Source organism: Lycium barbarum, chromosome 7, assembly GCF_019175385.1.
Source record: "Lycium barbarum isolate Lr01 chromosome 7, ASM1917538v2, whole genome shotgun sequence".
Taxonomy (NCBI): Eukaryota; Viridiplantae; Streptophyta; class Magnoliopsida; order Solanales; family Solanaceae; genus Lycium; species Lycium barbarum.
This window is the reverse complement of record NC_083343.1, coordinates 70178432-70250520: the sequence shown is the minus strand read 5'-3', so window position 1 is coordinate 70250520 and position 72089 is coordinate 70178432.

The following is a 72089-nucleotide window of genomic DNA, read 5'->3' as shown; positions in this document are numbered from 1 at the left end:
TCCAATATCTGCACCTGCGGGCATGAAACGCAGCCCCCGAAGAAAGGGGGTCAGTACGAAATATGTACTGAGTATGCAAAGCACGGAGTACAGAAATATGGGCCAAAACCGAAAGCAAAATGGAGTACAAATCAGTATGTCAAAAACCGTATCAAAATCATATACGTATACATAATGCAAACGAAATCATGCAAACGCTTAAGAACGTGGTCGCCACTCCAACGCTGGCGCCACACACAGCATAACACCAGAAAGTTTCAAATCTCCGTACATCCCCGAACACAAACACAAACATAGGTGAGCGTATCGCATCACGAGCCATATCACAGCATAACTCCAAACGGAACCCGGCCCTATGGCGAAGCCTCGGGAACCGTAACACAGCATACGGCCGAATTATTGTAAGGCGCACGAATCATAACCGGCCCGGGAACCGGTGAACGAAGTCATAATAAGGCACGAGCGGAGTCGTGAGCAAACAAATGCACTTCATATTTCAAAATAGCCTTTTCAAAACTTAGTAGTCTCATAAGTCATTTCATAGTACAAAATAATCGAATACTTAGTCGATACAAAGTTTCATTTCACAAAATGGTTCCAAAATAGTACGTATGGCTCAAAACGTAACTTAGCATATCATAATATTCAAAACATATCTCGTAGGAGGAAGTTTCAAAACCGAAAGTATCATATCAAACTTTATTCAAAAGGACAGCCCAATAAGACAAATAGGGCGTCTCGGGGTTAACGGGTCCACCTCGAGTCAAATTGAGGTGGCGAACATAATTTACGAACATTTAGGGGCCAAAAGTTCATACATAATCATTTCCAAGTTACCCGACCACATTTCGATAGGTTTCGGACGATTGGTGGCATTCTAGCCAAAATAGAGCCCTTAGGCTTCAATTGAATTGAATGAATAGTAACTTTTCTGTGGATCGGGTTTCGAGGAGCAGAAATGCTCCGGAAGTTCCAATATTCGCCTATCACACTAAGACATGCCAAACGAAGAAGTGGGAAGCTTTACATACCTTATAGACGTCTTACGCTCTCCCAAAAGTCAAGTCCCGTCTCGTCTGAAATCTGCAAATGGTCAAAGTTACCAATTGAGATTCTTAGGCTTAAAAATGCCTTTAACTTCATTTTTGCCTACCGAAATTTCGGCAGCATTTCCCCTATAAATCTAACATCCCCGAGACTTAGCTCGGCTCAAAATACATCAACCACAACAGCCCACACATCAACAACAACACAAATCATAATCAAACCACTCTAGCTTCAAAGTTCCACCTTATTACCTAAGTTGGCAACTTTTCATTTAAACTTCCAAAACTTCAAATCTATATCCACATCATTATATTCATTTACTCATTCAAGATCATTCAATCACATCCCAAATATATTCCAAACCATATACGAAAGTTCCCGAAATTCATTATTTTCTATATTTCATTCAAAACATCAAAAGTCACGACGAACATTCTAACTTGCGTCGTTTCATTCCGAATTCATTAACATCAACTACATGTCACATTTAAAGTCTTTAGCATCAACGATATACAATGATATACACAAATATACCAAAGGTATATACTTTCCGATAACGTTCCGAAATCATTTTCCAACGCCAATCCAATTCATCAATCAATCATTTATGACATAAAGGTCACAACGACACATTATACAAACTAAACAAGATCAAATTCAAACTCCTTCTCCTTCCTAAGGCTCACGGCCACAATGCAAAATATACACACACCCATGGCTTCATTCACACATCAAAGTTACGGGATTCTCGTCTATTCTCAATCCTTAGCACATTCATCTCAATTCTATAACATTAGAGGGGCAAAATTCTTACCTTTTCTTGAATTTCCGACTTGTCGCAAACGAGGCTCTTGTGCCAAACTAATTATACCCCGTTGAAGAGGGTCTTGAGCACTTCACAACTATGTAGAAACTAATATTTTTGGATCAACAACAAAGCTTGGAAATTTTTCTTTCTCTTTTCCTTTAGCTTCGGCCGAACCCCCTTTTGTGGTGTTCTTGAATTTTTGCTTTGTTTCTTGATAATTACTAAGTGTAGATGATATATATCCATTTAAGAGTCATGTGCATAGCACATGACATTAAAAGGATGGGCTTGGGCCATGGCTAAGGCCGGCCACCCTCACAAATTTTGGGCCTCAATTGTTGTATTTTTTCTTGGCCCAATTCATGAAAAGTCCCGTTTTGTAATTCCCGAAACTAATTTCCGAAATTCCAAATTTACCCTTAGCCTTCCCCGATGTCTTAATCATTAACGATTTCATAACCAACATAGTCATATTTACTAAAATCAAAATATTTCCTTATAACACACAAGTCTTGATTATTTCTCGATTTCCAATTATACGAAAACACGGGACATAACACTATACCCACGACTCTGTCTGCAAAGTCTCTAACATCAAACAAACATCATAGCTAAGATACTCTGACTCGGCAGCACTCCAGAACAAGTGGAGACTGCCAACTCCGCTGGAACACCTTCTATGATAGCTGTGGCTCATCTGGTGTACCTGCGCGGCATGAACGCATCCCCCGAAAAATAGGGGTCAGTACGAGTAATGTACTGAGTATGTAAGGCATGAATAGTGACATAATAAAGGAATATACAGTATGATTAATAACGGAATAGACATATGGAGATTATCTTGGACAGAAGTAACCTGTACATATGAATGCCTTTCAGGCAGATGCCATGCATGCTTAGTCCCTTTTTCAGAAAAACAGTACTTCTTATTTACATGTACATAAAACAGAACATTTCAGAAAACGGTATCCTTTATTCACATTTACAAACGCCGAGTACATCGGCTCTCCCACCCCCCTCCCCAACAGTGTCCCAACATATTATATATATATATATATATATATATATATATATATATATATATATATATATATATATATATATATATATATATATATATCACTTATACATACGCCGTATCCGGCTCTCCCATATCCCGCGTCCGGGACGAAATCCAGCTGAATCAGGTGGTGATATAACAGTGGCCCTTCCCCTTTTTCCCCATATGCATATACATATACATATTCACATTCATATACATATGTCATACCATTGGCATGCATGAGAGCTCAAAGAAAGTCATGTGTCCATCGGAGTGACGGAAGGTCGGTAGCCTCCGATTACATTATGGAACAACCATAGTCGCTTTGTCTCATCTTGAAGGAACGAGTATTATGAGGCGATACTACCAATGAAAAGTGTCATTATGAGGAAAACATCAAATAGGGTCATAGGGTACAGTTTCATATACCTAGGACCTTTAGAGTAGTCATTACCTGTAATAGAGTTGAGATATCAAGAATTAGTTTAACGTTTCCATATTTTCCTTTTCATAGCAGAACATTTTGCCAACACCTCTACCGTAGGCATTTTCTTATCTTGGACTACATCGTTATCATTATAAGATCATATTTATCATCTTAGTCATGGAATCATCTTTGTCATACTTATCATAGGCATATTCCCTTTCTTAACATCATCATTATCATTGTCATCATAGAAGTATCCTCGTTAGCATAGTTACAGTACTTGTCACTCGGTGAACGGGATAAGGATCAAAAGTTTTCTTTGGATTCTGCTTCAAAATAGATCAAACGGAACAATAAGGAAAATCCGGGGACCATGGGCCCATCTCGGGTCAATGAGGCGGCGTACCAAATTTACATATGTTACATGTCATGGCGTTACTTGTGAGGGTTTTAGGGTGGTCAGGCCCTATTTATGCGAGTTCTAGAGGTTTAGGAAATTCTTCCAACATTTTGCACACTTTTTAGTTCAATTCTACTGATTGAAAAAGAGAAAACTTTAGGCGCGGATTCCGGAGGGTAGAGTTGTTCTCGAGGCTCATATCCAACATATTTCGTCTAAGACATGCCATAGAAAGAAGGGTGAAGCCTTACATACCTTTTCTGCTTCTTATGCGACTCCAAATTCACGTTCCAAATCCGCCAAAATCTACAAATTGGTCACGTTTACCAAAACTTGATTAGAGCCTTTAGAAGTTGATTCTTTAAAGTAACACTTTGTCTGTCGAAATTTCGGCAGCATTTCCCCTGTAAATATGCCACCCCCGAGAATATGGCTCGGCCCAATTCAACAGCAACCCAACCAACAACCAAGCTATAACGACAATAATCAATTCAAGAATACATTCTAACGTTAAGCGCTCTTCCTACATAGTCCGACAACATTCACAATATTCACAATGATTTAATGCTACCCGAAAACTTCAACAAAAGTGTAACCACACATTTTTATTCTAGATTGATAACCCACATTAAAACCATGCATTGCTAACATCATATTCATACAAACATAAAGAAGCATACTAATATTACATTAACTTCTCCACCAATCTACAACCAATTTCCATTTCGTTCCAACCCTTTAAACCTTCATATAATATCATAGAATCCGCAACGACATCGACTAGAATATTACATGAAATCAATTCATCATAGCTTACCACACAATAACATTCTCGGCTACAACAACTACACCCCTATTTTCATGAATTTCCATCCTTTTCCATACATTGCAACAACAACTAACATACTACATAGAATTAATCCATCCTCTTCCAAATCACACTATGACCACACGGCCACAACTACATATACACGGACAACTATTCAACATCCATATTTTCATAATCTTCGTGAGTTCCATTCACTCTCACACACCACAACATACACAACCATACATAAAATATAAAAGAAGATTAAGTTCTTACCCTTTTTCTTCAATTTCCCACTTGGCTAGAATGTTGATCTTGCAACAATAAATGTTCTATTTGTTCCAATGACCTCTTCTCCTTGCTAGGGACCTTCCAATTAGTAGAGAGTAATTTTTGAGAAATATTTCCAAGGTTCTTGTTTCCTCCAAGCTTGGCCGAAATTGGCCCTTTGTTTTTCTTCCAAAGTGTCTTCTTTTTTTCTTTGTTTCTTCAACTCTCCAAATTGATGAATTAGTCCTCTCCCTTTTATATATATATATATAGTCTCCTCCAATATTATGTGGCCACCTATCCATCTCTAGATTCTTCTTAATTTGGTGGCAAAGATGACTTATTTGTCATCTTTTTTTTTTTCTTCTAGAGTTTTCTTGAAATTTTAACAAAGAAGACTAATGTCTTCTTTGGCAAGCTTTGCCCCTTATGTTGTTATAATTTACCATTAGCCCTTATTAATTAATAAAAATGTGGACATATAGGGGCATGCCACACGGCCAAGGGCCCTTCAAGAACATTCTTGATATTTTTTGTGAAATTCCCATTTTGCCCTTAGTCCTTCGCAATATTTTCCATGAACCCTTTTCGCGAATTTTCTTTTTTACCCTTAGTCTTCCTCACTATTTCCATACTACCAATGTTCGTAAATAATATTCACAACAACTTATACATTATAATAAATTTTTGAAAATGGTCATTCCCTTTACTTCGTCACGACTACTTTGGGATATAACATCCTCCCCCCCCCCCCCCCTTTAGAACATTCGTCCTCGAATGTTCAACTGGTCTTATGGAGTGTCATAATATTTCGGGAGGGTCCCTTTGTAGTCGTCCTTTCCTTCATGCTCACTCCTTATCCTTTACCGCATTCCTTTTATAATCGAACTTCTCGGTTTTTACATGAATCTTCTTCCCGTGTCGTGGATTTTCTACTTTGTTAGGCCAACGTATTATCCTTGTCTTTCTCAAATCATCTCTTTTCTGTTACTATTTCGTGACCATATCTTAACAAAAGCCACACCTTTTGATTCTTACTACAACTCTTCTTTAGTCTCTTTTTGTATCTCTTGACACATGTATACTTGTCCTTGGCTTCATGTGCTGGTGCTCATTTTGTTCATCGTTATTCCTCGTAAGCCTAATATGGCCTCCCCCCCTTTAAGGGGTTCCTTATATGCCAATAGTCCTTTATGAAGTCTGCATTTATACCTTTATCCCTTATTCGTCCTTTCACTTACTTAGCTCACTTGCCCGTAATTCTTTCTTAACTACATGTTCGTATTGTAGCTGTGTGCCCATATTTCTTAAACGTTCCGTTACTCTCTTAAACCTCTAAGCATAGTACTATGGCTACATACTTATCCTTTTACAGATCTTTTACCTTAACACCATCACCATCCTGAGCATTCCTTCTCTTACTTCACTTTCCTCTACCCTGGTCACCATTCTCTTAGACCTACTTGTTGAAATCAACTCTCAACCTCTCCACATTTCTCCTTGTTTCCTTTTACCTCACTCTACCTTGTCTCACATGCCTTCTTGAATCTTCATCCTAGTGGTCTCGTACTTTTACCATTAATTTCTCGCGGGGGTTTCACTTACTAAGGTTTTCTTAACTTTCCCCTTTTCCGATATTTAAGCTTCCTATCTTCCATTTACTCACACTCTCTTTCTTTTCCATAGTATCGTTATACTGGAATTTCCGACCTCAACCTATAGTAAAATAATAACAGTTCACTCGCCGCACTTGGACCATTTATTCTTGTTGTCACTCGTACTTCGGCACCTTTGCGTGATCAATACCTTTCCTCACGTAGTCTCGGTTGTTGGGGCTCGCACGCCACCGATACAGTCATATGCGGGATATCTTATACATTCATATATACATACATATTCACTATCAACTAGTTCACCAAATACTTCCAAGCGTGGTTCAAGCCTATCCTAATCCCGGGACTGTGGTGCACTTTCTGTCCTCCATGCCCTGGGCGTATGCCTGCACCCGGGCAACATGCATCCCTGGCTGAGAAGCCGTCGCCAAGCAACCATCGATCAAATAAGGGTCTAGCCCCATCACATACCGGTGAACCCTATCGGCCATCTCGGCTACTATAGCGGGTGCATACCTAGCCAACGAGTCGAACTCTAGGCTATACTCTCGAACACTTCTACCGTTCTGTTTCAGATGCAAGAATCGATCAACCCTGGCTCTCCGTAGCTCTGGAGGTAGAAAATGATCAAGAAAGGCCTTAGTAAACTCGGCCCATACTGCCGGGGCAGCATCGTCACCCCTGGATAGCTGCCAGGACTCATACCAGTTCGCCGCTACCTCATATAACCGATACGAGGCCAATTCAACGGACTCAGTCGGCGACGCCTTAATCAACCGTATCGTGCTCTCCATCTTTCTAATAAACTCCTGGGGGTCCTCTTCGGGTTTTGTCCCGGAGAATTCTGGAGGATTACATGTCAAGAACTCACGAGCCCTGGAGCTTTCATACCTGTCCGAACTACCACCCCCAAATCCATGCCTACGAACCTGCTCCATCATCAGTGTGGTCAATAACTGAACCGCATCTCGCATAGCCCTGTCCTCCGCCCCTGGCTGTGGAGCTGGAGGCTCGGGCACTGGAACCCTGGGAGCTCGCGGTGGAGCCTCCCTCTGATCAGCAACTGCTGCTGCTCCAATCTCCTCTGATAAGGGCGGTGTAACAGAGCCGGCTGACAGGGGCTCATCCTCACGCGCTAACCGCGCACTAGCCCTGGTAACTCTCTGGGCCCGGCTGGTTTCTCCTACCTCCACCCCCGCTTTGCCCTTCTGGGCAGTTGTTGCCTTCTTCGGAGGCATCGCTGAAAACATAACAAATCGTCAGGAGGGGATCATCCTACTAATACAGTTCTATCGCACGATCTAAGATTCAAAGAGGGGTAACATCCTAGATGCCCTGTAGCCTCCTGTTTATAGATGTGGTGCACAACACACCGATAAACAAGACTCTACTAGACACGGCCTGTAGACATACCGAGGACTAACCGCTCTGATACCACTTCTGTCACGACCCAACCCCGTAGGCCGTGACTAGTACCCGATCTGGGCACCCAAACACATCTATCCAATGCTATTTCAAATGTTGTTAAACGCATTCAAGTATAAAGCAGAAGCCATCAAGGCTGTATTTCAAATTTAGATAATTTCCAGAAAAATTTTGGCAGAGTTTCCTTTGTTTTACAGACTATCCAAAATAACCCTGCGCACAGAAAATACCAACAAAGGCCACACCGGCCAACAAAGCAATATATAAACATATGCGGACCGGCCGTCGCGGCGAATGGGATCGCCCCAAACACAACATATACACATATCCGTACAGAAAGACCCTAACCCACAAACATGTCCACAGGCCTCTAACAGACATACAGAATCATATGACGGGACAGGGCCCCGCCGTACCTAGAATTACCATACGTACAGAATGTACAGGTGTCAGAAGATATATACCAAAAGTACACACTCCGGATCAAAGGAGCTCTCCAAAATAGCAGAATTTGTGCCCTAGACTGGCGGCGTGTCTCCGGGTACGTCCGTACGTACGGGCATGTAACGCAGCCCCTGAAGAACCGGGGGTCAGTACGAGGAATGTACCGAGTATGTAAAGCGGAAATATAACAAACATAACCATAGTCTGAATCAGAAGCACAGAAGTATAGCAAACGGAATCGTAATCCAACGAACAGACAGAGATATACCGGACAGAGTCGTAGTTCAGACAGACAGACTGAAGGATACCGGACAGAATCATAGTCCAGACGGACGGATAGAATCATAATCCATACGGACAGACCGAATCAGAATCCATACGGACAGGCAGAATCAGAATCCAATCAGACAGACAGAATCATAATAAGGCACAAGAACGTGGTCGCCACTCCTGCCTTTGGCGCCACAACATATCATATTTCAGAAGATTTCATATCTTCGAACATCTCCGTCATATAACACATCATATCATAACCACGGTAACCCCGGGGACAGATCACACGCCGGGAAACCGGACACAGCATACTTCGTAACATATACACGGTAACCGGGAACGACATATACCACAGTACCCCGGAACCGGACACATCATACTTCGGAATTCATACATGGGACCCGGCCCCCGACCAGGGACTCGGCGGCCCATCCGCACGATATAAACCGGCCCGGGATCCGGTGAAAGGAAGCATTGAGACATTCACGAACAGATTAATGAGAAATCACATACATACAGATCGTTATACCGACTCAATCAAACTGAAGTAGGCCAAATGGTGAGTCAAATCAGAGTATTCGGATAGCATTCATAATATTCGCCTATATCCTGCTTGGGAAGGCACGACAGATTTTTACAAGAATCGGATTTCCAGATATCAAAGCCATTTTGTAAGATTTATATAAAAATTAGTCATATCGTGATCAGAATGATAGTCCAGATGTTACTTGTGAAAATCGGACAGAAATGAGACAATTTAGATCATACAATAGGTATCGGGGCTCCGTGGGCCCACCTCGGACCAACTCGAGGCGACATACGTAAATTACTGATAATGGACCTTATGAGGTCATCCATAATCATATGGAAGTATTCCGACTCCGCTTAGGAAAGTTTTATACCAAAAGTTCACTTTAGGGACAAGTTATAAGAAAAATGATTCAATCTTACTGAAGGAATCGGAGCGGATTTCCATCTCGAATTCCGAGGAACGGAGTCATACTTAAGGCTCGCGGCCGAGCCTATTTCGTTCAGAACATGCCTAAGAATGAAGGGGTAGGATTTACATACCTCGATTGCGCTTTACGCTCGCTTGGCTTCGATTCCAATCTCGTCCAGAATCTACAAATGGTCATGTTTACCAATTGTCAAATTCAAGACTTAAGACTCCAAATTCATTACGTATTTGCCAACCGAAATTTCGGCAGCATTTCCTTTATACATATAACATCCCCAAAAGTTAAACACAGCCAAACAATCAATGCAACCCAACAACAATATCCATAATGACAACAAGTATTTCAAAACACATAATATGGCACAATTTGCCATCTTTCTGTCATAACGTAACATCTTTCATTCCGACCTTACACTTCCAAACCAAACTTATTATTTTCATATTCATCACTCATCAAGATCACTACAACATGATTCAAAGGCATATCCTATCGTTTTCACCAAATATACATAAAGTATGCACAATATACAAGTTTCCTACCAAAAGCATAATTCACCCACAACTTCCAATCTTTTAGCAAACGTGTTCATGATATATTTCTATCTTTCAACTTCATCAATGACAACCATAATTTGCCTCGTAATACTTTCATTTCCATTTTTACATAAGTGACAATAAATTTGCATAATTTCCTACAACAACTTAACAACCATTCTTCCATGATAACAAAAACCATTATTCTTTCATTCACTTCACAATAACACACTTAACATACTAACAAGATTTAATTCACCTTCCATCATCCACATCACACCACACGGCCACATGCTATATTTTCCAACTTCCCCTAATTCATTCAACTTTCACTTCCAATATAAATTCCATCATAATCACAACTAGGATACAATACAAAATTCAACACATCTCAACCACACAATTATGCACACACACGGCCATACATATGCATACATACCAATACCATACAAACTTTCATATTTCCATAGTTTCTACCCATTTCTACATTCCACAACATAAACAAAGCTTCATAACATGAAAAGAACATAAGATTCTTACCTTTTTACCAACAAATTCTCCTTGCTACCAAAGATAGTTTCTTGCCAAAATAATTGTACCAAGTTGTAGAGAATCTTGCACTTAGTAATAATCCCACAAGAAATGGATTTTTGAACCAAGGATTTAACTCCAAGATTTTTTTTTTCTTTTCTTTTCTCTTTCTCTTCTTGGCCGTAGGCCTTCTTTCTTTTTTTCTCTCAATTTTATGTTCTTGAAACTTCTTGAAAAGGAAAGAATTATGGATCATCTTCTTATTAATACATGAGTTAAATTTATTGTGGGCTTGGGCCATTTTAATTACCATGGCCGGCCACCCTTTGCATATTTGGGCCTTCTCTTTTTTTTTTTTTTTTGATTCCCCAAGCCCAATTACTTATGGCTAATTTAAAATTCCCGAGGCTAATTTCCGAAATTCCAATTTTTGCCCTTGGCCTTCCTCCGTATTTCACACCACTAATTTCATAGCCAACACATTCATACCAAGTAAGGTCAAATTATGGCCTCATTCATTACAAGCCAAGTTATCTCCAATTTTTCGAATATGCAAAAATACCGGATGTAACAAATCATGGGGGAATTGAAGTGAAATTGTGAAATGTGGATAATGTAGATAAATAATGATTGTTATTTATGATATTATGAATGATGTTACGGATGTTTGGGAGTTGATATAGAATATGGTAAAAGTTGTATAAAGAACGGAAATGCTGCCCAAATTTACCTAGAAATAGTAAGCACGTTTAAGTAATCGATTGGCTAACGTTCATGCGACTTCTCTTGAAGGTAGAAACCTGGACATCAAAGGAGAACAAGCAAGTGATATATTAGTTAAACGAAAAAGGTATGTGAGGCTAGTCCTTTCTTTCTATGGCATGAATCCTATGGTATGATTTTCCTTCTTCTCTATGAATTCTCTATATCCCAGAAAGCCAAGAGTCTATGATCATAAATAGCCAAATGAGATAAGAGATGCGTTATGAGTTCGATAATGATGATGATGATGATGCGTTAAGTATAAAGATTCTAGAGTTCATGATATGATATTCCTATAACGCTAATGATGTCGTACGTTGTATACACTCACCTCATACATTATTTCCTTCAAGGTGAGTGTCACGACCCAGCCCCGTGGACCGCGACTGGTGCCTTACTTGGACACCCAAACAGACATACATACCAAATCGTCATATTATAGCTTAACTCAGATTTCGTATTCATCATTTTAAACCGAACTGAAAGTAAATATTATCATAAGCGGTCGCGTGTACAAAAATATCATATCAAAGCCAAAAGGGGCGGCGGGATACACATCGCCGCACATATACACAAATACAAATATACAGGCCATTTGGCCGTATTCAAATCTGATAGGTTGGCGAAATATACGTCGCCAGATACATACACGTATACAAACAAATGGGCCGTTTGGGCCATAATAGTAAACGGGACCGCATTAAGACGCAGATCATAAACAAATGAACACACACGTGACCCATGACCCACATATATGACTACAGGCCTCTACAAATCATAACAGAATCATATGACGGGACAGGGCCCCGCCGTACCCCAAATAGTCAAATGTACAGAAACATATGCATCATAAAAGATATGTACCAACATATGAGCTCCGGATCAACAGGAGCACACTGTAATAGCAGAATATGTGGCCTACACTGGCAGATCGTGAACCTCTGTACCTGCAGGCATGAAACGCAGCTCCCGAAGAAAGGAGGTCAGTACGAAAGATGTACTGAGTATGTAAAGCATAGAGTACAGAAATCCCAACTGCAACTGAAGTGAAAGGTACAAAGAGAAAATACCGGATCAATATATCAAAACCTGTACTGAAGACATATGTACATAATGCAAACAGAAATCATGCATAAGGCTCAGGAACGTGGTCACCACTCCAACGCTGGTGCCACAACACAACATACTCCAGAAGGTTTCAAATCTCCGTACAACCCCGAACATAACGCATCACATCATCAAATCGTATCATAAGCCATATCACAGCATAACTCCATAAACGGTACCCGGCCCTATGGCGAGGTCTCGGGAACCGTAACACATCATACTGCCGAATTTGTCATAGTGCGCACGATCACCAAACCGGCCCGGGAACCGGCGAACGATATTATAGTAGTAGGCACGAGCAGAGTAGTGCGGAAATCATATGCATATACATAATTAAATTCCAAAACTCGACAAATAGATACATATACATATATTTTGATATCAAAAAGCCCAAAGTAAGTATCGAGTCTGTCGGAATTAGTATTCAAAAGATATGAGCCTTTAATTTTATAACACTTTCGAAAAATGCCTCATAAACCATTTTCTGAAAGTTTAGTATCATTCACACTAGGGAGCTTTCAAACAACTTACGGAACAAATCAAACGAAGCCTTAGATTCGTAGGCGAAAGTCCCCCTTAATCTTGTACAAAAATAGATTAAGTAAGACATACGAAGGAGATCTCGGGACTAGTGGGCCCACCTCGGGTCAAGTCGAGGTGACGTACGAAATTTACAAACACTAGACCTTATGGAGTCATCCATGAAATCTTAGGGGTGATTCGGTCATATTTATGAAGATCACGAATGTTTGAACATTATTTCCAACAAAATATCAAAGTTCTAATTCAATTATGCTGAATGGAATAGTGCAAAAAGTAAACTCGGATTTCTATGAGCAGAATATTTCCCAAGGTTCAAATCCAAACCTAGTATATCTAGGACATGCCAAAAGAAGGAAAGGGATAGCTTTACATACCTTTTCCGCTTCCTACCCGTCTCCAAAATCACGTCTCAAGTTCGCCAAAATCTACGATTTGGTCACGATTACCAAATGTTAATTGTAAGGCTTCGAGATTTCGATCTCAACCAATACTTGTCTACAAAATTTTGGGCAGCATCTCCCCTATACATATAACATCCCCGAGATTAAGCTCGGCCAAAATATCAACAACAACAACCCAACAATACCAACAACATCAACAATCATCACAAAATACATTATAACATAAATAGTCTTCTTTTCTACCTAGTTCAACAACTTCTGTTCCAACTTCACACTATCAAACTAATATCAACATTCTCCATATCCATTTACTAATTCAAGATTATTCAAACATGTTTCAATAGCATTCCAAACAATATTCATGGATCCAAGTATTCCCGTCAATTCCATATTCCATCCGAAACTTCAACAAATGCGACAAAACTACTAATCGCATTGTCTTCTTCCAAATTCAATAACAATAAAAATGATTCACATTCTAGAATTCTACTTTCATAATTATATAAAAACTATATAAAAATCATATAATTTCCCATAACAACCCACAACCATTTTTAATACCAACTCGAATCGTTAAACCTTTATTTACGTCATAAACGCCTCAACGACACAACTAACAAGCTAAACAAAATATAATTCACCATCCCCATACCATTATGGCTCACGGCCATACATACTTCACACACACACACACACGCCATGCACACACACACCACAATTCCATAATTTTCATCCAATTCCCATCATCATAACATATATACTTATTCCATAACACAAAAGAATAAATTCTTACCTTTTTCTTCAATTTTTCCACTTGCCACAAACGTCGTCCTCTCGCTTAACTAATTATACCACGTTGTAGAGCATCTTGAACTTGTTAAGAATTCAAGAAGAACAAGATTTTTGGATCAAAGTTTAAGAACTTGGAATTTTTTTTTTGTTCTTCACTAGCTTCGGCCGAGGGGCCTCTTTGGAGGTGCTCTCAATTTTTTTTTCTTCTTGAAACTTCTTAGATAAGAATGAAGACTAAGTCCCTTTTAAGTATATTTATCACATGGTTATAATAACATGAGCTTGGGCCTATTCTACCCTTCCATGGCCGGCCATCCCATAAATTGGGCCTCAATTTTTCTTATTTTTTTTAGCCCAATAATTCATGGACCTTATTTTGTAATTCCCGAAACTAATTTCTGAAATTCCAATTTTCCCTTGGCCTTCCTCCATGTTTCCGCATCAATATTTTTCATGAATAACACACACATAAGAAATAAAATCAAATATAGCCCTCATTTCCTACAAAGCAAGATTGTTCCAAATTTTCCCAAATGCGCGAAAACGCGGGATATAACAGTGAGGCAGAGTACCATAAGGCTAATGATTTCATTCATTGTATCCACTCACCTTATATGTTATTTCCTTCAAGGTGAGGCAGAATACCATTAAGTTAATGATGTCATTCATTGTATCCACTCACCTTATATATTAATTCCTCCAAGGTGAGGCAGAGTACCATACAGTTAATGATGCCAATTATTGTATACACTCACCTCATATACTATTTCCTTCAAGGTGAGGCAGGATACTTATAAATGCTCCATAATAGAATCAGGGGTTCACGGCCTCATGTCATCCCGACATTGCCATAGTTGCTTTCGAGTTCTAATGTATGTTTCAATGATAAATGTATAATGATGCTGATCATGATAGGTGTTACACCTCGGAAATTTCTCCGTACTTGTATGATGAGTGGAATGATGAAAAGTCGAGTGAATGATGTTTTATTAAGTCGGGAATGACTAATTAAGAATTGTTGGAAAATAAGAAAGTCGCGAAAAATTTTCTGTCCAGTGGTCGTATATGGCACTATACGGCCCGTAAAGTGATTTACGGACCGTATAGTGCGATCGTCCTTCAGCTGGCCAAAAATCTCAAGTTCTGCCCAGTGATGATATGGTTAAATACGACCTAGTTTACGGCTCGTAAACTGGTTTACGGTCCGTAAACCAGGTCGTAAACTACCATGTCCATCAGCCAAAACTTTCTGTCTTTGAAATGGTTAAATACGACCACAGTGGACGGACCGTAAATCAAAATACGGTCCGTATATGGTGGTTTACGACCACTGTTCATCCCGACAAATTTTCATGAAAGACCAGATTTTGAATTATTAAAAGGGAACTTAAGCCCATTTCACGTCATTTTTCATCCAACACTTCAAGAAAACTCTAGAGTGTTCTTCAACACTTCAACTCTAAGGATAGCATGAAAATCCAAGGAAACCTAAGATTATCAACACCAAATTCATGAAAATAAGTGTAAGAACACGTCAAAGGATCATCTAAGTCATGAAATTCCCAAGAAGGTGAAACTAGGGTTTTGGCTAATTGAAGTATTCCCACTTAAGGATTGTTCAACCATCCCCCAATGTAAGTTTCATGATTATTCCATGTTGTTTGAAGTATTGGAAAGCTTAGACACTTGAAATGTAGAAGAACATAGAAATGGGTCATTATTGAGTAAATAGTGACATAAATGAATGATAGTGGAATTGAACTATGAATGTTGAAGTGTTGTGAGTACAAATACGTTATAAATGATGTTTATATCATGAAACAAGCATTAAATGCATGAAAACGCAAGGATGAGCTAGAAGTAGAAATAAGGGAAAATTGGAGGAAAATGGTGGATTTTGCCAAACACACGTAAATGACGATTGTCGATTATGATTGTCACGACCCAACCCCGTAGGCCGTGACTAGTGCCCAATCTAAGCATCCAAACCCATCTATCAAACGCATTCAAATATATAGCAGAAGCCGACAAGGCTATATTCCAAATTTAGATAATTTCCAGAAAAATTTCGGCAGAGTTTCCTTTGTTTTTCGGACTATCCAGAATAACCCTGTACACAGCAAACACCAACAAAGGCCACACAAGGCTAACAAAGCAACGTATAAACATATGCGGACCGGCCGCCTCGGCGTATGGGATCGCCCAAACAATATATACACATAACCATACAGAAAGACCCTAACCCACAAACATGTCCACAGACCTCTAAACTGACCGACAGAATCATATGACGGGACAGGGCCCCGCCGTACCCAAATAGTCAGATATGCAGAAATATATACATGGCGAAAGATATATATACCAAAAGTGGACTCCGAATCAAAGGGAGTACTCCGAAATAGCAGAAGTGGAGCCTACAATGGTGGATCACCGGCGTCTGTACCTGCGGGCATGAAACGCAGCCCCCGAAGAAAGGGGGTCAGTACGAAAGATGTACTGAGTATGTAAAACATGGAGTACAGAAATATAGGCCACAACTGAGCACAAACAAGATACAAAGAAGAAGTACAAAACGGAGTATCAAAATCATATATATATATATATAATGCAACAAAATCATGCAACGCTCAAGAACGTGGTCACCACTCCGACGCTGGTGCCACACACAGCATAACACCAGAAGGTTCAAATCTCCGTACATCCCCGAGCACACACATATCAGCATATCATATCACCAACCATATCACAGCATATCTCCAAACAAAACCCGGCCCTATGGCGAGGTCTCGGGAACCGTAACACAGCATACGGCCGAATTTATCATAGTGCGCACGAATCATAACCGGCCCGGGAACCGGTGAACAAAGTCATAATAAGGCACGAGCGGAGTCGTGAGCAAACAATGCAATTTGTATATCAAAATAGCCTTGCAAAACTTGAGTACTTCATAAGTCATTTCATTAACCAAAGTAGTCGCATAATTAGTTAGTACGGAAGTTTATTTCACAAAAATGTTTCCAAAGTGGTACGTATGGCTCACAACATAGCTTAGTATATCATAGTAATCAAAACATTATTTCATAGAGGACAATCTCAAAATCGAAGATTCTTTATCGAAACTTATCCAAAAAGAGAGCCTAATAGAACGAATAAGGCATCTTGGGGTTAGCGGGCCCACCTCGAGTCAAGTCGAGGTGGCGAACATAAATTACTAACATTTAGTGTCTATGGGATCATACATAAAGATTTCGAAGTAATCCGATTGCATTTGCATAAGTTTCAGACGCTTACTTGCTTTCTAGCCAAAATAGGGTCATTAGGCTTCAGTTGAATTGAATGAATAGTAGCCATTTTATAGATCGGATTTCGAGGAGCAGAATTGCTCCCGGGGTTCCGATATCAACCTAACAGACTAAGACATGCCAAAAGAAGAAGTGGGGAGCTTTACATACCTTATATACGACTTACGCTCGCCCAAAACTTAAGTCCCGTTTCGTCCGGAATCTGCAAATGGTCAAAGTTACCAATTAGAGATTTCAAGGCTTAAGAATTTCTTAACTTCATTTTTGTCTACCGAAATTTCGGCAGCACTTCCCCTATATATGTAACACCCCCGAGACTTAGCTCGGCTCAATAAACATCAACATAGCAACCCAAACATCACAAACATCATAAGTCGCAACAAAATAAGTCTAACGTCAATATTCTTTCTTTCTACATAAATCAACAGCTTTCATTCAAACTTCGAAATACCAAACTAACATCCACATTATTGTATTCATTTACTCATTCAAGATTATTCAAACACGTCCCAATAATATTCCAAGCAATATACATAAGTTCAAACAATTCGCTACTTTCCATATTGCATCCCAAACGTCAACAACTACGACGAACTTACTAACTCGCATTGTTTCATTCCACATTCATTCGCGACAACCATAATTCACATTTGAAGTCTTAATATCATAATCATACAAGGATATACACGAATATACCAAAGTCATATACTTTCCATAATAATCCGCAACCATTTCCAATACCAATTCAATTCGTTAAACATTCATTTACGTCAAATATGTCACAACGACGCAACTAACGAGCTAAATAAAATTCAATTCGCCTTGCCTTCTACTTCACCTAACTCACGGCCACTACACCATATTCACACACACCCATGGTTTCATACACACACCAAAACTACGAAGTTCTCGTCTATTCTCAATCCTTATCATATTCATACCACTTCCATAACATTAAAAGGGCAAAATTCTTACCTTTTCTTGAAAATCCGACTCGTCGCAAACGTGCTCCTTTCGCCAAACTAATTGTATCCCGTCGAAGAGAGTCTTGCACTTGCTATAACTACAAAAGGGACACGATTTTTAGGATTAAAATAAAGGTTTGGGATTTTTTTTTTCTCAATGGTTCGGCCGAGAGCCTCCTTTGGGGGTGTTCTTCAATTTCTTTGAGTTTGATTTGGTTTCTTGAAGATTCTAAGAATACATATGATATATATCTTGATTTAATGGTCACATGACCATTAAAAAGGGGCTTGGGCCTTGCCTTATGGCCGGCCACCCCATGGTCTTTGGGCCTCAATTTGTTGTTCAATTTTCTTGGCCCAATTCGTTAAAATCCCATTTTTATAATTCCCGAAACAAATTTCCGAAATTCTAATTTTTCCCTTGGCCTTCCCCAATGTATTTACACCAATGGTTTCATAACCAACATAGTCACATTAGCTAGAATCAAAATATTTCCTTATAACATACAAGTCTTAATTATTTTCTCAATTTCCAACTATGCGAAAACACGGGACATAACAATGATATTATGAGTAATGTTATGAATGTTGAGAGTTGATATAAAACATGAGAAAAATGGTATGAGCGAAGGAAGCGTTGTCCAACTTTTCCTAGAATTAGCGATGCGTTCTTGTAGTTAGTTACTAATGTTGATACGAATTCTCTTATGAAGGTAACGATGTGATATCGACGGAAAAAAAGTGAGCGATATCTTAGCTAAATGACAAAGGTATGTGAGGCTAGTCCTTCTTTCTAATGGCATGAATCTTTTGACTTGAATCCCTATTCCTTTCATGAGTTCTTGCATTCCAAGAAATTAAAAGCTTATACCTATGAATGTCTATATGAGATAAGTTATACAATATGATGACACTAGAATGATGATGATGTTATTCCTTGCCTACACTCACCTTATGTACTAGTCCTTTCAAGGTGAGGTAGAATGTCCATAATGGTTCCATAATGTAATCGGGGGATCACGACCTTACGTCACCCCGATAGAGTAAAGTTGATCATGAGTCTTATATACGCATTATGATAAGATAAGTATTTTATGATAAGCATATTACTATGAGTATTTACGTTAAGCATGTCATGATTGCACTCACACCGGGCCTAGTTGGCCGGCCAGACACCGCTTCGGCGGGCGGCGATACGGATACACCACGACCTATGGGCGTGGGCAGACACCACTAGTGGGCGGCATGAGATGGTACCCCAAACGCGGGAGGCCTGGACGCGGGCTAATATTATTGATTATCATACCGTTCCGGCATGGACGGGCAGCTTGCATATGATGCATACATGTCATGATGATGAGTATTAGTAAGATAGCATGCATTACTTCATTTATGATTATCAGTCAGATCCAGATGTCTCATGTTGATGTTATCCTCATATTATCGATGTTTCCTTTCATTATGTATGCCTCTCATACTCGGTGCAATATTCGTACTGACGTCCTTTCTTCGGACGTTGTGTTCATGCCCACAGGTAGACAGGGAGGATAGCTTGGCCTAGGTCCTCAGTAGCTGTCAGCTGATAGATAGCACTCCATCGTTCGGAGGTGCTTATGGCTCTTCTTTTGATGTACATTCATATATGCATATTTTGGGCATGGCGGAGTCTTGTTCTGTCTATGTATTCATTATGTTAGTAGAGGCTCGTAGATACGCAGTGTAGGTTAGATGGTCTCACAAGATATTTTCATATGTATGTATATTATTTTGATGGCCAAGGGGAAAATGTATATAAAGTATTTATATTTTGATTAAATATGATTTTCCTACAATTGGTATGAAAAGTTGATGAAAGAGCATTAAATGAGTAGTAGGTAAGCGGTGCTCGGTAGCTAGCTCCGGGTACCCGTCGCGGCCCCTAGTTGGGTCGTGACAGAAGTGGTATCAGAGCAGTTCGCCCTAGGAAGTGTCTACGAGCCGTGTCTAGTAGAGTCTTATTTATGGTGTGTTTCGCGCCACGCTAATAAACAAGAGGCTACAGGGCATTTAGGAAAATGACCATCTTTCTTCTCATGAGATCGTGCGATAGAGCCATGTCTAGGATTATATCATTCCTAAAAGTGCGTTATGGTTTCAGAAAATGCCGCCGAAAGGAAAAGCTACAGCTGCCCAGAAAGGCAAAGCTTCGACGAAGAAGCGGGCAGAAAGGGAGCCTCCGGCGGAGGTAGAGGAAAGTGAATCGCAAAGTGAGGTCGTGCCCAATGTAGAAGAGCAGGGAGGAGCCTCAGCTCCGATTCCTCCACCGGGTGCTTTGGGTCAATAAGTGTCCGAGGCCATACATTTATTGACACAGTTGGTTTCCGCTCAGGCACAACGACAGAATGCGGGACTAAGTGATCGTTCAGCTAGTACAAGAGCCCGTGATTTCCTTACTCTAAATCCTCCAGAATTTTTCGGGTCGAAGCCGGATGAGGACCCACAAGGTTTTATCGATGAGATGTTGCAGACGCTGAAACTTATGCATGCTTCTGAGACCGAATCCGTGGAGTTGGCCTCATATAGACTTCGCGACGTGGCGGTACTATGGTATAAGAATTGGGTGATAACAAGAGGAGAGAATGCTCCACCTCCCGTGTGGCAAGAGTTTGCAGATGCCTTTATTCGTCACTACTTGCCACCTGAAGTCCGCCGAGCTAGAGCAGACAGGTTCTTGAATTTGAAATAGGGAAGCATGAGTGCCCGAGAGTATAGTATGCAATTTAACTCATTGGCCCGGTATGCTCCGACTATGGTGGCTAACATGGGAGACCGAGTCTATAGATTTTTGAGTGGTTTAGGACCACACTTGTTCAGAGATTGCCTGGCAGCCTCTTTGCAAGACGGAATGAATATTTCCCGGATACAGGCCCATGCTCAGAACGTCGAGGAACGACAACGACTGCAGAGAAGTGATCGTGATGGTGATAGAAGACAAGGTAAGAGGGATAGATCTATGGGGGAGAACAGTGAGTACCGAGGGGGACCGAGATAGACATATTCTAGGCACTCAGGTCAGTCAGCGACCAGTGCACCTCCCAGATTCTCGGATAGGAGATTCGACCGTTCTTTTCAGTTAGGCCAAGGGCAGAGTTCGAGGGCCTCAGATTCGCAGTCCAGGGGAGACTTTAGCCAGAGGAGACCTCCAGTACCGCGGTGTAGCCAGTGTGGCAAATTACATTTCGGACAGTGTCGTCAGGGTTCGGATGCTCGTTATGCTTGCGGGCAGGTTGGTCATATGATGAGAGATTGCCCTTCAGCGAGAGATAGAGCGGGGACTCAGCCCACAGGTTCAGCAGCGGGGTTCTTTTTCAGCGCGCCCGACAGCACAGACTCCTCAGACTACAGCAGGCAGAGGCAGAGGTAGAGGGGGAGCATCCACTTCAGGTGTTGTTCAGCCCCGTGTGTATGCTTTAGCTGGGCGACAGGATCTTGAGTCTTCCCCAGATGTTGTCACAGGTACCTTGACTATATTTTCCCGTGACGGATATGCTCTGATTGATCCAGGTTCTACCTTCTCATATATTACTCCGTATATCGCTGATTGTGTTGGGGTAAGACCTGAGCCAATTAAACCTTTCGAGGTATTCACTCCGGTTGGTGATCCTGTAATAGCGAGGCAAGTACATAAGAACTGTGTAGTCATTATATGTGATCGTCAGACAAGGGTTGATTTGATTGAACTTGAGATGATAGATTTTGACGTAATTATGGGTATGGACTGGTTGGCATCATGCTATGCTAATGTTTATTGCCGGACAAAGGTAGTTCGATTCCAATTTTCGGGAGAGCCCGTACTTGAGTGGAAGGGTAATACAGCTTCCCAAAAGGGTAGGTTTATTTCCTACCTTAAGGCGAGAAAGATGATAGCCAAGGGTTATATTTGTCATCTAGTTCGGGTTCATGACACGGAAACGGAAGTGCCAACTTTCCAGTCGGTCCCGGTAGTGAATGAATTTCCAGATGTGTTTCCCGACGAGTTACCAGGCCTTCCTCCAGAAAGGGAGATCGACTTTGCTATTGATGTACTACCAAACACCGAGCCCATTTCTATTCCTCCTTATCGAATGGCTCCAGCAGAACTGAAAGAGCTAAAAGCACAGCTAAAAGATTTACTTGAGAAGGGGTTTATAAGGCCTAGTTCCTCGCCATGGGGAGCACCAGTCTTGTTCGTAAGGAAGAAAGACGGTTCGTTACGAATTTGTATTGATTACAGGCAGTTGAACAAGGTGACAATAAAGAATAAATACCCTCTTCCTAGAATTAACGACTTGTTCGATCAATTGCAAGGTGCTAAATGGTTCTCCAAGATAGATCTGAGATCGGGTTATCATCAGGTGATAATTAGGGAAGCAGATATTCCCAAGACCGCCTTCAGGACAAGATATGGTCACTACGAGTTTCGAGTAATGTCGTTTGGGTTGACGAATGCCCCGGCGGTGTTCATGAATTTAATGAATAATGTGTTCAGGCCGTTTTTGGATCTTTTTGTGATAGTGTTTATCGACGATATCCTGGTATATTCTCGCACAGAATCAGAACATGCAGATCATCTAAGAATTGTTCTTGGCGTTCTTCGAGATCGGGAATTGTATGCAAAGTTTTCGAAGTGCGAGTTTTGGCTAAACTCAGTGGCATTTCTAGGCCATGTTATTTCAGATGATGGTATCCGAGTCGACACTCGGAAAATAGAAGCTGTGAAGACTTGGCCAAGACCTACGACGCCTACAGAAGTTCGTAGTTTTCTGGGTTTGGCAGGTTATTATCGAAGATTCGTAGAGGGCTTCTCATCTATTTCATCCCCATTGACAAAGTTAACCCAGTAGTCGGCTAAATTCCAGTGGAGTGATGCCTGTGATTGTAACTTCCAAGAGTTGAAAAATAGGTTGACCTCAGCGCTAGTGCTAACACTTCCAGAAGGATCAGATGGCTTTGTGGTATATTGTGACGCCTCCGGTGTGGGATTAGGATGTGTATTAATGCAGAATGGGAAAGTTATTGCATATGCTTCGAGACAGTTGCGAAAACGTGAACACAATTATCCCACTCATGATCTTGAGCTAGCTGCGGTCATTCATGCATTGAAAATGTGGAGACACTATTTATATGGTGTGCACGTGGACATCTATACGGATCACAAAAGCCTTCAATATATTTTCAAACAGAAGGAGTTGAACCTGCAGCAAAGGAGATGGTTAGAATTACTGAAGGATTATGATGTGAACATTCTATATCATCCAGGGAAGGCGAATGTAGTAGCAGATGCACTTAGCCGTCGATCGATGGGTAGTTTATGTGGAGTTCCTTTGGAAAATCGATAAATGGTTCGTGAAGTCCATCGGTTAGCAAGTCTCGGCGTACGGCCCATTGATTCAGGAGATGCAGGTATTAGCGTCAATGACCCCACAGTTTCATCACTGAATCTAGAAGTGAAGGAACAGCAATATGAAGATCCTCAGTTAAGCCACTATCATGATCTAGCCCATGGAAAGGAAAAGTCTCCATTCGAAGTTTCCATAGAAGGGGTTCTTAGATATCGAGACAGGTTATGTGTACCGAATATAGCAAGCTTGCGCCAACAAATTTTAGAGGAAGCACATTATTCCCGGTATTCTATTCATCCAGGTGCAACCAAGATGTACCACGATCTCAAATTGATATATTGGTGGGATGGCATGAAGCGAGACATAGCAGAATTTGTAGCACAGTGCCCAAATTGCCAGCAAGTGAAGGCCGAGCATTAAAAGCCAGGGGGCTTATTGCCAGCAATGGAAATTCCTACGTGGAAATGGGAAGAAATTAACATGGATTTTGTGGTAGGATTACCCCGTACGCGAGGGAAGTATGATTCTATATGGGGGATCGTGGATAGACTCACGAAAGCAGCTCATTTTCTCCCCGTTAGAACCACATATTCAGCGGAAGATTATGCTAAATTGTATCTCAAGGAGATTGTATGACTTCACGGTATCCCTTTGGCCATTATCACCGACAGAGGGGCACAGTTCACAGCCAAGTTCTGGAAGTCCTTTCAAGAAGGTCTAGGTACCCAAGTTAAGCTTAGTACGGCGTTCCATCCGCAGACTGACGGACAAGCCGAGCGTACTATTCAAACCTTAGAGGATATTCTACGGGCATGTGTATTGGACTTTGGCGGTAGTTGGGATGAGCATTTTCCTCTTATTGAATTTACCTATAATAACAGTTATCATTCCAGTATTCAAATGGCCCCGTATGAAGCCTTATATGGAAGAAAATGCAGATCTCCAATTGGATGGTTTGAAACCGAAGAAGTACAATTGATAGGCCCCGACTTGATCCAGCAAGCAGTTGAGAAGGTTAAAGTGATTCGAGACCGACTGTTAACAACTCAAAGTCGCCAAAAGTCTTATGCAGATAATCGCCAACGAGACTTGGAATTTCAGGTGGGCGATTGGGTGTTCCTGAAGGTATCGCCGATGAAGGGAGTGATGAGATTTTCCAAGAAGGGAAAGCTAAGTCCCAGATATGTCGGACCCTACTAAATCATTCGCAAGGTAAGTCGAGTAGCCTATAAATTGGACTTGCCTTCAGAGCTCGAATCCGTGCATCCAGTATTCCATGTTTCGATGCTCCGCAAGTGTATTGGAGACCCAACAAGAATAGTTTTGGTTGATGATGTGCAAGTAACAGAGAAGCTGACATACGAGGAAATGCCCATTGCCATTTTGGATAGACAAGTACGAAGGCTCCGGAATAAAGAGGTTGCTTCAGTCAAAGTTCTATGGCAGAACAATAATCGGGAAGAAATGACTTGGGAAGCGGAGGAGAAGATGGAATCTATGTACCCCCATTTGTTCCAATCCCCAGAAGAGATTCAAGATGAGACGTCGATGGTGTAAGGTATGTATGTTTTAGTTTTATGTTTTTGGTCGTGTGTGGCCATAAATGTGTTGATATTGTGATATAGCCCTGTGAAGCAAAGATATTGTGGTTGTTGTAATGGAAAGGTAGTATCCAAATTACAAAGGAAACTCTAGCAAAATTTTTCCAGAATCCCCGAGTGTCGAACATTCGAGGACGAATGTTCCAAAAGGGGGGAAGAATGTTATAACTCGGAAATTTCTCCGTACTTGTATGATGAGTGGAATGATGAAAAGTCGAGTGAATGATGTTTTATTAAGTCGGGAATGGCTAATTAAGAATTGTTGGAAAATAAGAAAGTCGCGGAAAATTTTCTGTCCAGTGGTCGTATATGGCACTATACGGCCCGTAAAGTGATTTACGGACCGTATAGTGCGATCGTCCTTCAGCTGGCCAAAAATCTCAAGTTCTGCCCAGTGATGATATGGTTAAATACGACCCAGTTTACGGCCCGTAAACTGGTTTACGGTCCGTAAACCAGGTCGTAAACTACCATGTCCATCAGCCAAAACTTTCTGTCTTTGAAATGGTTAAATACGACCACAGAGGACGGACCGTAAATCAAAATATGGTCCGTATATGGTGGTTTACGACCACTGTTCATCCCGACAAATTTTCATTAAAGACCGGATTTTGAATTATTAAAAGGGAACTTAAGCCCATTTCACGTCATTTTTCATCCAACACTTCAAGAAAACTTTAGAGTGTTCTTCAACACTTCAATTCTAAGGATAGAAAGAAAATCCAAGGAAACCTAAGATTATCAACACCAAATTCATGAAAATAAGTGTAAGAACACGTCAAAGGATCTTCTAAGTCAAGAAATTCCCAAGAAGGTGAAACTAGGGTTTTGGCTAATTGAAGAATTCCCACTTAAGGATTGTTCAACCATCCCCCAAGGTAATTTTCATGATTATTCCATGTTGTTTGAAGTATTGGAAAGCTTAGACACTTGAAATGTAGAAGAACAAAGAAATGAGTCATTATTGAGTGAATAGTGACATAAATGAATGATAGTGGAATTGAACTATGAATGTTGAAGTGTTGTGAATACAAATATGTTATAAATGATTTTTATATCATGGAACAAGCATTAAATGCATGAAAACGCAAGGATGAGCTAGAAGTAGAAATAAGGGAAAATTGGAGGAAAATGGTGGATTTTGCCAAACACACGTAAATGACGATTGTCGATTATGATATTATGAGTAATGTTATGAATGTTGGGAGTTGATATAAAACATGAGAAAAATGGTATGAGCGAAGGAAGCATTGTCCAAATTTTCCTAGAATTAGCGATGCGTTCTTGTAGTTAGTTACTAATGTTGATACGAATTCTCTTATGAAGGTAACGACGTGATATCGACGGAGAACAAGTGAGCGATATCTTAGCTAAACGACCAAGGTATGTGAGGCTAGTCCTTCTTTCTAATGGCATGAATCTTTTGACTTGAATCCCTATTCCTTTCATGAGTTCTTGCATTCCATGAAGTTAAAAGCTTATACCTATGAATGTCTATATGAGATAAGTTATACAATATGATGACACTAGAATGATGATGATGTTATTCCTTGCCTACACTCACCTTATGTACTAGTCCTTTCAAGGTGAGGCAGAATGTCCATAATGGTTCCATAATGTAATCAGGGGATCACGACCTTACGTCACCCCGATAGAGTAAAGTTGATCATGAGTCTTATATACGCATTATGATAAGATAAGTATTTTATGATAAGCATATTACTATGAGTATTTACGTTAAGCATGTCATGATTGCATTCACACCGGGCCTAGTTGGTCGGGCAGACACCACTTCGGCGGGCGGCGATACAGATACACCACGACCTACGGGCGTGGGCAGACACCACTAGTGGGCGGCATGAGATGGTACCCCGGGCGCGGGAGGCCTGGACGTGGGCTAATATTATTGATTATCACACCGTTCCGGCATGGACGGGCAGCTTGCATATGATGCATACATGTCATGATGATGAGTATGAGTAAGATTGCATGCATTACTTCATTTATGGTTATCAGTCAGATCCAGATGTCTCATGTTGATGTTATCCTCATATTATCGATGTTTCCTTTCATTATGTATGCCTCTCATACTCGGTACAATATTCGTACTGATGTCCTTTCTTCGGACACTGTGTTCATGCCCACAGGTAGACATGGAGGAGAGCTTGGCCCAGGTCCTCAGTAGCTGTCAGCTGATAGATAGCACTCCATCGTTCGGAGGTGCTTATGGCTCTTCTTTTGATGTACATTCATATATGCATATTTCGGGCATGGCGGAGTCTTGTTCCGTCTATGTATTCATTATGTTAGTAGAGGCTGGTAGATACGCAGTGTGGGTTAGATGGTCTCACAAGATGTTTTCATATGTATTTATATTATTTTGATGGCCAAGGGGCAAATGTATATAAAGTATTTAAATTTTGATTAAATATGATTTTCTTACAATTAGTATGAAAAGTTGATTAAAATCATGAAGAAGGACGGGACATCATACTATAGGATTCATGCCTTAGAAAGAAGGGACTAGCCTTACATACCTCTTTCGTTTAACAATTTCCATCGCTTGGTTGTTCTCCTTCAATGCTCACGTTTCTACCTTCAAGAGAATTCGCATTCACATTAGCTAATTGATTATATGAATGTGCCTACTAGAGCTAGAGAAAATTGGGCAGAATTTCCTTTGTTTATACAACATTTCCCATATTGTATATCAACTCCCAAACATTCATAATAACGTTCACAATATCATAACCAACAATCTTCATTCATCTACATTACCCTCGTTTCACAATTCCACTTCAATTCATCCATAATCATAGTCATAGTATACTAGTTAATTTTCTCACATATAATGCTTATCCAATGTCCTTAATATCATTTATAACATAACCATATCACAACACATCAATAATCGTGACTCAATTCAAGTTATCACTCAAAATGACACTATTCACACTTTCATAACCCATTTTCTATATCCTTTCACAATCTAAGTGTTTCAATTTTCAAATACCTTAAATAACATGTAAATACCATAAACCTTACCTTAGATGGTGTAGTAATGAACCTTGAGTGCAAACACTTCATTTGAGCAAAACCCTAGTTTCACCTTCACTTGGATTCCTTGTCTTGGATGAACTTTAATGAATTTCTAACACTTGATTTCCTTTTTGATGTAATTGATCACAAATACCCCTTGAATTCTTGTTGGAGAAGTGTAGAGAGATGTTTTAGAGAGAAGGGGAGTGAAGGGAAATGAAGTGACATGAACTTGGTCCCTTATTAAATACACACAATTCTGTCCCGACCCATTTATACGGACACACACACGGTCCGTACAATTTATACGGTCCGTATGTGTGACTGTATAATGGTTCCAGTGAACACTGCTCACCTTGGCTAAATATACGGCCATACCTACGGTCCGTATCTTTTGTACGGTCCGTATAATGGACCGTACAATCCACAGTTTCCCGAAAATCATTTTCGTCAACTCGTTTGATCTCCAATCCTTATGGAACCCTCTTGACACTTGTTTATCACTTCATTAACAATCCAGGGGTTGTTATAACTCTTCTCCAAAGCATCATTAAGTCATCATTAATTCGTTATTCGTAAATCCTTTCCGATACATCTCGTATGTCTTGCCTCCTCTTGGCAACTTTCTTCTCTTACTTCGAATGTCTTTGAAATCTCATTTAGAATCATCAAATGTTCTTTCTTACTTATCAAAACATCACATACGTCGTAACCTTCGTGAGTCTATTCACTGTGCATGAACAGAAAATTTTCCGAGGTGTAACATTCTTTCCCCCTTGGGAACATTCATCGTCGAATGTTCAGCTATCCGGGATTCTACAAAAATTTCGCCATATATTTTCCTTCAACTGACCCGGAGTATCATGATCACACTATTCTTTCTTACCTCTTACTCTTCTTTTTAAGTATCCACTTTGTTTTTTTGGCGACGCATAAATACTTGCAAGTTACACAATCGTTGTTGCGTGATTCGTGTACATACATATCTATACATATACAAGTATCCACATCTGTCTCTATATTTATATTCGCACTTGTTTACATATCTTATCCATAGTCATATTCATATGCATATCATTTACATAGCATGCCCGACTACAAAGGTTCGGTGTTTACATATACTAAAACTCCTTTGTCTATCTGTAGTAGCTTATCTCATCATACTCTCTTTCTTCCTTTATTTTTCCTTTGATTATCGTATCTTATGTTCTACTATAGAAACTTTAAGTCTCTTTCTTCATTGTTACTTATAATTAGCAATATCATTAACAACGACTCTATCGTTAGTGCCTTTGCCTCCATTCTAGTATCACATCGCCATCCTTTGCAATACCCCTTGAGTTATTTGCTCTCAATGTCACGTGGTTCAAGGTCTTCATGAATGATCTCCCGTAAAGTCTCAGATGCATGCTCAATTCGTGTTCATTCATTTACTGGTCATTAGACTCATTTCTCACTCTTTGTTTTATAGTCTATATCTGTCGCATCTTAGCGTCCATCATTTCAATCTCTACACTCGTATTCTCTTTACTCGCTCCTAAAGGGTTTTTTTTTTACTTGTACCATTCTCAAATCTGTTGCCTCACCTTCAAATCTTGAATTCATATATCCCTTACTATATTACATCTTATTTATGTTGTTTCCCATCATTTATAACTACGATAATTCATGTGGGAAGTCTTAACATACTCATCTTGTAGTTTTTTGTAACCAAGTAATACATAGCAATCCGAACAAGAATGTGTTTTACTTAGCTCATTTGGTAGTTATAAGTCAATGTGTAAATCCACTCCAATTCACAACTTTTTGCCCCATAGGGATGCCCACAAGAGTAGTAGGTATAGTTATCCACACCTTCCATATAATGTCACTTGCCCTCTTCTTCGGTGCTTAAAATTCACTTGTAATGTCATCTTTGTTTTCCAGGACCAAAGTCTCATGTGCAACTAATACTCCTTATGCCTCATACTCTTTTACTCTTGTTTTGCACTCAACATTGGTTTCAAAACCAATCATGATCATATTGCGTTTGTCGTTGGTGATACCTTTATGCTATCGTTTTATCGTCGTACGGTAAACTTCATAACTCATGATCATCTTTCTTTTTCAACTTATTACTTCATATACTCTACTCGTTGTAACTTGGTATAGGATATTCTTAGGAGATGCATTTTCCTTTAATCATAATACGACTACTTCTTTAGTGCGCGTACTTTGCGGCGCATTTCCTTCTCTTTCTATTCCCATTCTTATTCCTTTACATACCTTCCTCCTCAATTTATCTTGTTTTCTCCCATTTTATAATCAATCCTTGATTCTTCGCACGAGGAACCTTATTCTCAACTTAGCACCGCTTTGTCCTTTAGAATATACTACCTTGTACAATCCATCCTTCGTATCAAAACTTATCTTGTTCTTTCTGATCATCCCCACTCATTCTTATTGTGTTGATCCTTTTCTAACAATTGTCCTATTTCGTTATTCATCTTTCTGTAGTCTTGGCCTTTTACACCCAGCTAAAGATATCACTCATGCTCTCAATTGTACAAATCACAAACTACTACTACTCTTCCATATCACATTTCTCTGATTCCTTTTTCAAGCTTACTTGCTATCATTCCCGTCATTGCGAAACCTCTATGCTGCATTTTTCTAACAAGATCTTATAAGTTTCTAATCTACTGCCCCATGGCACGTTTGCTGGTCTCACACTTGCATTCACTCTTTATTCATATAGAACATGTCACATCTTTAGGCGTTTCCTCGCTGCACTTGTATTGCGATTCTTGTTGCGTTCTTATTATACCTTGACCATAACCAATTCTATAGGGTGACACTTCTTGATCTCATTCGTAATCTTGATTATAAAATAAGATAAACCTTACGAAGTAAGCATACTCAACCTGTTACTCTTTCTAATAAACCCTCTTACACTCTACCATATAAGTTGTTTTACCAATGGATTCACATTCGTCGTACCCCTTCCTCAGTCAAGTCGTTACTCTATTTTGCCAATAAACTTGTCGTATTTTACTAGTACTCGTCCATCCAATAAATGCTTCCGTATCACCCTCTATTGGAGTTACCCTTTCTCTTCTATGTCATATTTTAGTGCTACCAAGCATTTCTCTTTACCGTATCAATGTCGATCTCATAACCATTGTTACTACCAATTCAATAGTATTAGCTCACCTCGTGTAGTCATTAACGATACTCCTAGCTTCATCTCATCCTGCCATTACTTTTTGCACAACATCTTTTCCCCCCAGGACATATTACAGGCTTATATCTTATCTCCTTTAGTTCCTAGGAAAATTTCGGCAGAGTTTCCCCTATATTTTTTACTATCTCCAAACCTGCATGCAGCAAGTACCAACAATGCCTCACAGGGCCAATATTTATATATATATATATATATATATATATACACGGCATATCTCGGCCACACAGGGCTCCTACTTTCAAGTAAAAGCACAAAGATGTCAAAACTTACCTCATATAGCACGCTTCGAGATGTACCTGATCCTTTAGCGATCTGCCATGTCACCTCTTCCTATTTACTTTCTCTTTCATTCTTTAGCTTTATATTTCGATCACATCTCAATATTCTTACTTTATTTGACACACATCTTTCGTACCGTTGCTTACCTTTGTTCAGATTCATTCAATTTGCTGAGTTCTCAACTTATACTTGAACTTATCATCAAAAGACATATTTAATCAATTTCTCTATCATATGAGCACTGACTTACTTTCACGACAATCAATTTATCATCATATAATTACACATTCCGATAACGTAGCCTCAATAAAGGGGCTTACCTGCGTATCTTTCAATGTCATCTATCACTTTCTTCTATCATTACCATTCTTCTGCTGCAATCGGGGGTTAGTATAAGGAATCTCATTTCCTACGGCTTAGCTCTATTGCACGATCTTAGAGATGAAAGAAGAGTAACCATCCTAAATGCCATGTAGCCTCCTGTTTATAGATGTGGCACGCAACACACCATAAACAAGACCCTACTAGACACGGCTCGTAGACACTTCCTAGGACTGAACTTGTCACGACCCGTCTAGGGGGGGCGCAACGAGCACCCGGTGCTAGTCTACCCGGGCACCCCTTAACTTACACTTATACTTACATCTAGGTGAGCCATACAATTAAACATATAAATCTATTCATCCATCACACTAGTCCCATTGGACGACAATGCCTTTATATCATAGTTGGCATCTATGCCACATCAACGTACATGGGCCGACAAGGCCATCAAAATGATATACAAAATATAGGCCGACAAGGCCAAACATATCTAACCATATACACGTGACTACGAGCCTCTAGGGAGAGTATAACATATCACATTAGCGGGATAGGACCCCGCTATGCCCATAATTATGTACACAAAAGAATTAAGTACCCAAAAGCTATGGCTCCGAATGAAATGGAGCTCTGCTATGTAATCTCTGAGAAAGCAGCTATGGATTAAGCCTGTCTCCCTGTGCACCTGCGGGCATGACGCAGCGTCCACAAACAAAAGGACGTCAGTATGAAGAATGCACTAAGTATGTAAAGCATGATAAATATCAATATGAAAGCATAATAGTCAACATATGAGATAGCATAGCAGGGGAGATAATAATATCATCGTCATAGCACTTACTTGCTTTCCACAAGGACATTCCATTTCCATTGCATACCCGTGTACATACTTCCATATCCGTACTTAATTACCTTCACATTCATTTTCGTATTCATATTCATATTCATGTTCATAACATATTCGTACTCATATTGATGTCATAAACATAGCATATACATATATACATATATATATATATATATACATATATATATATATACATTTTCGTATTCATATTCATATTCATGTTCATAACATATTCGTACTCATATTGATGTCATAAACATAGCATATACATATATACATATATATATATATATATATATATATATATATATATATATATATATATATATATATATATATATATATATATATATATATATATATATATAGCATGCCCGACCAAGAAGGTTCGGTGTTTCATACATACTTGGCCAGCCAGGGCTCAAGGTTATGCATACCTGGCCCTACCAAGGCATTAGGGTTATCCGTACCATCTGCAGAGGTATGCGCGCGTTACGTAATCATCTACACACTCTATACATATTCATATACATATATTCTGCCCGGCATCATAAGCTCGGGGTCTTATTATAGCCCTTCATAGGCACACATACAGATAATAGCCCGTAGGCATCTTTAGTGTCACATTATTTTCATCATCATTACTATCATTATCGCTGTCATCGTCATTATCATTACATCTATCTTATAGGCCTACTCGTCATATGAGGAACTTAGTACTATCGTAGCGTATCAAGAATCGTGAGCTTACTAGCTCGGAAGATCAATCATTTGAAGAAATCATAGACTTATAGAAGATTTAGACGTTAGGCCAAAGAACCATGCCGTATGAAAGAATGGTTGGCCTTACATACCTTTTCCGATCAACTATTCTATACTTGCCCGTCCTCCTCTGAGGCTCACGTGTCTACCTTCATTAAGGGCATACTATCGTTAGAATCGACAACTAGCATATATGGCCAAAGCTAAATAAAATCGGACAGCATCCCCTTTATTTATACAACATTTTCCATATCGTAAATCAACTCCCAAACGTCAACAATACATTCACAATACCACAACAATGATCATTATTCATCCATATTATCCACATTTCTCAATTTACTTCCAATCACCCATATCCATGGCTATAATACACACGACTACGTTCATTCACATATATTTTTCATCTCATGCTCTCAACGTCATTTATATCGTATTTACATCACAATACATCAAGAACCATAACTCAATTCAAACTATTTCTCAAAATGACACTATTCCATATTCATGATCCATTTTACCATACCCTTCTACCATCCAAGTATTTCAACTCTTAAATTCCTTAAACAACATAGAAATATCATGAACCTTACTTTATATGTTGGAGGAACAAGCTTTAGTTGAGAATACTCCACTTTGAGCAAAACCCTAGTTTATCTCCATTTGGATTTCTTGACCTTGGATGATCTTTGATGGTTTTCTTACACTTGATTTCCCTTGATTTATGTTGTTGATCACCAAATATCCTTGAATTCTTGTGGAATATATGTAGAGAGATGTTTTAGAGAGAAGGGGTGTGAAGTGGAAGTGAAAGTGAAATAAAATGAACCTTGGTCCCCTTATTTAATGATCCATTTTTAGCCCCGACCAAATATACGGACCAACATACGGTCCGTATATATTGTACGAGCCGTATGTTTGGTCGTACATTTGGTCCAGAGACTTGAGCCATTCTGGGCTGATTATACGGTCCCAAACATGCGGACCGTATAATTTATACGGCCAGTATGTTTGGCCGTATAATCCCCAGTGATCCCGAAGTTCGTTTCGTCGATTCGTTTGATCTTCAATCCTTGTGGAACCTTCTTAACACTTGTTCAACACTTCAATACCAATCTAAGGGACGTTATCACACTTCTCCAAGACATCATTAAGTTCTCGTTAATCATTACTCGCATTTCCTTTCCGATACTTATCAAATACTTTGCCTTATCTTAGCCAACTTTCTCGTCTTACATCGGATGCCTTTGAAATCTCACTTAGGGTCATTGAACGTCATTTCTTACTCATGGAAACATCATACACTCATACTCGTCACTAGTTCATTCACTTGCGTACCAACGGAGGATTTTTCCGAGGTGTAACATTCTTCCCCCCTTAAGAACATTCGTCCTCGAATGTTAAAGTGTTCGGGAATTCTATGAAAATTTCGCCAGAGTTTCCCCTATAATATGGCACTATCACCCTGTCACAACAACCCATAATATCAATGCCTCACAGGGCCACAACACAATACCATAAAAATTTGGCCACTCACGACCCAAAAAGCACAAAAGGAAAAATATACATACCTTATAATCTTGACGTCTCATCTTGGACTTCTTCCCAGGGCTGAAAATGTGGGTATCTGGATCGCATACTTTCTTCCGCTTCCCATGTCATTTCATCTCGTTTACTGCTTCTCCATAGGACCTTAACTGAGGCCACTTCTTTGTTTCTAAGCCTTCGTACTTGCCTATCTAGTATGGAAATGGGCACTTCCTTATAAGTCAACTTTTCCGTCACTTGTACATCATTTATTGGCACAATCTTAGTAGGATCTCGTACACATTTCCGAAGCATCGAGACATGAAAAACTGGATGGACTGACTCTAAATCCGGAGGTAGATCTAATTCATAGGCCACTTTGCCTATTCTTCGTACAATCTCGTAAGGCCCAATGTACCGGGGACTAAGCTTCCCCTTCTTGCCAAACCTCATAACACCCTTCATCGGTGATACTTTCAAGAATACCCAATCTTTCACTTTGAACTCCAAGTCTCTTCGACGATTATCCGCATAGGACTTTTGATGACTTTGGGCTGCTAACAACCGATCTTGTATGAGCTTGACTTTCTCTATAGCTTGCTGGACCAAGTCTGGCCCTATCAATTTAGTCTCTCCTGTCTCGAACCACCCAATTGGGGATCTACACTTTCGCCCATATAAAGATTCATATGGGTCCATTTGAATACTAGAATGATAACTGTTATTGTAGGAAAACTCAATGAGTGGCAAATAGACATCCCAGTTTCCTCCAAAATCTATCATACATGCCCGTAACATATCTTCAAGAGTCTGGATGGTACGTTCTGCTTGCCCATCGGTTTGCCGATGAAATGTCGTGCTAAGGCTCACTTGGGTCCCTAGACCCTCTTGGAAAGACTTCCAAAAGTTTGCTGTGAACTGAGTCCCTCTGTCTGAGATAATAGATACTGGAACACCATGAAGTCTCACTATCTCTTTAAGATAAAGCTTTGCATAATCTTCTGCCACATAGGTCGTTCTGACTGGCAAGAAATGAGCTGACTTTGTGAGTCTATCCACAATCACCCATATGGAATCATACTTACGTCGAGAACGGGGTAAGCCTAAAATGAAGTCCATGTTAATCACTTCCTATTTCCAAGTTGGGATTTCTATAGCTTGCAACAATCCACCCGGCTTTTGGTGCTCGATTTTCACTTGTTGACAATTAGGACATTGAGCTACGAATTCCGCTATATCTTTCTTCATTCCATTCCACCAATATATAGACTTAAGGTCATGATACATTTTCGTTGCTCCGGGGTGGATAGAATAACGGGAACAATGAGCTTTTCTCAATATTTGGTGGCGTAAATCTACCACATCGGGGACACATAATCTGCCTCGGCATCGGAGAACTCCGTCTCCTGAAATATCAAATGGTGACTCCTCTTTCTGAGGGAGGGAATCTCTGTAGTGCATTAGCATGGGATCTTCATATTGTCACTTTTTCACTTCTGCTACAAATGACGACACTGCTGAATTCTGAATGGTGGTTCCCCGGCTACCTGAGTCTATCACCCGGACTCCTAGGCTAACTAGCTGCTGGAGCTCACGGGCCATTTCTCTCTAATCTGGTCGTACATCACATAGACTTCCCATCGATCTACGGCTAAGAGCATCAGCCACAACATTTGCCTTTCCGGGATGATACAAGATATCAACATCATAATCCTTTAGCAATTCCAACCATCGTCGTTGCCGCAAATTCAACTCTTTCTGCTTGAAGATGTACTGAAGACTCTTATGATCTATATAAATATCCACATGGACACCATATAAATAATGTCTCCATATCTTTAATGCATGAACCACCGCGTCCAATTCTAGGTCATGGGTTAGATAATTCTGCTTATGTCTCCGCAATTGCCTTGAAGCATACGCAATCACCTTGCCATGTTGCATCAACACACAGCCTAGCCCAACACCTGAAGCATCACAATAAACAACATATCCTTCCAATCCCTCTGGAAGTGTCAAGACTGGGGCAGAAGTCAATCTACCCTTTAACTCTTGGAAACTACGTTCGCAAGCATCCGTCCATTGAAACTTCGCCGACTTCTGGGTCAACTTCGTGAGCGGTGCAGAAATAGAAGAAAAGCCTTCAACAAATCTCCTGTAATAACCTGCTAAGCCCAGAAAGCTACGAACCTCCGTAGGGGTTGTGGGCCTTGGCCAAGTTTTCACGGCCTCAATCTTTTGACTATCCACTCAAATACCATCGGCTGCAACAATATGCCCCAGAAATGCCACTGAGTTCAACAAAAACTCACATTTAGAAAATTTTGCAAACAATTCTCGAGCTCGAAGAACTCCAAGGACAGTACGCAAATGATCCGCATGTTCTGCCTCAGATATAGAATACACCAAGATATCGTCGATAAATATGATCACAAATAAATCCAGGAAGGGCCTGAATACATTATTCATCAAATCCATTAATACCGCCGGCGCGTTCGTTAACCCAAATGACATTACCCGGAACTCAAAATGACCATATCTTGTTCTGAAGGCTGTCTTAGGGATATCTTTCTCCCTAACTCTAACTTGATGATACCCGGACCTCAAATCGATCTTTGAAAACCATTTGGCACCTTGCAATTGATCAAATAAATCATCAATCCTCGGAAGAAGATATTTATTCTTAACCGTCACCTTATTCAATTGCCGATAATCAATGCACATTCTTAGGGAGCCATCTTTCTTTCGGACGAACAATACGGGTGTTCCCCACGGATACGAACTAGGCCTAATGAAGCCTTTATCAAGCAAGTCTTTCAATTGCTCCTTCAACTCTTTCAATTCTGCAGGAGTCATTCTATAAGGAGGAATAGATATAGGTTTCGTGCTTGGCAACACATCGATAGCAAAATCAAACTCCCGTTCGGGAGGAAGGCCCGGAAGCTCTTGCAGGAACACATCCGGAAATTCATTCACTACGGGAACTGACTGAAGAGTCGGCAATTCAGCTTCTATATCTTGAACCCAAACTAGATGATAAATACAACCTTTTATGATCATTTTCCTTGCCTTTAGATAGGAAATAAACCTACCTTTTGGCGACGCCGTATTTCCTTTCCACTCTAACACTCCCCCCCCCCCCCCCCCCCGGCACAGCTGCTTCTTCTTCTTCTTCTTCACAGCCCCCCTCCCCCCGCCACAGCCCCGCCCCCACCACCTTCCTTCTTCTTCTTCACAAATCCCTCTTTCTCTCTATATTCTCATCATTCTTTTCTTTTCATTTTCACCATTTTTTGGTTTCTTGATTTTGATTTTTGTTTTCTTTCAAAAATAAAGTTATGGAAGAAATGGGTTTGGTAATAATAATACTAATAATGGCCAACAATAACAACCAATTTGGTCGAATTTAAGTGTAAGTGGGACTGATTTGAGAAGGAGTTGGATGAAATTTGTTGGGGGAGATGATGGTGGTGGTTGTGGATGTGGGTTAAAGATGGTGGTTCTTGATTTTGATTCTTATTTTCTTTCAAAAATAAAGTTATGGAATAATGGTTATGGAAGAAATGGGTTTGCTAATAATGGCTAACAATAACAACCAAAACAACCAATTTGGACGAATTTAAATGTAAGTGGGACTAATTTGAGAAGGAGTTGGATGAAATTTGTTGGGGGAGATGATGGTGGTGGTTGTGGATGTGGGTTAAAGATGGTGGTGGTGATTTTTTTTTGGATTGATAATAATAATGATTTTTTTTCGGTGGTGGCGGCGGAGGTGGCGGTGGCGGCGGCGGCGGAGGCGGCGATGGCAGCAGCGGTGGCGGTAGCAGCAACGTAGTGGTTGTTAAAAGTAGGGTGAGGACGAGGAGAAAGAAGAAGAAAGAGAAAGAGAAAAAATAATAAAAGAAAAACAAAAAATGAAGTGTTGGTAATTTTGACATGGCAATGATGTGGCAACGACGTGGCAATGATGTGGCATTGATGTGACAATGATGTGGCGCGAGTGTAATACACCTCCCATTGTGAGAGTGGTATTATTTTTTTAGGGTGGAAAATAATTGAAACGTAAGTTGTTAAGGGGGTAAATAAATAGAAGTTAAGTTTACTTTCCAAATTGAGTTTTCGTGCCAAGTTCAGGGGTTAAAACATGTCTTTTCTCTAAATAAAATAAATCTTATCTCAAATTCAAATACCTTTTTTCCAATTCAACTTCAAATAAAAAATTCAGATTCAAATTACTTTATTTCTAACAAATTCAATTTTTTTTCTCAATTTAATATTATTATTACATGCTTATTAACTTTGTCCAATAATTGGCTTATGATTGTTTTCTTAACTGCCAGTCGACTTAATGTCAAGGCTAGTATCATCCTTTATATAGGTTTTATATATTAAGATCACAACTTATAACATATATGTTTTTCATCATTCAATATTTTTGGTCTTTAGCTTTTGTAGTAAGACTTAATTAACTACGTGATTTTATTGACAACACAAAAACAATTCATTGTTCCCTTTGAATTGAGTGGCAGGCATGGTCATGTCAAATAATACACAAACATTCATATCATATTGAATGCGCTCACAAACAGGAGCAGACCATAACACTTGGTCTCACACTCTCACTCACCAGATAGTCTCCAGCATTATAGTCCCCATCTCCATTGATTCTCCCATTTCAACCTTCAACTGTTTCACAGGAAATTATTCTGCTCGGCAAATTTTCTTCTTTGTAGCTCCATCGACGGTTGAGCATATTTCTGGTTAACACCCAAAGGTTCAGGAGAAAGTTCACACAGAGAACTAAACCATTAATATACATAACCAGATATTATAATGGCATTACCTTTTACAGTGCGTGCTTTGTCTTCTTGGTGAGAGGAATCCAGATTCCTTCCTCTCCTACACTTCTGGTATTCCAACCTTTTGGCTTTTGTATATCTCACTTGCGGTCCTGCAAAAGATTAAGGGAAAGATGCATGTTAAAATGGCAAAGGAAATAAGATTTATGCTTACATAAATGAAGGAGCAATTATGTCCCAATATCATTGTTTATCCCGAATTTGGATAATCAATTAAATTTGTGAGTGGGTATAAGATATGTGGTTAAGTCTCAATCTACTTGATGAAAGAAAGATATAAATATAGATATGGTATGACGAGAGCGATGATAATCTGTGATTTTGCTATATACTCGTATGCACACTAATGTATGAGTGTTATTCGATTGAAGAAATGCAAGAAATAAACACAACAAATGTGACCGACATTGGGTACTTGAGAGAGAGATTTTATATATATATTGCTAATACAGAGTGTTCTTGACGTGTGAAAAAACCAACCCCACAAAGGAGAGGGATGAGCTCTATTTATAGTGTTGCCTCTATGGGCCTCATACAATACAAATCCTTAAAAAATAAGAGGAAGGACAACTCTGAGCTGGTTAGGTTGACCGTACGGTCTGACACACGCATGGTTGGTGATTGACCATGACAGGACCAATAGCCACGGATATTCGGACTAACGGCCCCGACCGACCCGATAATGACGAAACCAGACCAAACGGTGCCCCTGCTCAGCTCCGGTCTGAGCGATCCTCCGGTCCGAGCGTTCCTCCGGTTCAGAATGAAAGTCTTCACCCATGTTCTTGTAACCTTCTTCCTTCGGTCCCTCGTCTCTCCGGTTTGACTCATATTCGGTTTTTACCGTATACAGATAGTCCCCACACTTCCCGGATCACCGATCTATCGGAGCAACGGGAAGTGGATGAATCACGAAACTGGTGACTCCGTTAGCTCGTTGTTATCTTCTCATTTTGGCGGGAACGGTTGCGACACGTCTCCCTTTTCAGCGGCCACGTGCCCTATCCCGGATGGTCCACTCTGACAACAGCCGCATGCACGTCGTTTCGAGTCGCTTCTCATTAATTATGGGGGCACGTGGCGCTCCCGGATTGGCCGGGGAATCGTAACCGCCACAGTCCTTTGCCTATATAAGGCCCTTCCATTTCATCATTTGAACATTTAGTTCTTCGATTAATCCTTTCTGCTTCAAACGTTCCGCCTCTTACACATTCAATATCTTTGCTCATAATCATCTGAAAAACTTGATTCTTGTTGATCTGCTGCTTGCATTACGTGAAAAGGGTCGATTCCGCCACCTTTTCTACTTGTTATTCTCGCCTGTTGTTGCTTCCTTCTGTATCTTTTGCCATTTTTTGAACCTTTTAACTGTTCCCTTTGCTCTTTTGCCTTCTTTATCTCCTCTTTCGAATCCATTCAACTTCTTCCTTTCATATTTCCCAATGTCTGAAACCACTTCCCATGACACTCCATCGGTTTCATCCCCAGGAACCGAGGTCGTATCTCCGGCTAAAGAAAAGAGCTCCTTCGAGCCTACAACCTCGGATATTATACCGGCCAAACCCAACTTCAACAAAGACCTCGAGGTTGAAACACCTTCGTCGGTGTCCGACAGGGGATTTGATGTGAGGCGATACCCCTCCTCCATTACCGAGGATAAGCTCGACCTAGTCCGGGCTGACTGTGGGTGGCATACGCGCTCGGTTCAAGTCTTCGCCCCCGGGCCAGACGAATCAGTCACCGACCACCGGAAAGGCTTTTTTTACGTTTACACTTACCCCTTCACTCTCAAACGCGACCCTCCGATCGACCCGGTCATCTTAGACATGTGTCGGACTTACGTCGTGACCTTGGCCCCAATCGGTCCGATTGTTTGGAGGGTCGTGGCGTGCCTCCGGCTACTGGCCAATAACGCCGAGAAAGAGCTCACGTTGGCCCACTTGATACGCCTATATTCCCCGAGGCTATTCCGGGGCGGCGTAATAAAACTAGCAAACGCAGCCGGAATCCCTTTTTCTCGAAGATGGATGAAGACAGAGACCGAGGCTAGTTGGAGCGGTTCGTCCGGGTGCGGACCTCGGACATCATTCCGAATGATTTCATACCCTTCCCGGAAGAGTGAAACAACAAGCGTAAGCCTGAACTTCGAGTTACTGCCTTTGTATGTTTTGTCATTCTTCGGTCTTATTTTCTCACTGCTTTTCTTATTTTTATTAGCCAACGGATACATTCCTCCGGTCGTCCGTAACCTGAATGAATGGGTCACGGCACTCCTCAGCCATTATGACCACGACAATCGGACATGGGCCCACCTGTCACGTGGCCGACGGGTCGCCCAAAACCACGGTTGTACTTTGCTTTTACCCGTTTTCACTGTATTTTTCACTATCCGCACTCATTGTCTCTTTGACTTTCAGGTTTGCCCAAGGGCTCGGTGGATCCAAGACCGGAGTCGGGCGCCGAACCCACAGCGTCGGCACCTGAGTTTGATTCAGCGGGTGCGTCTCGTGCCCTTGCTGCTAAAAGAAAGAGGCCCTCGGAGAGAGGGCAAAAGTCGAAGAAGAGGGCGAGGAGCGTCGCCCGGTCCTCACGGGATGAAGCAGAGCCCGATATCATTATTCGGAGAGATGATGCCGATTCTCCCGTGGCTCCGATCCCTGAGGAGGCTGTTGCCGTTTCACCTCTTCCTTCTGCTGCTGAAAGACTTCTGGTTCCGGTCTCACAAACAGGTGCGGAAGAAATTCTTTCCCCGGCTCCTCTAAGGTCGATTGACTTTGTCGACATTACAAGTGAAACTTCTTCTGAAAAAGCTCCCCTGCAAAGGATAAGGAGGTCCGGGGAGGTGGCCGCTACTGAAGTCGGTCAAAGGACTGGGCCGGTCCCGGAGATCGAAGTCCCCGTTGACGTTGATCTGATGCCCGAGCACGAGCCTGCTGCAACTACGGAACCCCCGAGCTTTGCCGAAGATATTGAGGCTGCTCCAAGTTCCTCTACTCCGGCTCCGAGGCCTGACGAGTTTGACGATATGTTCTCGGGCACCCCTCCTGCTACCGGCGAAGCTGCGGGATTCGGGCATCTCCCTATCCCTCGGGCCATGAGGTCGGCCAGCCGATCCTCCGAATCTAGGGCCAGGGACAGCTTGGTGCGTATTTTCCCGGCGCTAAGCGTAGAACCGAGGAGAACAAAATCGGTCGTGGTCACCGTCCCCAAGGACTGCAGCTTCCTTTCTCGCCCGGTGGGTGTAACGAGCTATCTGAGGCCTCTTGTCTCGGATTCGGACAAGCGAAAGATGACCGGGGTCACCTGCCAATGAGGGTATGCATGCGGGCAACCGGGTAGGATTTTAAGCCGTTTCTGCACACCTTTACTGAGGATTTTAACCCTGTCCCGTTCAAGTTTTTAACTTGCTTTCTTTTGCAGAGTGTGGTGCTTGTCAACGAGGCCTTCGTCCGCTCCTAGCAAGAGATGGATGATCTTAAGGGCCAATTGGATGCCCAGGGCCAGGAAACGGAGAAGTATTTGCACCTTCTTCGGGAGAAGGAAGAGGAGTTGAGCCGAGCGGTCGCTCCTTCCAATCTTCAGCCCAAGCTTGACGCAGCGAAGGCCGAGAACAGTCAGCTGAGGGGCGAACTGGTCGCCATGACCGAATACAATCGGAGCCTCGAAGCTGAGAAGATCGGCCTTAGCCGGGATAACGCTCAAATTTCCTCGAAGCTCGGTGAGCTTGAGACCACTTTCTCCCAACTTCGGGAGGAGCTAGATTTGGTGAAGTCAGATGCTACGAGCTTGGCCGAGAGGAACCGGCTGCTCGAATCTGAGAGTGCCCGGTATCAAGAGCGTGCTAGGGTGTTCGAAGAGAAAGCGGAGAGCAGGGCCCGGATGTGCGATGATCTGAAGAACGAACTTAAGGAAACAGCCCATGCAAATGATACCCTCCAGGCCGAGCTTCAATCGACCATCCAGATGCAAAATGTTCTTGGGGAGGCTCGGGATGCCCTAGCAGCGAAGTTTGCCCAGGCCGAGGCTGATTTGGACGAGGCTCTGAAGAGCGTCGACGCCGTCGAGGCTCAGGCTACTATTGTTATTGAGTATGAGAAGTGGAAGTCCCGGAGGATTACTCTCAAGCAAGTCGAGCATGGCTTTACAGATCTTCCGACCCTTATTGTCGAGGCTAAAAGGGTCGAAGGAGAGGCTAAGGATGCTCTCGGTTCCGACTCCGATGACTCTGAGCGGACAGAGTCTGAGCGCTCCGGTTCCAGCCATTCCGAGTAGATTAGGGCCTGTACTTGGCTTTCATCTTTATTTTATTTTCTGCAGGACTTTGGTTTTCCGATGTAAAAAACATCCCTTTGTATAAATGAAAAATGCATCTTTCTGGTTTCCTTGTTTGAATGTTTGCTATGACTTTTGCCAGAAGTGTTGGTCCGTTTTAAGGGCGAACTGGCTCGTGGTCGTTAGTTCACCGTGCCCGTAGGACTTACCCGATGCGTTATGAATTCAGATGTCTCCGAAACACGATAGGCGTTTCCTTAGGGCCGGTATTTTTTCGGCAATATTTTAGGGCCGGTATTTCTTCGGCCTTGGCTAAGTTCTGACGTAACGGTTGGCGTTTGGGGAAGTTTATCAATTTTTTGCTCGGATCATTGTGACCTCGTTGCCTTAGTCGAATTTTTTTAACGATTTTGGCTCGGTTCGCTATGACCTCGTTGCCTTTGTCGAATTTCGACCATTGTGCCCGGTATAGGGCGTGTGAATGAAGCAGTGTCGAAATACAGCGGTTATCACCGGGTAAAAGTCCATTTATCAGAAATACACCCGAGATATTGTTATCCGAACTTTCGATAGTTTTGTGCTTGCAAAATGTTTGCTCACATGAGAATTTTTATTCCTTTTGCCTTTGCCGTAGCAAATAGTAAATGGGATACGATTCATTATGATCGTTTGGTCCTTACATCGAATGCTAAATGGGACACGATTCATTATGATCGTTTGGTCCTTACATCGAAGGCTATGGCCGGTGGCCGGGGTAATTTTTCCGTAGCAAGTGTTGAGTTTCTCCGTCTTCTTTTACCGGGGTAATCTTTGATGCGGGCATAGTATTCCCCTAGCGTTTACCCAAGCTGTAAGGTCGGGTGAGTGCTATTAAGTCCCCACTCGGAGGGCGAGACCTCGATGGTCCGGGCGTTCGTCCTTTATTTTTGTCAAGTAACACATTGTACTTGTTGCCTCATTAAAAACCTTGTCAGAAAACCCATTTTAGGACAAAACCGTACTAAGGAAAAGAGTGCAACACGTGTTTTCAGATTTGGGTTCTCTGCTCTGCCTGGTACTTGGCTTTCTGCAAAAAAGAAAAGGTCACAAATAGAGAAAACATGGGGTATTCTTACCTTAGCAGTAGTATCTCTTTAGACGAGCCACATTCCAATTATTGCTCAACCGCTGCCCGTCCATGGACTCCAGCTGGTATGAACCTTTGCCCGTTACTTCGGTTATCTTGTAGGGTCCTTCCCAGTTCGGGCCCAGTTTTCCTTCGTTGGGATTCTTGGTGTTCAAGGTAACTTTTCGGAGCACCAAGTCCCCAACTTGGAAATGACGAAAATTGGCTCTCCGATTGTAGTATCTTTCCACCCTTTGTTTTTGAGCGGCAATATGGACCAACGCGTTTTCGCGAAGCTCATCCGTGAGGTCAAGTATTACGACCATGGCCTCCTCGTTTGATTCCTCGGTTGCATATCGAAACCGGAGGGTCGGTTCACCAACTTCTACGGGGATAAGAGCTTCTGCCCCGTAAACCAACGAGAAGGGAGTCTCCCCCGTGCTCGATTTCGATGTAGTTCTGTAAGCCCACAATATCTCCGGTAATATTTCTCTCCAATGATGCTTCGATGCTTCGAGTCTTTTCCTCGGGTTTTGGATTATAGTCTTGTTCGTGGATTCCGCTTGTCCATTTGCACATGGGTGATATGGAGTTGATACAATTTTCTTGATCTTCAACCCTTCGAGAAATTTGTTGACTTTGCCGCCTACGAACTGGGGCCCGTTGTCACAAGTTATCTCGGCGGGGATGCCAAAGCGACAGATGATGTGATCCCATATGAAGTCGATGACCTCCTTTTCTCTAATTTTTTCAAAGGCCTGCGCTTCAACCCATTTAGAGAAATAATCAGTCATAAAAAAATGAAACGGGCTTTACCTGGTGCCCATGGTAACCGGCCGACGATGTCCATTCCCCACTTCATGAAAGGCCAGGGTGACACCACCGAATGCAACAGCTCTCCGGGCTGATGAATCATCGGAGCATGCCTTTGACACCCATCGTATTTATGGACAAAATTTTTTGAGTCTTCGTCCATTCGGTTCCAATAGTAACCGGCCCTGATAATCTTTCGGACCAGAGCATCGGCACCAGAGTGATTGCCGCATGTCCCTTCGTGCACCTCTCTCATCACGTACTCCGTCTCCCCGGGGCCCAAACACTTGGCCAGTGGTCCGAAGAATGACCGCTGATACAATAGGCCGTCTACCAAGCAAAAACGGGCAGCCTTGGTCCTTAGTAACCGTGATTCCTTTGGGTCGTTTGGGAGCTTACCGTCACGCAAGTAGTCGATGTATTTGTTGAGCCAATCCCAAGTTAAACCCGTAGTGTTTATTTCAGCGTGTCCGTTTTCTATGGCTATGTTTGACAAGTGCACCGTCGCCCCGGGGTTGATTTCCTCCCCTTCGACCGAGGATCCCAAATTTGCCAATGCATCGGCCTCGCTGTTCTGCTCCCTTGGTATGTGCTGCATGGTCCATTCTTTAAATCGATAAAGTACCACTTGAGTTTTTTCGAGATACCTCTGCATCCGTTCGTCCTTGACCTCGAAGACGCCGTTCACCTGGTTCACGACTAAAAGCGAATCGCACTTTGCTTTGATTATTTTGGCCCCCATACTTCGAGCCAATTCCAAACTTGCAATCATAGCCTCGTACTCGGCTTCATTGTTAGTCAATTTAGCAGTTCCAATGGACTGTCGAATGGCATCCCCGGCCGAGGTCCTAAGGACAATCTCTAGCCCAGAACATCAGAGGTTCAAGGCTCCGTCCGTGTGTAGAGACCAAATGCTCGAGGCCTTTCCCGAGGTCAGCAGAAGCTCTCTCTTAACCTCGGGGACCATTGCCGGGGTAAAATCTGCCACGAAGTCGGCCAAGATCTGGGATTTGATGGCCGTTCGAGGTTTGTACTCGATATCATAACCGCTAATTTCTACAGCCCATTTGGTTAACCTACCTGATAATTTTGGCTTATGCGTGATCTTTTTCAGAGGATAAGTAGTTACTACACATATTGGATGGCATTGAAAATAGGGCTTGAGCTTTCTAGAAGTGCTTACCAATGCTAATGCCAATTTTTCCAAATGGGGAAAACGGGTCTCCGCATCCCCCAAAGTTCTACTCACGTAATAGATAGGGAATTGTGTACCTGATTCTTCTCGGACCAAAACGCCACTTACCGCTATCTCGAAGACGGCAAGGTAGAGAAAAAGCGGCTCGTCCGCCTTCGGTGTGTGCAGCAATGGGGGGCTAGACAAGTACCTCTTCGATTCTTTTAGAGCTTCTTGGCACTCCGGTGTCCAAACGAAGTCGTTCTTATTCCTCATCAGTAAGGAGAAGAAACGATGACTCTTGTCCGAAGACCTCGATATGAAGCGACTCAACGCCGCTATCCTTCCGGTGAGCCTCTGTACTCCTTTGACGTTATTCACCACCTCGATATCCTCGATGGCCTTGATTTTGTCCGGGTTGATTTCAATCCCCCGGTTTGACACCACGAAACCCAAAAATTTACCGGATCGGACACCGAAGGCGCATTTTTCCGGGTTAAGCTTCATGTTATACTTGCGGAGTACGTCGAAGGTTTCCTGCAAATGCTTCAAATGGTCCTCTGTTTCCAGGGACTTAACAACCATATCGTCAATGTAAACCTCTAGTGTTTTTCCTATTTGTTCTTCGAACATCTCATTAACTAGGCGTTGGTAAGTTGCACCGGCATTTTTTAGGCCAAAAGGCATCATATTATAGCAGTAAGTCCCGTACCGGGTGATGAAGGACGTTTTCTCTTGATCCCCCGGGTGCATCAGAATTTGGTTATACCCGGAGTAATCATCGAGAAAACTTAACATCTCATGTCCGGCCGTCGCATCGATCATTCTATCGATGTGAGGCAACGGAAATGAGTCCTTCAGGCATGCTTTGTTTAAATCCTTATAATCGACACACATTCAAAATTTATTACCTTTTTTGGGCACCACTACCACATTAGCTAGCCAATCCGGGTATTTTACCTCCCGGATAGAACCTATATTTAAAAGCTTTGTTACCTCGTCTTTTACGAAGGTGTGTTTTGCTTCCGCCATGGGCCTTCTTTTTTGCTTTACCGGGGAAAACTTCCCGTCCAAGCTGAGCTTGTGAGTTGCTACCTCCGGTGATATACCTGTCATATCTATATGCGACCATGCGAAGCAATCAGCGTTAGCTCGAAGAAATTTAATTAACTTGCTCCTGAGCTCCGGGGTAAGCCCCGTGCCCAGGTATACCTTTCTGTCCGGTAGGTACTCGAACAGGATGATCTGCTCCAGCTCCTCTACAGTCGACTTGGTTGCATCCGAGTCGTCCGGCATGACGAACGATCTGGGTACCTCAAAATCATCCTCTTCAGGCACTGGATCCGACCCGGTGTGCTTTGATTGCTACTGGGCGTACTCTCCTCCGGTTATACCTTTTTCCTTCCGAACCAATTCTATCGGCCGAGGCGCTGCTTCCTCTACTGCGAACATTTCCTTTGCAGCGGGCTGTTCACCTCGAATGGTTTTTACCCCTTTTGGGGTGGGAAATTTCAGCAACTGATGCAGTGTTGAGAGCACGGCCCTCATACTATGTATCCAGGGTCTGCCCAGTAATGCATTATAATTCATGTCCCCTTCGATCACGTAGAACACTGCTTGATGAATGGTGCCATCGACGTTTACAGGCAATGAGATCTCCCCCTTTGTGGTTTCACTTGCCATGTTGAACCCGCTGAGTACCCGGGCTTCCGGTACGATCTGATCAAGCAGCCCTAGCTGTTCGACCACTCTCCACCGGATGATGTTGGCCGAGCTACTAGGGTCAATCAAAATACGTTTAACCTTAGTCTTAAAGATAAGTACAGAAATTAACAATGCATCATTGTGCGGTTGAATGATGCCCTCTGCGTCCTCGTCGTCGAAGGAGATAGAGCCCCCGGATAAGTGATATCGGATGCGCTTTTCACAAACAATAGAAACCTTGGGCCGTTTCATTACCGGCCCCCGAGGAGCATTGACACCCCCAACTATCATGTTGATTGTATGTTGGGGTTCTACCGGCTCGGCCCCTCGATGTGCCTCCCTTTCCTTGTAATGACTTTTGGCTCGTTCGCTCAGCAGATCTCGGAGATGACCGTTCTTTAGTAACCGGGCTACCTCTTCTCTCAACTGGCGACAATCCTCAGTTCTGTGACCATGGGTTCCGTGATATTCACACAGCATGCTCGGGTCCCGTTGGCCCGGATCCGACCTTAGAGGTTTCGGCCATCTTACATCCGGGACGCGACCGATGGCCGAGACGAGGCCTGAAGTACTAACGTTGAAGTTGTACTCCGATATCTTTGGAAAACCCTTGTTACCGACAGAACTTCCGGCGTCGCTCCTGAATGAGAGACCCCGGCTGTTTGACGGGCGTTCGACCCGTTTACTACCCCGACCTGAGAAACGGCTTGGGCTCACCCTTGACTTTTCCGACCTAAAACTTTGCCTCTCCGAATGGGAGTATGGCCGATACCTTTCCTTCGATGATTCGGCCTTTGTTTCGTAACCCTTCCTTGGTTTCTCAAAACTCCTATCCACATTTATTGGGCCCGGGGGGAGCTTGAATTGATCATCATCCACCCGAATCTTCGACTCGTACCGATTATGGACGTCGGCCCATGTCACAGCCTCGTATTCCAGCAAGCTTTCTTTTAATTTGAACGAAGTTATTGAGCTTAGAACATTGAGCCCCTTTGTGAAAGCTTGCGCGGCCCATTCCTCTGGAACCGAGGGGAGTTCCATCCGTTCCCTTTGGAACCGGTTGACGAACTCACGCAGTAACTCATCGTCTCTTTGGGCTATACGAAAAATATCAGCCTTGCGGGCCTGCACCTTTTTGGCACCTGCGTGGACCTTGATGAAGGCATCGGTGAGCATTTCAAAGGAGGTGATCGAATGCTCGGGTAGATGGTCGTACCACGTCAATGCCCCTTTTGACAGAGTTCCCCCAAACTTCTTCAGCAGTACCGATTCAATTTCGTCCTCCTCCATATCATTGCCCTTTATGGCACATGTGTACAAGGTCACGTGCCCGTGCGGGTCCGTTGTGCCGTCGTATTTCTGGATATCCGGCATTTTGAACCTCTTCGGGATTAGCTTCGGGGACGCACTCAGAGGAAAAGGCCTTTGGATGTACCTCTTCGAGTCCCGTCCCTTCAGTAGAGGCGGAGCCCCCGGGATTTGATCCACCCGAGAGTTGTATATTTCGACCCTTTTCTCGGTCGAGTCTACCCGTTTTGCCAAAGTTTCAAGCATTTTTAGAACCTCGGTGGATCCAGCTCCGGATCCATTGCTCTCAATAACGCGTGCCTCCTCCCTTCTGGGTTCAGCAATATCGCTCGTTTTTTCCGGGGGGCGCTGCTTCCCCTTCGTTTTACAACCGGGCTATTGCGATTCCCTGTTCGGCAATCGCCGTTCTCTGTTCCTGCAACATTTCAAAAATCAAACGTACGTCAAGATTATCATTTGGCGTACTCGGTTCTCTCCGGTCCTGTGCCCGGGACAAAGTGATAGAATTGTGGGTATTTAGAGGGTCAGTGGCCGGTAAGGCGGCATTCTCCTGATCGACGGTGTTTTGTCGATTGAGGCCCTCCCTCGAATTAACGGGGTTAGGGTCAATGGGGTTTGGTGGTCCTCGTGGTCCGCTTCCATCGTTTTCGGACACGATTTCGTTGTTGTTGACGTGATCGGATTGCCCGCTGTCGGCCATTTAGTCCGTTTTTTCAAATACGAACAGAAAGTGTTTTTGATTTAGATGGGTAAGGTAGAGATCAAAGCAAAAGGCCACTATTATCTATGCCCCACGGTGGGCGCCAAACTGTTTACCCCGAATTTGGATAATCAATTAAATTTGTCAGTGGGTATAAGATATGTGGTTAAGTCTCAATCTACTTAATGAAAGAAAGATATAAATATAGATATGGTATGACGAGAGCGATGATAATCTGTGATTTTGCTATATACTCGTATGCACACTAATGTATGAGTGTTATTCGATTGAAGAAATGCAAGAAATAAACACAACAAATGTGACCTATATCGGGTACTTGAGAGAGAGATTATATATATATATATATTGCTAATATAGAGTGTTCTTGATGTGTGAAAAAACCAACCCCACAAAGGAGAGGGATGAGCTCTATTTATAGTGTTTCCTCTATGGGCCTCATACAATACAAATCCTTAAAAAATAAGAGGAAGGACAACTCTGAGCTGGTTAGGTTGACCGTACGGTCTGACACACACATGGTTGGTGATTGACCATGACAGGACGCTAACGACGCGTGGCTCACGCGCAACGGCTCTACCGGACCAATAGCCACGGATATTCGGACTAACGGCCCCGACCGACCCGATGATGAAGAAACCGGACCAAACGGTACCCCTGCTCAGCTCCGGTCCGAGCGATCCTTCGGTCCGAGCGTTCCTCCGGTTCAGAATGAAAGTCTTCACCCATGTTCTTGTAACCTTCTTCCTTAGGTCCCTTGTCTCTCCGGTTTAACTCATATCCGGTTTTTACCGTATACAACCATATGATTTGATAAGGATTAAATTAAAGATTGATTCCCATAGAAGGGATTAAAAGATTGAGGACTTCCATGATCCTAATTAATGTTCACCCATTGTGGTTAAAGTTCAAATGTTTGAAAACAAACCAAGTTGCTTTGGATCCATTATCACCACCAGCAGATAAGTCTTGCATCTTTTAACGATCTTGATACTCTTTCAGGCATATGAATAAAAACTTAAGTAACTAATAGTTTGAAGACAGAGACATGTAAAGCAACTTACTCATATTTATTGTATAATAACTGGTATACAAAATTGGTTGTAAAGTCGGAAATGAAACTAACCACCACGCTTGAAGTGTAAAGACACATCTTCTTTGTTTTTTGTTTGAAACACGTTGAGATTTCAAATTTATTGATAAACACAGACATGGTGTCCCAGAACGTGTGTTGAACCGTAAGGGTAACTAACCACAGCATCACACCACGATTAAAACGGGCTCAATTTTTCATTTTATTTTTGGATGTCGTATTTTTCAATTAAAAATTTAAGACATCCATTTATCTTCTGCCACTTGGCTAAATTTGTTGTGTCCTAAATTATTTGAACTTTGTCCTAAAATTGTACACATGTCTTAATCTGCTTATGACACTTGGCTTATTTTGGTGCTTCTGCCCCTCTGCTTTTATAAATAGATAGATAAGTATATAAATTCTCGACTAAACTCAAGTATCATGATCCTTCTCAAGGATTGCTAGTAAAAAACAAACAAAAAAGGAATGATCAATCGCCGAAGTCCTAATGCATAATTCAAAGGGTTGGAAAAATTGAACTTTCTCAGAGATACCATATGATAAAAGTACCAAGACACTTGCTAAAATAAGTATTCGAATACCTGACATAGGGGATAGTTCCTTCTCCATCAACATTTTCTTCATTTAGGCTTTTGAACTCTCCTCCATTCTACAATACCTTTCATTTATTGGAATGAAAATACCATCTGGGAGTGATTTCAATTAGGTGTCATAAACTTTCAAAAAAGTAATTAAGGGGTTATGAATATAAAAGATTTGAGAATTATGAATATTACTAACTAGTTATAATTCTAATACTAATTAAGAGTAGAAGTTATGAAGATGAAGGAATTGTGAGTTATGGAGATGACTTTTTAAAGAAAATAATTGAGGGAAATGATATCAAAAGCCAAAAAAGGAGAAAAAAGATAAATAGAAATGGTGGTTATAAAGAGGTGCCACATCACTTTGTCTATATCTAACTTTATATTGTATATAGATAGATTTGATCAATTGCCTTTATGGCATTTATGACCTTCAAACTTTGTGAACGTTGGCAATTGATTAGAAACTTAGACATCATCTCTCCTTACCTATATATATTTTTCTTCATGTGCTTATGAGAGTGTGAGCTATAATGACCCGTTTGGTCATTTAGAGCATTTTACTCTTTTTTCCCCAAAATATCCTTCTCATAGTCTCTTTTATGTACTTACGACTTGCGGGGATGGGTCGCACGGTTCCCGAGGCTATCGGGCGAGTCTTGGTTTATTTTGAGAATTCTAGAGTTTTCTAAGTTGAATAAGCGAAAAAGAGTTGACCAATAGTTGACTTTTGGGGAATTGCATCCGGAATCAAATTCCGATAGTTCTGGGAGGTGATTTTTGACTTAGTTGAGCCTTTGGTTCAGGTTTTGAGGCGTCCGTTTTTATTTTGGGTCATTGGTTGGAAATGTTGGTTTTGGTTTGGTTGGAGTTGACTTGGGTCAACACCGGGTCAAGGTGACTTCTTTCGGCAAGCCCCATTTGGATACAGAGGTCTACTTCTCCAATAGGATCACGTTGAGCTCCGTCAAGTGCCCTTACATTCATACGGCTTTGGCTGATCTTTCTGAGATCATAACCTAATTGGCTAAGAGTAGATTCAAGGCAAATGTTGAGACAAGCCCCATTGTCAATCAATACTCGGGTTACGACCTTATCTTGGCACATGATGGTGACATACAACGCCTTGTTGTGAGTTGTGCCTTTTTTGGGCAGTTCTTCTTTAGTGAAGGAGATTTGATGCTCGTCTATGACATGTGCCACCATATTGGCCAAGTTTTCACTACTCGTGCCTGCGGGGACATGAGCTTCATCTAATACCTTCATCAAAGCTAGATGGTGTTGAGAGGAACGCAGAAATAGTGCCAACACAGATATTTGGGCTGGTGTCTTCTTCAAATGCTCCACAATGGAGTACTCCTTTGGCTGCATTCTGCGCCTGAAGTCTTCGGCCTCTCATTCAGTAATGGGCCTTCTTTGATTTTCTTTTTTCCTCGGCGCTCCTTAGGCCAATTCTTCAGGAGTATAACACCTCCCAGACCGAGTCATTCCATAGGCGACCACCGCTTGGACAATAAATTCTTTCCTCGGAGCTATCACCACCTCTTGGGATACCGGTGCTATAATTGGTGTGAGGATCAATACTTTGAATTGTGGGCGCTCTTGAATTGTGAGTGAGGCCACTGTTTGCTCGAGTGTTTTGATGGGGTCTCGAACCAATGGTTTGCACACATCCCAGTCTTCTTCCCTTTCGATCATATGAATAGTATTATTGCCATGATTAGGCAGAGGATTATTATTCACGTTTGGTGTCACGACCCAACGGAGGGCCGCGACGGGCACCCAGTGCTAGCCCACCCGGGCACCTCTTAACATACCTTTACATTTACATCTAGGTGAGTCGCATAAAATCATACTTTCTATCCATCAATCATACTATTTCCATTGGGCAACAATACATATATACATATCACAATTAATAGCAATGCCATAGCAATGTACATAAGCCGACGAGGCTAACAAAATGGCATCTAAAATATAGGCCGACAAGTCCAAACACATCTAACCATATACACATGTCTACGAGCTTCTAAGGAGAGTATGTCATATCATATAGGCGGGACAGGACCCCGCTATGCCTATAAATATGTACACAAAAGAATCAACACCAAAAGCTATAGCTCCGAATGAAATGGAGCTCCGCTATGTAGTCCCTGAGAAATATAGCTATGGATCAAGCCTGTCTCCCTGGCCACCTGCGGGCATGACGCAGCGTCCACAAACAAAAGGACGTCAATACGAAGAATGTACTGAGTATGTAAAGCATGATCAATATCATTATAGAAGCATAATAAGCAACATAAGAAATAGCATAAGATGGAGATAGTAGTATCACCGTCAAAAGCACTTACTTGCTTTTCATAGGGACTTTCCATTTCTAATGCGAGATTGTGTATATACATCCGTATTCGTATCCGTACTCATTTACATTTCGTATCCATATACATATTCTTATTCATATTCGTATTCATACTCATATCTATATCGTATACATATCCATATCATATACATAGCATTTACATAGGATACCCGACCACGAAGGTTCGGTGTTTCACGTACCCGACCATGGCTAGGCTCGGTTATCATACATACCCGGCCAACCAAGGCTCAGGGTTACACATACCTGGCCCTACCAAGGCTTCAGGGTTATCCGTACCCAACTGCAATGGTGCGCGCACATCATATATATATATATATATATATATATATATATATATATATATATATATATATATATATATATATATATATATATATATATATATATATATATATATATATATATATATATATATATTTATTTATTTATATTCTACCCGGCCATATAAGCTCGGGGTTTCATAATAGCCACACATAGGCACATATACGTAAAAGCTCATAGGCATCTTTAGCATCATTACTATTATCATCGTCGTCATTATCGTTATCACTATTATCGTCGTTCATTACATCTATCCTTATAGGATTACTCGTCATATGAGGAATCTAGTACAATCGTAACATATCGAGAATCATGAGCTTAGTAGCTTTTAAAGATAGAATCATTTAGAGGACATCATAGGCTCATAGAAGAATAGATATTTGGCCAAAGAACCATGCCTTATGAAAGAAGGGTTAGCCTTACATACCTTTCCGTTCAACTATTCTATCCCTTGCATGTTCTCCTTCAATGCTCACGTTTCTACCTTCATTAGAGTTATACTATCATTAGAAAATCGATAGCTAGCATACATGACTAAAGCTAGAGAAAACTGGACAGCACCTCCTTTGTTTATATGACTTCCTCCATATCATATATCAACTCCCAAACATCAATATTACATTCACAACATCATAACAATAGTCTTTATTCTCCTACATTATCCATATTTCTCAATTCACTTCAAGTCATCCATATCCATGTTCATAGCACACGATTACATTCATTCATATACAATGTCTATCTCACGTTCTTAACATCATTTACAACATGATTATTGTTATACCCCGCGTTTTAAGAGTATGATCGTGACACGTGCTTCCTCAATATTGACAATCATGTTGTCTCTACGTAATTCAAACTCACGTTGATGGTATTATATTTCGTATTTTTGCACGTCGGATTAGTCGTAAGCGGAGGTGGGGCCCACACATTGAGATTTTTTAGGAACACGTGACAAGTGATATTAATCACACATGTGAAGTTGAACACAACTCAAGAAGGACCTTTGAGCCGAATCAAAGTGGAAGTCCTCCAAACGAATATTATTAAGAAAACGTTTTCGGGTGACCTGCCTTCGAGAGGCAAAACCGGAATTATAAGTGTGAAATTTCGAAAAATACCAAGAAATATAAGTTGTAGATAAGTGAATTAGCTTTCCAACCATAGGTCCTGGGTTCCCAGGTGACGTCGGTACAAGGATATATGTACGTTTTAAGGTCGAAAGGTCAGTGGGCTAGGCCCAACTCGGGCCCAACCGGGTTAGGCCCATGACCCATGTTATATAAGTGATATTTCAGGCCTTCCCTCCTCATTTTAAGATCTGGAACAACCAGAAAATTCTGGAGAGAGATAGAGAAAAAGCCTTGGAGAAGAAAAACCAATTTTGACCAAACTCCGAGCCCCGAATCCGGAAGCCCGTGAAGGGAAAAGTGTTGTACGCTGTGTTGTCTTCAATTTGAGCTAAAAATCAACCAAGGAGGAGGATGATAACGTGGTGGCTGAATGATTAAGGTATGGATAAGGTTCTTTTTCATTGCTAATAAGTTTATTTAAAGTTTTAACGGATTAGAACAGGGAAAATAGCGATATAAATTCGTCCGTTGGCATTGTGAATTATGGAATGAAATTTGAAGAGAATTTTGGATGAAAATAAATGTAGTTAACTTGTAGAATGTGGAGTATGTTGTTATTGATGTTGTTCATATGAATTCCGACTCCTTTACGGAAATAAAATTATTATATAAGTATAACGCAAATTTGGTGGGTTGAGAAATCTAGAAAACAGTGTGCGGGCTATTTTATGGCATAAGTTGGTGTTGGAAATGGTATTACTACTATTGGAATTATTGTTGTTGTTGATTGGTTGCTGAATTGTAATTTTGGGCTAGGCATATAAACGAGGGAGATGCTGTCGAAATTTCGGTAGATCATAAGTGAATTTATTTGAAAGACTAAGACAAGTGTGTGTGGAAATGAATCTAATGATTGCGTCGATCTTCTTGAATGTAGACTAACAAGTTGGACGAATAAGCGTAGCTAGTAAGGCGCGGCACAGGTATGTTAAGTCTTGTCCTTTTCTTTCAAGGCATGATCCTGACGTTATGATTTCATACTTGCTTTCATATTTTTCTTATTTTCAAAAGTTAGATGTTTATGATTTCAAAGCATGATTACTTTCCCGATAACCCGTCAACGTTTCCAAAACGTCCATACTTTTCTAGAATAAAGGTTTATGGTACTATAAGTTTTTATGACAACAACGATAGATATGTTTTACAGTGACAATGATGGTATTAAGGATGGGAATATTTTATGAAGACTATGATAAGGTTGATTTTTCAAAAATGACTTCTGAAATGATCGTAGAATGTTCTGTACTTCAAAACCTCGTAACTTTTGTATACTAATTCCGATTGACCCGAAACTTATTTCTGAGTCTTCATATGTCGAATTATGTACGTACCTATCGAGTCTTAACGTTGCTATTCGTTGTTAGTCTCCCTTTATGATTATCGTTCCTTCAAGGTGAGACAAGCGACCACGGTTATTCCATAATGTCATCGGAGGCTACCGACCTTACGTCACTCCGATAGATACATGATTTTCTTTGGGCTCTCGTGCATGCTGCTTACGGGATATATGTATATGATATATGTATATGTATTTGGGGAAGATGGGGAAAGGGAGATATGTTGCACTATAAGACGCATTGCCACCTGGTCACCTGCCGTATTCATCCCGGACGCGGGATATGTGGGGGAGCCGACGTATTCGGCGTTATGACATGATATGTTCTATGTTTCTACATATGTGGGGGAGCCGACGGGGGTCGGCGCTATGACATGCTCTATTTTCTATACATATGAAAAGAAATGTTTTCAAAGGAAAGCTAGCATGCATGGCATCCGCCCTAAGGGGCATCCAGATGTACAGGTTATTCTTTTATCTCATGATATGCTTAGGCAGAAATACACCGTACCTATATGGTCGGGCAGTTTACTTGTAAATACTTATATGTTGTTTCAAAAGGTAAAGTAGCTTACATGATATCTGCCTTAAGAGGCAAACAGAGGTACAGGTTATTTTCTTACCCTATGTTATGATTTACGTCCCTTACCATGATCTTATGCTATTACTCTTGCCTTACATACTCAGTACATTGCTCGTACTGACCCCTCTTCTTCGGGGGCTGCGTTTCATGCCGCGCAGGTACACCCAGATGAGTAGAAGCCATTATAGAAGACATTCCAGCGGAGTTGGCAAGCTCTATTTGTTCTGGAGTGTTGCCGAGTCAGATTACTATGCTATGGTGTCTTGTTCGAAGTTAGAGACTTTGCAGACAGAGTCGTGGGTATTGGAAGTCAGTCTGTCAGCGGCTCCATCAGCCGAGATGTCAGCTTGTATTATGATATAAGTCTATTTGGTTACAGATTTTATTCGATTTGAAAGCAACAAAAAGAATATTTCGGAAAGCTTTATTATGTATTTCATGTTTATTTGATTTAGAGGTCCAAAAGGTTAAGTACGAAATAAGAGTCAGCGGGTTCGCTCGGCTCCGGATATGGGGTCGGGTGCCCATCACACCCTAGTAAGGTTGGGGTGTGACAAAGTGGTATCAGAGCAGGTCGGTCTAAGGGTTGTCTACAAAGTCGTGTCCAGTAGAGTCCTGTTTATGGGTGTGAAGCCGGCCACATTTATAAACAGGAGGCTGCGGGGCATCTAGGGATTGTTGACCTTCTTTCTGTCTTAGATCGTGCGATAAAGCCAAGTCATAGGAAATAAGATTCCTTATACTAATCGTTGATTTCCGTATGCGCCTAGTAGCGACGGAAGAAGGCGAGTGACGATATGGCAAGTCACAGAGGTAAGTCTGGATAATTGTCCTGTTACTTGGAACTGGAAGTTCTGGATGGCTGGACTATGTCATATAGCCGTATGTTCTGTGAAGTATTGTCGATATTTGCTACGCACATATCTTGAGTAGTAGGAATGGTAAAGGAGATTCTGTAAGAATGGATACGCCTAACAGGAAGAAGCGGGGAAAGAAAATACTGTAAATAGGCAATAAGTGAGGTGCGTCGTTTCAGAAATGTTATGGATTTGGTACGGCAACGAAGGTGCGATCACTACCATCGAGAATCTGGAGACCCAGGACAGGAAGTAGGCATACACACAGGTGGGAAGCGAACACTGGGAATTGAAAAGGGCAAAATAGTAATTGTAAAGAAAAGGACGTGCTACGAAAATGTTTCAGAATCTGTAAGACCTTGACTTACTCCAGAACATGTAATAAAGGTCATGCGAGGAAGTGGACGCGATTATATCAACAGTAAGGCACCAGATTTTGTCAAAGTTTCTAGGTTAAGCGTGCTTAGGTGGGAGCAATTTCATGATGGGTGACCCCCTGGAAAGTATGCAAGAAATTCTACATATCCAGACACAAGAGACAAATGAGAAGCTAGGGTAGCCTAAGGAAAACTAGAGTATATGGGATGGTTGGAGATCATAAGAAGACGCGTAGGACGAGGCAGACTAGATCGGTGAAGAGACAGAAAGTGCATCACAGCTTTGAAATTAGGATAGGCTTGAACAGTGGTTGGAGGTATTTTGTGGTCTAGTTGATAGTAAATATATATATATATATATATATATATATATATATATATATATATATATATATATATATATATAGAGAGAGAGAGAGAGAGAGAGAGAGAGAGAGAGAGAGAGGCGTAGGATATCCCACATATGATTGTATCGGTGGACATGTAAGTTCCAGCAACCGGCGCTACGGTGAGGAAGGCATTGATCACACAAGGGTACCGAAGTTCGAGGGACGGCAAAAATAAATGGTACGAGTGTCACCAGGTAAACTGCTATTATTTTACTATAGGTTAAGCTTGGAAATTCTAGTATAAGACATTTGGAAAAGAAAGGGGAGTGAGTAGATGGAAATGAAGAGATCAAAGTGTCGGAAAGAGGTGAAGGTAAGAAACCTCAGCAAGTGGAGCTCTCGAGAGAAATTATCAACAAAGCGCGAGACTATTTGAGTAAGAACTCAAAGTAGGCGTGTGAAAAGGGATAGAGTGTGGTAAAAGGAAACTGGAGAGGAGTGTATGCGGTTCGAGGACCGATTTCGATAAGTGGGGCTAAAGGAATAGTGACTACGACGAGGGAATGTAAGGTAAGAGAAGGAATGTTTAGGCTCTGTGACAGTATTAAGAGACTTAGGTCCTTGGAAGGAATATAAAGGAATAGATATGTGGCTATACTAATATAGTTAAAGGTTCGACGAGTAAGGATAGGGAGAGTAAAAATTGTAAGGATTCTGTGCTGGGAACAAAAGTAGCAGAACGCTTGAGAGATATGGACACACAGCTACAGCACAAGCGCGCAGTTAAGGAAGAATTACGAATAAGAGAACTAAGCAAGTGAAAGGACGAATAGTGGATGGAAGGGTATGGAAATGTGGACAAAATGAGGACATCGACGGAAAGTAAAAGAAAAACCTAGGATAAGAAGTTTTCGACATGTTAGGCACAGAGTTGGGAGGAAGACAAGGAATAAGGTATAGACGAAGACTTCATAAAAGGGTTGTTGGCATATGAGGAACCCCCTTAAAGGGGGGGAGAACATATTATAGGCTTCAAGTCCAAAGGAAGGAAACTTATTAGCTCGGGGCCAGAGTTCAAAACATATCGGCACATCGGGAGGATACCTGAAAGGAGTAAACGAATTAACAATGAGTGAACCATGAGGCAGACATAAGGGGGGAAAGTATGGAAGACACTTTAAGAGAATGTCCCATGCCGACAGGAGCTACGATATTTCTAGACGATGGGTTGAATCCCCCGTATCGAACAAAATTGCGCAGTACCTAAGTATGCAGCGACGTGTTCTAGAGGGTAATAAAGAGAGCAAGAAAAGGGCTACATGCTAAGTTCACAAAGGAAGAAGAATAGACTGCATAATTCAGGTAAGAATATCGACATCTCCTTCGAAGCCAACTCGACCTCAACATTCGAGGACGAATGTTTTTAAAGGGGGGAAGGATGTTATACCCCGCGTTTTAAGAGTATGATCGTGACACGTGCTTCCTCAAAATTGACAATCATGTTGTCTCTACGTAATTCAAACTCACGTTGATGGTATTATATTTCGTATTTTTGCAAGTCGGATTAGTCGTAAGCGGAGGTGGGGCCCACACATCAAGATTTTTTAGGAACAAGTGACAAGTTATATTAAGCACACATGTGAAGTTTAACACAACTCAAGAAGGACCCTTAAGCCGAATCAAAGTGGAAGTCCTCCAAACGAATATTTTTAAGAAAACGTTTTCGGGTGACCTGACTTCGAGAGGCAAACACGGTATTATAAGTTTGAAATTTAGAAATATACCAAGAAATATAAGTTGTAGATAAGTGAATTAGCTTTCCAACCATAGGCCGTGGGTTCCCAGGTGACGTCGGTACAAGGATATATGTACGTTTTAAGGTCGAAAGGTCAGTGGGCTAGGCCCAACTCGGGCCCAACCGGGTTAGGCCCATGACCCATGTTATATAAGTGATATTTCAGGCCTTCCCTCCTCATTTTAAGATCTGGAACAACCAGAAAATTCTGGAGAGAGATAGAGACTAAGCCTTGGAGAAGAAAAAACAATTTTGACCAAAATCCGAGCCCCGAATACTAAAGCCCATGAAGGGAAAAGTGTTGTACGCTGCGTTGTCTTCAATTTGAGCTAAAAATCAACCAAGGAGGAGGATGATAACGTGGTGGCTGAATGATTAAGGTATGGATAAGGTTCTTTTTCATTGCTAATAAGTTTATTTAAAGTTTTAACGGATTAGAACAGGGAAAATAGCGATATAAATTCGTCCGTTGGCATTGTGAATTATGGAATGAAATTTGAAGAGAATTTTGGATGAAAATAAATGTAGTTAACTTGTAGAATGTGGAGTATGTTGTTATTGATGTTGTTCATATGAATTCCGACTCCTTTACGGAAATAAAATTATTATATAAGTATAACGCAAATTTGGTTGGTTGAGAAATCTAGAAAACAGTTTGCGGGCTATTTTATGGCATAAGTTGGTGTTGGAAATGGTATTAATACTATTGGTATTATTGTTGTTGTTGATTGGTTGCTGAATTGTAATTTTGGGCTAGGCATATAAACGGGGGAGATGCTGCCGAAATTTCGGCAGATCATAAGTGAATTTATTTGAAAGACTAAGACAAGTGTGTGTGGAAATGAATCTAATGATTGCGTCGATCTTCTTGAATGTAGACTAACAAGTTGGACGAATAAGCGTAGCTAGTAAGGCGCGGCACAGGTATGTTAAGGCTTGTCCTTTTCTTTCAAGGCATGATCCCGACGTTATGATTTCATACTTGCTTTCATATTTTCCTTATTTTCAAAAGTTAGATGTTTATGATTTCAAAGCATGATTACTTTCCCGATAACCCGTCAACGTTTCCAAAACGTCCATACTTTTCTAGAATAAAGGTTTATGGTACTATAAGTTTTTATGACAACAACGATAGATATGTTTTACAGTGACAATGATGGTATTAAGGATGGGAATATTTTATGAAGACTATGATAAGGATGATTTTTCAAAAATGACTTCTGAAATGATCGTAGAATGTTCTGTACTTCAAAACCTCGTAACTTTTGTATACTAATTCCGATTGACCCGAAACTTATTTCTGAGTCTTCATATGTCGAATTATGTACGTACCTATCGAGTCTTAACGTTGCTATTCGTTGTTAGTCTCCCCTTATGATTATCGTTCCTTCAAGGTGAGACAAGCGACCATGGTTATTCCATCATGTCATCGGAGGCTACCGACCTTACGTCACTCCGATAGATACATGATTTTCTTTGGGCTCTCGTGCATGTTGCTTACAGGATATATGTATATGATATATGTATATGTATTTGGGGAAGATGGGGAAAGGGAGATATGTTGCGCTATAAGACGCATTGCCACCTGGTCACCTGCCGTATTCATCCCGGACGCGGGATATGTGGGGGAGCCGACGTATTCGGCGCTATGACATGATATGTTCTATGTTTCTACATATGTGGGGGAGCCGACGGGGGTCGGCGCTATGACATGCTCTATTTTCTATACATATGAAAAGAAATGTTTTCAAAGGAAAGCTAGCATGCATGGCATCCGCCCTAAGGGGCATCCAGATGTACAGGTTATTCTTTTATCTCATGATATGCTCAGGCAGAAATACACCGTACCAATATGGTCGGGCAGTTTACTTGTAAATACTTATATGTTGTTTCAAAAGGTAAAGTAGCTTACATGATATCTGCCTTAAGAGGCAAACAGAGGTACAGGTTATTTTCTTACCCTATGTTATACTTTACGTCCCTTACCATGATCTTATGTTATTACTCTTGCCTTACATACTCAGTACATTGCTCGTACTGACCCCTCTTCTTCGAGGGCTGCGTTTCATGCCGCGCAGGTACACCCAGATGAGTAGAAGCCATTATAGAAGACGTTCTAGCGGAGTTGGCAAGCTCTATTTGTTCTGGAGTGTTACCGAGTCAGATTACTATGCTATTGTTACACCCCGTAAGAGTCTGTGCTATTTTAATTAAGACAAGAAAGAATGAGTTAAGAAAGTTCAAGGAAAGTTAATCGAGTTAGTAAGAATATCGTTATATATATGGTTGCCTTAAGTATCCCGAGGTGACATCGTAACCTAAAGGATTTGAAATCGCGTTATGAGCGTATATGAGGTAATGTGAGTGCCCTTTTAAAGTATTTGAGATTATTAGTAATGATATAGAAGATGGATAAAAGATATGAATATATTTTTGCGATTGGAGTTTCGTCGAAGCTTCGTAAGTTCTCCAGTTACGTTTAAGGTTATGGTGATTCTCAGGACCCTTCGAAACGTGTATGGATTGTTATGTATGTATATGGGTATGTATATGTATGTATAAGAGGTTACATGAGAGTTGGAAGAGGATTAGAAGATAAACGAATCTAAACAAAATGAATCGGAACAACTTCAGTAAAATCTCGGACCAGATTTTTATCCCATATTGTTGGGGGCATATCTCCTAGTATATGAGGAGTTTTAAGGTGTTTCAAAAGCCTAAAATGAATTTCATCGAGTCTAGTTTCCAACGCAACAAACCGCTCGTCAAAATGATATTTGGATAAGGAAATATGGACGATGCAATTTGGGCTGGCAGGGCAGCAAGTTTGGACCCGACCCAAACACTAATGTTTCGGCCCATGAGGCCCATTAACGTTAATATATATGGCAAATTCACTTGAGGGCTGATCATTTTCAGCTAATATCCTCCAAAAACATTATAGAGAGAGAGAGAGAGAGAGATCCTAGGCTAAGGAAGCCATTTTGATCAAAATCCGAGCTCCGAATCCCGAAGCTCATGAAGAGAAAAACGTTGTACGTTGCGTTGCCTTCAATTTGAGATAAATATTGGTCTTGGGGGATGAAATTTTCGTGGTGGATCTTCTGATAAGGTATTTATAAAATTCCTTTTATGTTATTAAAGTGTTTATTTAGAGTTTTAACGAATTAGAACAGAGAAAACAACATTATAAACTCGTTTGTTGTTTTGTTGAAATTTATGGGTGAGGGGCTGTTTTAATTGAAATTGATGGACTGATTTGAATTAATATTTTGGTTGTTGTAATCATGGATATGTGAGGAGAGTGAAGGAATTTAATGGTTAGAGTTGGAGTTAAATTGTTGTGGGTTGTTGTAAGGATTATAGAGATAATAATGTGGTTTTATTGCACATGAGTAGATGATGTGGTGTCGAGTGGCTGCTGTTGTATTTCCCTGAAATTTTCTGAAAATATTGCATGAAATAAGGTATAAGAAGTGCATATGGGCTGCTTGGTGTATTGCAAGTGTTCGTTAGAATTTCGGGCATCGTTATGTTACAGTTGGGGGCTGTTTTGATATGTTGTTGTTCTTGTTGAAATAAAAGAATTGAAGATATGGTTGTGTCCATATGTTATTGTTGGTATTTCTGTGTCAACAGGAGAGCAATTGGAAATTCGGATAGACGAGTTTATAGGGGAAATGCTGCCCAAATTTTTGTAGACAAGTGATGAGTTAAAGATTGAATACCAAAAGCCTTATAGTTAACAATTGGTAAAAATGACCATTTGTAGGTTTTGGGCGAAACGGAGATTGAGTTTGGACAAGCGTGAGTAGCGCGAAAGGTATGTAAAGCTTATCCTTTCCTTCTTTGGCATGCCCTAGGTCTACTAGGTTGAGATTTGGGCCTCGGGGACCATCCTGCTCATCGTAACCCGAGATTAGATTTCGTTACTATTCATTCAATAGAATTAATTATAAAAGGTGCATTTTACTAGAAAAGTGGTTGGACTTCCAAAACGTTTACAAATGTAACCCGATCGTTCTAAAACTTTCCTGGATGACTCCGTAGAGTCTAATGGGCGTGATTCTCGTCCGCCGCCTCGACTTGGCCCGAGGTGGGCCCGCTATCCCCGATGCCTCTCTTATTGTTCTGTTTGTCTTATTCCCGTACGGTAAGTCAAGGGAACTCATGGTTATTGTTCCGACTACTAAACGGGAGATATTTTATCTATCCCGAGACGGATTTTAATGATTATTGACCCAATTGTGGGGACCGAAACCCTGACATGTGATGTACGGCTTTAGCCAATGTACTCTTGTCCGGAGTTCGCAGGTGACTCCTGGTTATTATGCTGTTCACTATATGATAGGTGTTATGGCCACCTTCATGAGCATTATAAAATGTTTTTGACATCTAAAGCGTTTTTAAAAATCTTACCCTGAGATTCTGGACAAACTACTTATTTTCTTTATTTTCCGATATACGATTTTGGTATACCTGAGTCCTGTGTGATGCATGATCCTGGCATGTGTGATTATGTTTGGAAAGTGATAATTTGGCATTTTGTCTGGTTATCTTCTGTGTTACCGAGTCCCGGGCCGGTTATGTGAATATGCGCATATGTGATATTGGCCGCTGGACCCTCGACCGCGGCGTGCCCGACATTGACTGCTGGACCCTTGACCGCGTCATGCCGGACGTGTGGCATTGACTGCTGGACCCTTGACCGCGTCTGCCGCACTTGTGATTATGCCGACATAGACCGCTGGACCCTTGACCGCGGTATGTCGAACTTGTGATAGAAAACCGCTGGATACTTGACCGCGGTATGTGTGATTGTGACCGCTGGACTTATGGCCGCGGAAATTGTGCGTTGATTCTTCTATGTGTGTGAAACAAAGATGTTTTCCAAAAGAAAGCAAACATTTTGTCATCCCGATTGCCGTGTTGATTTCTCCGGAACTTCTTTTGCCTGTTGTACGCCGGATACGACTCCTTAGTATGCTGGCTATTGTGCTCGCTTTCTATATATCGTATTTCAGTTGTGACTTTGCTTTCTGTGTTGTATGCTTTACATACTCAGTACATATTTCGTACTGACCCCCTCTTTTCGGGGGGCTGCGTTTCATGCCGCGCAGGTACTCCCATGTGAGTTGAAGACAGTATAGAAGATGTTCCAGTGCAGATGGCAAGCTCCATTTGTTCTCGGAGTGCTGCCGAGTCAGAGTTGGTATGTTATGCTTTCTGGATTACGTTAGAGACTTTGCAGACAGCGTCGTGGGTATTGGTTGTCAGTCTGTAAGCGGCTCCGTCAGCCAAAATGTCGGTCTGTGTTATGTACTGAATTTTGTATGATTATTGATTCGTTATGCTTGGAAGCTACGTGAAAGAATATTTCTGGAAAAAAAAAATTTACGATGTATTTCATCTCATTTGATTTGAAAAGTTTGACATGATTTTATGTGCAGCAAGAGTCTGAGGGTTCGCTCGGCCCTAGGTAAGGGTCGGGTGCCCATCACACCCTAGCGGAATTAGGGTGTGACAGCTATGGTGTCTTGTTCGAAGTTAGAGACTTTGCAGACAGAGTCGTGGGTATTGGAAGTCAATCTGTCAGCGGATCCATCAACCAAGATGTCAGCTTGTATTATGATATAAGTCTATTTGGTTACAGATTTTATTTGATTTGAAAGCAACAAAAAGAATATTTCGGAAAGCTTTATTATGTATTTCATGTTTATTTGATTTAGAGGTCCAAAAGGTTAAGTACGAAATAAGAGTCAGCGGGTTCGCTCGGCTCCGGATATGGGGTCGGGTGCCCATCACACCCTAGTAAGGTTGGGGTGTGAAAATTATAATCATATCATACCACGAATCATTACTCAATCCAAACTATTACTCAAAGATGACACTATTCCCACATTCAAGACCCATTTTCTATATTCTTCTACAATCCAAGTGTTTCAACTTTCAAACTCCTTAAACAACATGGAAATACCATAAAACTTACCTTAGATGGTGTGGGAATGAATCTTGAGTGGAAATACTTCACTTGAACCAAACCCTAGTTCTCCTCCAATGGAATTTCTTGTGGTCCTCTAACCTTTGGAAGCTTTCTAACACATAAACACTTTATTCTAGTCTTTGATCTTTGTGTTCTCTTAGACTTGAGTTGAATATGCTTAGAGAAGGGTTTTTGAGCTATCAACACTTGTGGAATATGAAAAATGAAGTAAAAGGGCATCTATTTATACAAACTCTAAAAATCAACCCGTCGGGACTTCCACGGACACTTATACGGTCCGTATACCATTATACGGCCTGTATAAATGGTCGTGGTTCACCAACCAGCAAATCATCTCCCTGCTGGGAGTTATACGGACACCTTATATGGACCGTATAAAGTTATACGGACCGTATAAGTGGTCGTATAACTCCACTTCTCTGAAATGGTTTCCGTCGTTTCGTTCGATCTCCAATCCTTATGTAACCTTCTTGACACTTGTATAATACTTCATTAACCATACAATAGGATCTGTAGCAGCCCTTCAAAACATCACCACATAAATATTAGCTCAATCATAGCGGAACCTTTCCGAACACAACTTACATTTCGCTCCCTTCAACAAACTAAACTTCACATATTCATAGAACTTCAGAATCTTATTGTATGCACCTCAAGCTATCTAATCCTTCACTTAACCCTGTAGGGATTTCATAATCACCTTAAGCTCACATTATCCTATCCACAAGGCAGCACATACGGAATTTCCGAGGTGTAACATTTGGTGCAGCGGTTTGAAGAGTGATCTCTCTTTTATCAATTAGATCTTGTATCTTGTGCTTTAAGTTTATACAGTCTTCCGTACTGTACCTATTTTCGTTGGAATGGTAAGCACATGTTTGGTCGGGTCGAAAGAATCTATTCTCGGGATTGATGACCTTTGGCGGGACCACTTGGATTAAACCAGCAGCACTTAGCCTTTTGAACAGTCAGGTTCTTGTTTCCATTAATGGAGTGAACACACGGGGAGTCTTTTTCTCAAAGTTAGGACGTGGTATATTGTATGAATTTAGGGGTGGTTGGTTTGGGTAGTTTGTTGATTGGTTGTTTTGTGGGGCTCTGTAGGTAGGTACGGGAGTTTGGTAATTTGGCTGTGGAGCTTGGTAATTTGGGGTAGGTGTTTGGAAATTTGTCTGTGGAGCATGGTTATTTGGTGGTGGTGTTTGGAAATTGGGTTGGGCATAAAAGACGGGCACAAGGCTATATGGTGCGGGTAAGTAAGAACTTGGTGGCGGTGATTGATAGACTTCGAGAAGGAAATGTGCCTCCTCCTTCTTTTGTGCTTGGGGATAGGTGTGTGGGAGACGTTTGCCACGTCCTCCCTTTTCTTCCTAGCGGCTCCCACAGTGCTTTGGTTGGTAGCTTTGTTAGCTACACTAACAATTCTTCCAGACTTGAGGCCATCCTCTATGGTCTCTCGTATTTGTACTAACTCAGAAAATGGCCTTCCGGCCATAGACAACATTTGGTCATAGAAATCCATCTCTTGCGATCGGATAAAGACGGAGACCAACTCTTCTTCACTTATTGGTGGTTCCACTCGAGCAGCTTCGGCCCTCCATCTACTCGCATATTCGCGGTAATTCTCGGTAGACTTCTGTTTGACTTTTTCTAAGTAATATCGGTCAAGCACAATCTCGACATTAAATCAAAATCTTTCCATAAATAATTCCATCATGTCTCCTCATGTGGCCCATCGGCACATGTCTTGTGCGGTGAACCACTCGGAGGCTTATTCGATCAAGCTTCGGCTGAATAGCCTTATGATGAGTGCTTGATTCTTCTTCACCAACCGACCAGTTGGTCGCAGTAAGAAAACAAATGGGCTTTGGGGTTGCCCGTTCCATTGAACATCTCAAATTTGGGCACTTTGAAGCCCTTGGGTAAATCCAGGTCTGGATGCATACAGAGATCGTCGTAACTCAGACCAGTTGCTTTACGAGTGGCCCATGTAGATTTCTTAAGCATTTTTGCTACCTTGCGCTCGATCTCTTTGTCGTGCCTGTCTTGTTTAGACCTCCAGGCCTTCTCCATCTTTTCATAGTGATCGAGCTCATGGTGCTCTAGGGAAAGGGTGCTTGGGGTGATAGGGGTATAGAAGGATATTGTGGGATGTGCTGGATGGATTTTGGGTGTATGGGTGGTTCGTGAAATCGGTAGAAAGACGGTGCTCAGGCGGATAGCAGAGTTAGTGTGAGTGGGATGTGGTGCCTGGTACGATGGGACAGAGTGGGTAGTTCTCAGGATTCGTGTAGCGTTGAGAGGTGCTGGGGGTGTGGTATGACGTACCAATGTGCGGTGATTCAGCAGTGAACGGGTTTTCAGTGGATGTGGGGAAATGGTCAGGCAGTGGGGAACTCAGAGATGGAAAAAACGGAGGAGGACTTCTTGCTTCGGTAGGTATTTCTTTGGCGGCACTCGCCATTTCAGCTCTCGTGTCTTTCTCTTAAAGGTCAGCAACTTTCTCGAGCAGCATATTGATCACATCCTCAGAATGCGATGTTGCTTTTGGTTCTGGGGATGTTGAACCCCTGATGACAAGTTTGTTTTTGTTGTGTTCATTTTTCGGGGTACCAGTCATTTTCTCTTTGCCTTTGTCTTGTTCGGTTAGGGATTCTATTACAGCTTTGTATCTAGTGAAGTAGGCCAGCGTGACACGACACGGATCAGCCTCTTTCTATAAGAGAAGAAAAACTCAAAGGCAAATAACTTAAATACGTTAGACAATAAAAGCAATGCAAGATATCATACGTAGTTTTTTGCAAATAAACACATAAAGCACAGAATATTCATGTATTCAATCCAAATGTTACATTTATCCTTTGTTCTGAGGTTTTGGTATTTTGGGCATTTTGAGTCATTTCTGGATTCTGGTGTTAGGAGTCTATGGTCGACTTGCTTTAGATGCCTTCTCCTATCTAAATGGGGACCATATATCTTATATAATATTGGGATCGAGTCTTACGTAGAATGCCTACGTATCCCTCCTCGGGAAATTAGGCCCTTCCGTAGTTCGGTTTACATAAAATACCTCCTAATTTTGTTCTGCCCAGAGCTTTCCCGAACCAGGCCTAATAAGGGCTTCCTACGTATCCCTTCTTGGGACATCAGGTCGGACGTAGTTTCTTTTATATATAACTAGGAGGGGCTAACATTTTGCTTTGCAAAAAGGAATACCTAAACCTACTTAGAAGATGACCTCTCTTTGAGATCGAAGCGGGTTGTTTATCCTTACAACCACGTGTCCTTACTTCTTAGTAACGGGGAGGTAATACTACCCAGATCTCTCCATTGTGGACCAAATGCTCCAACTCAAACCTGAAGGCTTCACACTCTTCAATGTCGTGCCCAGGTGCCCCAAAAAGAAATAAGCAGATCTTTCTTTGGCTTGGCCCACCAGGCGAGGATTTCCAAGCGGCCTCGATCAGGCGGATCTTTCCAGTGCTTACTAGATTTTGAAAGATGCTCGCGTATGAGTCCTTGACGATGGTGAAGTCATAGCGCCATATGTGAGTGTTTAGCGTAATTCTGACATTTGGAATGATTGTGTCATGGACCAACAAGGAATGCGGTCCCCATAAATTGTGAATCGTCCTATCATCGATCAACCTTATGATCTTTCTCCTGAGGCCCACGCATTCATCGCAGTGTGGCCAGGTTGATTCTTATGGTATGGGAACCTTTTGTGTGCGTAGATGGGAGCGCAAGATGGCAGCCTCTCGTGACTGAAGCATGTGGCCTCTGCAGCCTTCATTTTCTCATAGATTTCCTCGCAGCTTACATGCTTTGTTGTGACCTTGTAGGGGCACGCATAAGGTTTGAGGGAAATGGCCCACCAAGTTGGTGATGGTGGATGTGTGAATCCTTGAGATATCCCATGATTACTGG